General features: G+C 41.5%; 1 protein-coding gene across 1 annotated transcript; it reads right to left on the bottom strand.

Moving 5' to 3' along the window:
- Positions 1–21,446: 21,446 nt before the first annotated feature.
- On the bottom strand, positions 21,447–61,317 carry LOC149005257 (protein SRG1-like). The gene is made up of 5 exons (XM_089135826.1): positions 61,028–61,317; positions 24,084–24,331; positions 23,669–23,993; positions 23,295–23,542; positions 21,447–21,570 (listed from the first exon to the last, which is right to left on the bottom strand). Exons 1-5 carry the CDS (start codon positions 61,274–61,276, stop codon positions 21,447–21,449), a joined length of 1,194 nt encoding a protein of 397 aa, XP_088991952.1. The 5' UTR covers positions 61,277–61,317.
- Positions 61,318–72,089: the final 10,772 nt, after the last annotated feature.

Raw genomic sequence — 72,089 nt, 5'->3', positions numbered from 1 at the left:
TGCAAATATGCAATTCTACACGTCAAGAGGTCCGTTCAAATTCTTAAGTGCAAAAATGGGCTGATCTGAAGCATGATGGGCTAGAGATGTGATTATGGGCCAACTCCAAAATATTTTAGAAATAAAGAAGGTAATTTTAATCTACGGATGAAATTAGTTAGGATTTTTATTTTTTTTTACATTATTGTAATTGAAAAATATATGAGGCCACAACTCACAAGTAGTCAAGAATAGGGTTTTCTATTTTTCTCTATAGATTTTTTGTTTTATTAGATTTTATTTATGTTCCTTAATTAGTTTTCTCTTTCATACCCACTTTCTTCTCCACGTTTTCTAGAACCATGATTTCTCTCTCTCTCTCTCTCTCTCTCTCTTTATTCCTTAGAGTTTCCAACGAAATTAGGTTTCTCTATTTTTGTTTTTTTCTTCCCTTTTTCCTATTTCGCTTATTTTATTTCCTTATTTGAAATCATTCTCTATTTCGTCAACACTTCCTTTCTCTATAGTTTTTATTTATTATTTATTATTATTATTATTATTTTTTATTGTTTGGTGGGATCTAGTTTCTAGATTGAATGTTTAGGTTAAATTTTCCATGTAATTCAAGGAATATTGAAGTTGTTTAGTTTATTCATGCAAGTGTATTTCATTTCTTTTGATCAATGCATATTCAATTTTAATTTCGAGTTTCAATTTTCAAAAGGATTCGCTTTTCTTTGGGTCTAGCAATTGCAAATCTAGATCATTCTAGATCTGGTTGTTAGGGTAGATTGAGATTCAAATCGATTGTTCAATAATTATTTTTATCATTCAAGATTCAAAGATGCAAATAAGTAGCCTTTGTCAGTAATTTTCTCTCCCCTCCATTCCCGCTTCTGTCTACCCCTCCATATTATTAATTTATGATTAATTTTTTAGCATTTATTTATTGTTCTCCTTTCCCCCTATGTCCTTGATCAAAGATGCCTACAGTTGTGCATCTCTTTGGTTAAAGTTTCCCTTTTCCTTTTCTTGCTTTGTTATTTACTTTATGCATTTATTTTCTCTTTAATATTCGTTCCCCCGATCAGTGGACTGTAAGCTACGGCAAAGGTTCGCGGTCAAAGTCATCCTAATTATACTCCCCTTCCCTCGATCCAGAGCTGATACTCGAATCACTTCCCTTTTATTTATTTATTTATTATTTGAATATTTTTATTCATGCCTTTTATTTATGCGTTATTTATTTATTTATTTATTTATTTATTTATTTATTAGATGACAAATGGTTAGGTTAGGTTTGTTTTATTTTTAGTCTCAATTCGACCGCATTAGATGTATGTGTTAAGACCGCTTATTTAGTTTAATTAATTAGTTAAAATTTTGAATTATTGCACTCTTGCGTTACCATTAAGAGGTTAAATTTTAAAGTGGCATCTCCCTGAGATCAACCCATTAGCTACATGATATTGTGCACTTGTAGTTATTTTTATTGTTGGAATTTTATAATTATTAATTTAATTATATGCCCAAGGGCAATATTGGAAACTCACTATTAGGGCAGTTACAAAATATAGGGTTATATATTTTGGTAACCACCGCATAAGTGAGTGTGATTTACATTACGTAAGTTTTCCAAAAACAAGAGGCGATTCGCATCTCTCTCTCTCCCTCTCCTAGAAACGCAAGAAAGGAGTTCCCTGCTTTAGATCACTCTTCCATCCTTTCCACACGACATTTGGGTTGTAGAACTTGTTCCCTTTCCTAGTGATTGTGGAATCACCCCGGTGGAGCTTTGGTGGAGGAACAAGGACATGGATCCAATTTATTTCCGCTGCAGATACTCCATAATTTAGGAAAGTGAATTCAGGTAAAGATCTTTCTTATCAATTAATCGAATTGAAATAAATGGAGTTATTACCTACATTGGTATCAGAGCCATGGCTCATCCCCATTGTTTATTTTCATTGTATGGATCCAATGGGAGGATTAAGGGTTTATGGAAACCCACGAAGAATCCGAGGTTGAATAGGAAACCCATGGGAAATTGATAGGGTTTTTAGAAACCCTTATGTTTTGGTTCAGATCTGAGTTGGATGATCCTTGTGAATTTCCCTTATAAATTTTTGCATGAATTGATAATCCATGATAATTATTTTTGTTTAATATTTATTGTTGGATTTTTTTCATGTGTTTTTGGGAGAAAAAAACATAATTTTCCATTTTTTGGAAGAAAAAAAATCGTTCAAGAAAAATTGGAAAAAAACCTATTTTTTGTCACTGTGGACCAGACGGAAGTCCGTCTAATGGTCTGTCTGATCACAGTGACCCAGACAAAACTTTCGTTTGGGAGACAGTCGTCTGTCTGGTCACAGAAAGCGAGACGATCTGTCCGTCTAGTGAGACGGCAGTCCGTCTGGGAAAACGGACTCCCAGACGGAGAGTCGTCTCAGAATTCGTCTCAGACGTATTGTCAGACGGCGATCCGTCTCAGAATCTGTCTAAGAGTTTGTCTAGTTTTGAATGTGTTTCTATTTACTAGACATCAATGGCTCGACAATCTATGTGATGTTTGGGCATTGTGGGCCTAATGGGGCCTAGTGGGAGCTAATGAGGTAGAAGTGTTCTGTGTGAACCACCTCATAGCATTAACATGATTGCATGTTTTATTTTAGGGTAATTTTCGTATGGACCCCCTGAGGTTTGGTCTATATCATTTTTAGTCCAAAAAAATTGAGACTTTGCATCTACCTCCCCTGTATTATAGAAAAAGTCAATTTAAGGACAAATTATCACTTCTATGACGAATTTGCCCTTATTCTTTTTTTTTTAATTTAAATTTTTTTATTTTTACATTTTAAGGGGTTAAAGTTTATTAATTTACAAAATCAGACCCTCCTTCATCACCCGATTCCCAAATCCGTGGTTCTATCAATTCTAAATCCTTATTTTCTAAATCTTAGTTGGAGATTAAGCAATGAAAATTAATGGGTGAAACTTAATTTCCAACTCATGAGCAAGAGGTGTTTGCATTTTGGGATTCATGGGAATAAGCTGGAACCCAACAATGGAAACCAAGAGTGTGTTTTCCCCGTGAATGTGAATCAGCAGGAACCCAACGATGGAATCCAAGAGTGTGTTTTCCCCGTGAATGTTTTCTCCAAGAGTGTTTCCCCGTTAATGTTTTCTCTTTTGTTGTGTTCTTGGAGCCGTTTCTTTAATGTTAGTTCCCACTTTTCATTTGATTGCTACCTATATCCTTCAAAGTCGAGTTCCTGTAATCACAACGGAGGTACAAAATCTATTTCCATTCTGATTCACTGAAGCCCTTCTTCAAAGTCCCTTTAATTTTTATGTTTCCTTTTCCTTTCTTGAGTTCCTCAAATGGATTATTGGATGATTTTGGAGAGCACTTTTTGGTAATTAAACAAACAAAGCCAACACAAGCTTCTGGGTGTGCAGATGAGAACCCAATCATGATATTAACTCACTGAGACATAATGTCGATCGAGGAGAGGTTAGAAGGAAAAATTAAGATCTGCGAGTATCTGGGTGTATCAGAGACAAGCGGTGTATACGATATTGTCTGCTTGACGGAGCACGGGATCCTTGCAGATGAATCTGATCCTGTGACAGCCTACACTCTGGCTGAAGCTGTTTATACAGCTCTAATACTGTCCGACAGAACTCACCTTCCGAAGCAGAACCTCAGCCATTGGTTATTGCTCGCCTTTTCATGGCTTCTCTGCGCCATCTCTTCCTTTTTGGCTCTATTGTCTTCCCTTTTATCTGAGCTCTGTTGGAAGGCTCGTTATTTAGGTACTTTTCTAAAATGCTTCGAAGCTTGAGGTGTTGTATATGAAAAATGTTTTCTAACGTTTCGGATTTAGGAATCGGGTAATGAATGAAGGTCTGATTTTGTAGATTAATAAACTTTAACCCTTTCAAATATAAAATATAAAAAGTTAAATTAAAAAAAAAAAGAAGGGCAAATTTGTCATAGAAGTGATAATTTGTCCTTAAATTGACTTTTATATAGTACAGGGGAGGCAGATGCAAAGTTTCAATTTTTTTGGACTAAAAATGACATAGACCAAACCTCAGGAGGTTCACCTTTTATTTTAGTAAAACTGTTTTTAATTATGGGTCCATTAATCATGTTTCTTGCACAGAATGAAACTAGTATATAAGTCTATGTGGGTTTGCATGAGAATTTGATTGAATGTTTGTTAGCATCTCTTTTGGTTTAAGTGCATATCCCATAAGTTGACTATGCTAGTGTGATTTGTTGTTGCTTGTGTTGTGTTTTATGCTAGAATAGTTGAACTCATCCTAGTATATAATGTCTCTAGAATAAATGGCTGCTATCAAGAGCATTGTTGTTGACTTCGCGAAATAAGAGATAAATTGAATAAGAGGAATTATGACCTCTGGAACCGAAAGGTGCAGTATCTCCTAAAAGAGCAGAACATGCTAGAAACCATAAACTAGACCAAGTCCCCACCTGAGGAAGGTACCACTGCACAGTATCGCAAGCACTGGATTTTACACTAGGTATGACAACCAATAATCCAAGAAAGTGTCAAGGGGCACCATTGGAAATATCTCATACTATTCCCACTAATGTCCTAGGACAGAAATGTCAAAAGGACACTTCCCAATCCCAAATCATACCTAATCAATCACATTCTCATATCAGTCACATCATACATACCCAACATATCATCACATAAAAGAATATGTAAAAGCATGATCAATTCATTAAACATCATACATGAGCATACATATATATACTTGAATAATGAAAAAGAAAACATAAGTAAGGTGCTACTGTACTTACAATAGTACATCATAATTAGAAGGTACAATATCAATAGTTAATCCAAGAGTTTTCGAAATCAGAAACTAAAATACACGAGATCTATGTTATTATGAAAATAACTGTCTTTACCTTAAATAGCATTGATGATTATCCAAAGATCAAAGAGAGAGGTTCCAAACCTAGCAAATAAACCCCTAACAATCATAGATACAACATTAGGAAAGAGGCCTAAAAGATTGGAGAGTAAACGAATCAAATCGAGCGAAAAACAGAGCTACTGACTTGCTTGGTCAATTGGTTGGTCTACTGACCCAGTCGACCAACTGAGTAAGTATGAAGCAAAATAGTGGATTTTGATCTAAAACTCAATCTACGAGATTCGAAACTCTACGAAACTTGGAGGAAACCTTTAGAACAGTATTCTAACAATAAAGGAGTATAAATTAGGCCTTAACAATGATTAAAAACACTAGCTTCCAATTTGAAATCATGGTTTCCCCAATTTGGTGAAAACCCTAGAATTCGATGAAAAATATACTATGAATCCATAAGAAAGATTAAAGGAGATTAGATCTAATTCTAGAAGATAATCAGAAGTCATTCACAATGCCATCATGAAAATTAGATTCAATTATGTTAAGAAAGTGAATCAAAAAGGGAGAATTAGGGTTTCAAGTAGAGTTTATCAGGGTTAGGGTTAAGGTCACTATGATGATCATAAACCCTCAAGAATAGAAGGAGATCATGGAAGAGATGGTTGCAAGGATGTAGCATCTTCTTCCCAATCTCAATCAAGAATAAGATCGTAGAAGAATAATTCACAACACAGAAGAGATCACTAACCTTAGATTGATAGATCGGAGATGAGAAGCTTCAGATCTAGCAAAGATCCTTCGAAATCACCAAAGAGAGCTTTGAAAGAGTCTTCCCACATTCTCTAAGAGTTTTGGAGGCAAAGGATACTAAGAAACACGAAGTTTACTTAAATAGAAAGTGAAAAACCCTAAACAGAGAATTTTCTCGGATTACTGGACTTGTTGGTCGATTGCTTGGTCGATTGGCCCAGTCAACCAACCAGTTGACCAAGCTGGTCTGCAAGGCCCAAGTAGGGAATTGAAGGCCCAACTCAAGTCCAAACCTCATGGGCTTCTCCCAACACAACATATGACTTACCTAGTACAAAGAAATGCCTTTGAATGATGTCCAACTATACTTTATGTCCAACAACTTGACTCACCTTCATCAAGCTGCAGCTTCCTTTCCAAATCAGCACAGACTTCCAAGTGTGGAACTCCATCATCAATTTCCATGGGTTCTGGGTCAAACACCATGTCTTCCACTGAGATGGCCCATAGTTGGCTACTTCCTTTACTCCGGGTCATTGGACCTACAAACAACCGGGTTTCCGGGTTAAGGTCAGGGTTAGGATAGGGCTGGATTTCACTGTGCATGTATTCTTTGTTCTTATAATGATCTCAATCTTTGATTGGTTTGTAGTGCCTCCCAAGTTCAACAGTAACACCATCTTTTCTCTTGCCCAAAAAGGCTTGGCCACTGCCGAGGAAAGAGTCCCCCAAAAGGGGAGAAATGAGGCTCTCGAGGATGCCCCTTCTCCGAAGAAAGCTTCATCTGTTGCTATTCCAAAAGGGGTTACTCCCCCGAAGGGAGTTTTGAGGACCAGGCCAGATCGTGCTGCCCGAGGAAAAGATCCGGTAATAGTGTAGGAGTCCACCCATGATGATACCGCCCTTGTCAAGAGGAGAAGGGAGTTGACCATTGATGCTGCTTCTAAAAGAAGCAAAGTTGATCAAGGGGAAATCTATGTTCCCAAATGGAAGGTGAATCTTCGGGACCCGGTTCTCTTAGATACTAAAGCATTCATTGATTGGGTCGTTAATGCTCGAACTCCATGCAATCGGAAAACCTTGAATGAGTTGCCCGATGATGAATTGGTGAACTCCAATATTAGGTGTGTGCTGATTTTTTAAATTCTTTTCCCAGCCGGAACCTCTGTAGTTGGCTAACTTTTTTTCGTATTGCTATGACAGGGTTCTTACTGAGAACTTCCATCGTGACATGGAAGCAAACATGAGAGTTGGTCGCTTACGCACTGACGTCAATCTCAATAATGAACTTGCTAAGAAAAGGCTAGGAGAGATCTCCAAATTGGAGGAGGAGATTGTTCGTCTTCGTCCTGCAGTAGGGGAACTTATTGTTGCTAAGTCTTGATTGGAGGATATGAGGAAGGAGCTGGTAGGGTTGAAGAAAAGTGCTCGAATCTCAGAATGCAAAATCGAGGATCTTACTCGGGAGAAGGAAGAATTGGAAGAAAAGCTGGAAGGTATTGCTTCTCCCCAAGGTCCCGAAGATCTGAAACCGGAGGTTCGGAAGGCTTGTGTCTTGAAATACTTGAACAGCATTCCGTTCGGTGAGTTGCTCGATTTATACAATTTGGTTGCCTATCGGGAAGGTGTCAAAGAAGTGTGGAAGAGTATTCTGACTACGAATCCTTACTTCCCGATCGAAGAGCATAAGGATTTAATCTTTGAGGAGACTTTTGTGGATTTAGACTTGCCAATTCCAACTTGGGTTGCCGAGAAGAACAATCCACCGCTGGCCAATCCAACCAGCTCAATTATCAGCGAATATTTGGATGTTGAGCCTGCCTTACCTTCCGAACCCGAAGGTGAGGTAGACAATGTTCCTCCGATTGCACAGAACCCCGAGGGTCAAACTCCCGAAGGCGCCTCCAAACAAGAAACTCCCGAAGCTACCCCTGATCAAGTTCCTCAATCTTCTGCAAATTTGTAGATGCTACTCTTTTTCTTTTTTTTTTTCCTTTTTTTCTTGATGTGTAAGGGTTAGACCCTCCCTTTTGGGCCTTAGATCTTAATAATATTTCCTTCCTGGCTCATTTCTTGTTGTAGTCTTGATGATTGTATGTGTTTCCTTTTGCACGTTCGGAATACTTCCTACACTAGCACTTAATTGAAAACAAACTGAGAGCTCTTTGAATTAATTGTTGTACTATCTTGCTCTACTCTTGCCCCTCATTTAAAATATTTGAAGTTTTGGCATTTGAGTGTCTCATCTTGTTCAGGAAAGTTTTGTCCTCAGCCTTACTCGTTCGGTCATCTTGAGGTTAAATTTGATGCTTTATTTTTCTTGAAGATTTTATCTTCGTTGGGAAACGCAACCGTCACTCAGGTATTAAATGTTCTGATTGACGGTAGCGCACTTGAGTTCGCCGTCTTTGTAACTGGCACCTTCTTTGCCACTTGGACAGATGCGATGGGTTCGAACCCGGTTTTCGAAATTTGAAAGGTTACTTAATGCCCACCGTCCATCTGGCGCGTTTGAATCGTCATGGGCTCGTAACCGTTGATTTTCCAAAACTCGAACCGTCGCCATTCTGTCACCGTTGATCTTTTTTGGGATGAATCGTTGTTCTATTTCAGCGTCTATTTAAACGCTTTTGCTTTCCCTTTTTTCTTGCATTTCAGTTGTGCGAAGCTTTGATATTATTTCTCTGCAACTAGAAATTGTAGAAGAAAACAGTAAACTTCATTCTATTGATATTTCTCTAACATTGTGCTGCTTTCACTACAATGTCCATGAAGCATACTCCAATGGAGAAGCCTGGAGACGAAGGCGGACAAACTTCTTCTGCACCACGACGTCCCATACATTCTACTGAGGAGGTTTACAGACCTCCCTGGAAGCTGCGCAGGTCTGATTGTGTTACGGGTAGTTTTAACAAGGGCACGGAGTGGAGCACTCTTGCCCAAACACAGGCCGAAAGAAAAGCTTTCGACTCTATTCTTGACGATGCTTTCGTGAAATCTTTGGTGATGTGAGTTTCTTCTTTGAAATCATTCTCTTCTTCTTCCATATTCTTCTGAATCCTACAAAAAAAAAAAAAAAAATTGTTGCAGGAGTACTGTGGACAACTTCCACAAACAGGCTGAGGCAGTGTACCTGATTGGAGCGATGCATTCTGATCTTTCTAGGCTTGGGGCAGAATCTTTGTCCAAGGATCGGGAGATTGCACATCTTCGGGATAGGCTTTGGGAGGAGGTAAAGATAAGGAATACTGAGATTCTACATCTTTTTCATGCTCTGGATGTTGCCAATGGGCAAATCCGTGGTTGCGAGCGAAGGGTTGTTAATCTTTCGGGGGAACTGAATAATTCCGAAGCCAAAGTTGAGGAGCTGCAGAAGCAAATAGTTCCTCCCGATCTTGATTGTATCCCTGCCGAAACTCGGAAGGCTTGCATCCGTTAGTACTTAGGTAGTAAGCCTTTTCGTAACTTGTTGGATATTTTGAATGATCATGCTTCTCGGGATGGTCAGAATGAGGTGGTCGAATCAATTTTGAGGAGGAATTCGAATTTTGACACGGCCCCTCATCAACTTCTCTGTCATCCCGAAGTCTTCGCGAAACTGCAGCTTCCTCCTCCCGATTGGGCCGAAGATGTAGAAGATCTACCTACTCCTAATCCAGACATTACGTTGTATCTTGACGACTCACCTCCTACAACTCCAATAACAGAGGAGATTGCAGAAAACAAGGAAGAGATGATGCTCCAAATGTCAATCCGGAAGGCGTCAATCGTTCTTCCACAACGATCCAAAGAGCTGGAGGAGTTCGAGCCTGAAACTCTTCTTCATATTTTCTTTTCCTTCTTATCTCAGCGACCATGATGAAGTTTCTTCATCAGTCAAAGGATAAGGATCCTGGAAAAGTTAGACGATGGGTTCAGGATGCTCTTCCCAGTTGCTGGTGTAGTTCTTGTTTTTTTTGTAGAAATGTTCCTTGTCCAAGATATCCTATCATTTCTAGAATGTAATTTTTGTTATTGAAATGTTCCTTGTCCAAGATGTTAGAATACTCTATATATCTTGAACGTTGTATAATTTGGCCTCTGTTGTCCTTTGAATGAATGAAAAGCCCTTTTTGTGTTAATCATTCTGATTGCAACATTTCTTTATTGTTCGGGGATTGAGCTTTGGGTAGAATTGAATCATATTTGACTTGCCCGATCTGCATTTGAAGGTGGTGTTCGGTTTGTCCGAAGCCTTGGATACACGAGTTTCTAAGGGATTCTTTCTAAGGATTCAATAGTTATACTCAGTGTATGACCGATATACCCGACCCCGAAGAATTCCTTATAACTTGTGATTTTCGAAGGTCCCACTTGGTTTTACCCGATGCCTTTATTAGATAGACAAGAGTTTCGAAGGGATTCTTTCTAAGGGTTCGATAGTTATACTTGGTGTACATCCAATAATACCCGACCCCGAAAAATTCCTTATAACTCTTGTGACTTTCGAAGGTCCCACTCAGTTTTACCTGATGCCTTTACCTGAAAATTTTCCTTAGGAAATTTTCGGCTTTCGAAGGTCCCACTCGGTGCTACCCGATGCCTTTACCTTAGGAAGTAAAAACTTCCTAGGCTTTTTAAGGTCCTGTTCGGAATTTATCCGATGCCCTTTACCTTAGAAAATTCTGCAGAATTTTCATCAAGGCAAGGTTCCACTCGGTTTTACCCGATGCCTTTTGATCGAAGGTCTCATATGGTGTTACCCGAAGCCTTTTGCTTCTAAATGTACTCTGCTATATACGGCCCCCAATCAAAAGATTTGGGAGTAAAAACCAGTATTCTGCATTAAGTAATTATAGATCAAATTGATCAAGATTGATAAACAATTCTTCAATAAAAAATGCTGATAACTTCAAGAGAAATATTTTTTCAAATGCTTCGCATTTCACGATCGGTCTAATGCATGGTCGGTCTCCAGATCTTTCAGTTTATAAGCTCCCGAACCTACTTGCTTGATAATCATATACGGTCCTTCCCATGTTGGGTCCAACTTTCACTGATGGTGTGGGTCCAAGGCAAGAGTGTTCCTTAGAACCAAATCTCCCGTGCGGAATTGTCGATGTCTTACTCGAGTGTTGTAGTGAGAGACTATTCTTTGATGATATTGTTCGGTTCAAGCTACTGCTCTTGCCCTAACTTCATCCAATAATTCTAGGCTATCTAATAAAGCTTCTTCATTCGCTTGCTCTTCGAACTCTCGTTCCCGAATGGTTTCTTCCATTATCTCGACCGGTGCAAGTGCTTCCGCACCATATGTTAACCTCAATGGAGTTTCCCCAGTGGGTGTTCGGACTGTCGTTCGATATGCCCAAAGGACATTTTGTAGTTCTTCTATCCATAAGGATTTGTTGTCTTTGAGTCTTTTCTTAATCCCATCCAATAGCGTTCGGTTCGTCACTTCTACTTGACCATTACTTTGGGGATATGCGACGGACGACATTCGGTGATCGATCATATAAGTATTGCAGAAGAGTTCTGTCACATCCACCCAGCCGGTACCCCATCTGGCATACCTGGGAATGTGATCCACAATCCAAGGATCAAGAATCGAGGGACCATGCCTCCCACATACACGATAACATAATCATGAACAATAATAATCAATAATAATCAAGGTAAAAGCAACGAATACTAAATATCATGAATAAGATAAGATTCAATAAATCAGAGTGCAGAAAAGCAGATAATGTCAAAGTATAAATGTGATCATAAAGGTGAGAGAATGTATGATAATCACCCTCTCAGAGCAGCGGAAATGAAGTATGATTAAGTTAATTACAATTCCAAGTATCAAAAGATAATCCAAAACAAGTTAATTACATGTCCAATGGTTCCATAAATAGACCAGGGAAATGGGGCACTAGGCTAGGGTTTCTTCTGTCCTAATGATGGTCTCCTCAATGGTGTGGATGAAGAAAGCCCAGCTCTGCCGCTCCCGCACTATCGTGGGGCTAACCCTGGTGCAAATAGTAATCCTCCTTGGCACCAACACTCTGATCTTCACCGAAGATACCACCCCGAGGGTAGTATGCGGGATCAAAGTCCGTCTCGAAGGGGGTGCCATCATAGTCTTCGGTACCGGTAGGATAATCTAAAAACATTTGTACAAAAGGAATGAGTTCAAAGAACTCAGCAAGGTAGTTATTCCATAATTAAAATCATACATATACAAAACATAACATAATGCAATATGATATGAAACATATGATGCAAATATGATTCTAACTCTATGAATGCTAGTCTCTATGGTAGACATGCTTTAAGTCATAGCATCATACTTCTTTGGGTTGTCAGTCACTCCCCCTCAATCATACAAGATATCTTGGGTCTGCCAGGGAAATTAGGTAAAGTCATCTCAAAAACCATGGTAGGGGAATCGGTCACCGCTCTCTCACATCACCGTTTGGTATAAGTACTGGCGCATGTCACAGTAAAGCCTAGCCCAATGCAAGTCATCTACTCAGTCGTATCAAGTCAGATCCATATACGTCCATTCCTCGCCCCTGGCGATCCTTTCCGGTATCCTTCACACTAGAGTCAGCGTAATCCCAGATTACGGACTCATCAACCCTATTAGTCATCCAGAAATAGTAAACGGGAAGCTCTCACGTCCTCTCACGGATTGGTTACCGGTTTTGAGCTCCCGTGAGCCCAAGTCTAGCTATTTGCAACCCTACCAATAAATGGCCCCTTTCGGGTATCCGTAGCATGGTTCATGTCCCCTACCGGATTGGTTACCGGCCTAGAGTGCCCATCAAACCATACACTACCATGGGTCGTTCGGTCTCAATGCCCTTCCGATTCGGGTCTGACACGACAAGGACAATCCTAGCCACCCAACTAGACAATCCTATGTATGTCATCCAATAACCCGGGAAAGTGTCGATAGGCACCTTTGGAGAACATCCCATACTATTCCCTCCGATGCCCAAGGACATAAGTGTCAATAGGACACTCCCCAATCCCAAGTTATACGTAGGCAATCACATATTCAAGTTCATCATTTCTCATGCATCCAATACATCTTCGTAATAAAAGTTAAATCATGATATTGAAATGAACCATCATAGACACAAGTAATCAAGAATAATAATTTAACATTGACAAGAGAATATGAATTGTGATATTATTGTCCTAACAACATGTATATCAGCCTTATAGTAATTAAAAGCAATCAAGAGATTCTATTCTTCAAGTATGAACTCAAATCATAAGTTGATGGCCTATATGTTTATGGAGATAACCATCCTTACCTTAAGTTGAGTTGATGATGAATTGAGAATACCAAGAAATGGTCCAAAAGAATTGTTAAAACCCTAAACAAACATCAATAATAAGTTAGAGAAGAAATCGGGAAGATCGGATGTGAAATGGGTCAAAACTGGCTAAAGTTGCTGCCAGCAACAACTTTGGTCGATGGTCTTTGGTCGATGGCATCGACCAAAGAGGATTGACCAAAAATCTCTTCGGGACAGAATAGTGGATTTTGGGGGTTTTCATCTGAAATTGGTTTTCTGGGGTTCGGATCAATCTGAAACTTGGAGGAATGCTTAGGAACAGTATGAGGGTACTATAAATCAAGAAAACAACATAATCCAATGGTCTAAATAGAAAGCCCCAATTTGAGCTATCAAGTTCAAGAGACAAGCATCATGGCATGAATTGGGATTGATTGCATTGACCTAGAAATAGCATGCAATAGCTAGGGGAACTTATAGAAATTCGATTGGAATCATATGATAGTGATAAACATGAACATAGCATACCACACAACTCAGTTTTGTACAAAATGGCATGATGTTAAGAGGAAAATCAAGGAATACATATGCTAGGCTTGAGATGGGGGCATAGCATCAATAGATGGCTAAGGAAATCATAGGTTAAGCATGAGTGGATACTTGGAGTGATGGTTGCAAGGTTGCAGCACCACCTCCAATGTCTCAACAGCAAGAGAGGAATAGAAAAGAATAAAAAAGGTAGAATAGAGAGTGGAATGATGATTCATACCTTGTTGTTGAAGATGTAGGCAAGAATCAATGATAAACAATGAGTTTTTGGTGGATTATCCTTCACACGTGCCTAGGAGTTGCTTTGGGAAGCTCCCCCCACGTTTTCAGGAGTGAAAATGATTGCAATAAGGCTCAAGGCTCGAGGTTATAATAATTAGAAAAGAGAATATTCCATAGAATCATTAACTTGGCTGACTGGGAAACTTTGGTCGATGGTCTTTGGTCGATGGCATCGACCAAAGAGGATCGACCAAAATATTTCTCAGCAGAAAAACAAGTATAGTTCAGCAACTTCAAGTAGGGTTTTGAAAGGCTATACAAGGTCAAATTGAGTGAGGTTTTCTTCTATAATTCAATCAAGAAGTCTAGTTTCGGGGAATACCTTTGGATTGTGCACAGGAGGTCATTAAGTACTTCAACTAAATCAATCTTCTCCGATGCGCAAACTTTCCTTAAACACTAACAATGCATTCAAGCAAGGGGTATCATCGTCAATGTCCATGGGCTCGGTCTCCGAATCATAGTTATCAATCAGAAGGGTCCAAGTCTCTTCTACCACCACTTCGGGTCTTCAGGCCTAAATACAACAGTGGATCTGGGTTAGGGTCAGGGTTAGAATAGGGCTGGATATTACAAGTTTGAACTGGGGGTTATCGAACTTAGTTCCATGATCGGTTACTAGTACCTTTGGAATTCGGAATTTGTGGATGATTGACTCTAGCACGAACTTCTCCATTTGTTTTTTTGTGATCAATGCCTGGGGAGTTGCCTCTACCCACTTTGTGAAGTAATCGATTGCTACAATCAGATATTCCTTTCTTCCTGTTGCTATGGGGAATTTTCCCATCAAGTCTATTCCCCACATTGTGAACGGGATGGCGTTTAGAATTGACGTGAGTATTGTAGCAGGCTGCTTTGGCACAATTGAACGTATCTGGCATTGATTGCAAGTTTTAACGTATTTCATGGAATCTTCTTGCAACTTGGGCCAATACAAAGACGAAGGATTTTGTGCGCTAGGGTCCACCCATATGTGCTCCACAGATACCTTCATGTACTTCAGCCAATGCGGTTTTGGCTCCTTCGGGACCAACACATCTAAGTAAAGCCCCCCAAAAAGACTTTCGATATAGCCTGCCTTGTTGAATGGTAAATCTTGACGCACGAACTCTTACTGACCGTGCCTCTTTTAAATCCTCGGACAGTTTATCATCCCGAATATACTCAATAATGGGGTCCATCCAGCATTATTTTGCTTTCTATATATGAAATGAGGTTGACCTTAGCACTTGGGAAGTTCAGCTCCTCAATGTAGACCGATGGTTCTAAATTTTTTTCCTTAGCTTTTGCCAACCTTGAGAGTTCATCTACTACTGAATTCTCCTTTCGGGGTATTTGACATACCTTTATTTCTTTGAATTCCTTCCTTAGATTTCTGATCAGCTCTTGGTACTTCTGTAAGCAAGGCTCTTTGATTCTATATTCTCCTTCTATCTAATTGACGATAATTTGAGAATCACTGTATATTGTTGCTTCAACTACTGCTAAAGCTTTGGCAAGCCTAAGTGTAAAATCCAGCTTTTACCTAACCTTGACCCGACTCGGTCATTGTTATGTTTGTAGGTCCAAAGACCCGAAGTGGTGTTAGGAGGGACTTATGGGCCCTACTGGTTGATGACGTAATGTCGGGATTCCAGTTTATGGACATTGATGATGCTGCTCTTTCCTTGAGCACATTACCAGTGTTAAGTTAGAATCTGCGCACTGATGAAGAGCAAGACAGTTGAAATAGCAAACGGACTCCTGTGCATAATACGAAGGTACTCCCTGAAACTAGACCTCTTGAGTGAACTGTAGGAGAAAACCCCATGCAATTTGACCTTGTATAGCCCTCCAAGTCCGCACCTAAAGTTGCTATACTATTCTGTAAAATTCTGCAGAGTTTGTTTTGGTCGATACTATTGGTCGATACCATCGACCAAAGGTATCGACCAACAAGTCTGCTGAGCCCATATTTAAAGATTCTTAGAATATTCTTTTCTATTTATTTATTCCTCGAGACTGGAGCCCTATCCTCGCTTCTTTAACATCTGGGAACGTGAGAGAGCCTCCCAAGAACTCCTCCTTGGTAGTGGTGAAGCATCTTCTTCATCAATCATTGCCAACCACTTATTCCTACCTTCTTGTTCCACTTTAAAGGTATGACTCTCTCTCCTAATCACTTTCTCACTCATCTTTTCTCTATTTTACTGTTGGGACCATGGTCAAGGTGCTGCAACCTTGCATACACCTTGCCATGAACCTTCTAAACCCCATACAATGATGTTTTCACCGATATGACTATGATTGATTCACCTCATGATCATTGACTACACATTTCCATGATTTATTGCTTACCAACTTGCTTTATTTACCAAAACTGAGATGAAGCTCGTGATTTACTTAATCTATACCTTGCATATGTGCTCCATGTTACTTCTAAACGATTCCCTACCTAATCCCCCATGTTTTCCCCTAATTTGCATTGAGTTATAGCCAATGCTATGATCTACAACTCTTAACCTTAATATGTCAATTTGGGGATTTCCAAATGGACCATTGGATTATGAAAGTTTCTTGATAATTAGTGTCCCCATGTTGTGCTTAGACTATCCTCCAAGTTTCATGTCAATCCGAGACCAGGAAGACCAAATCTGGGCAAGAATCCGAAAAGCCAGCTTGCTGTCCTGGAATTGATTTGGTCGATACTATTGGTCGATACTATCGACCAAATGTATCGACCAATAGAGTTCTTGTCGCAACTTTTGCCCGATTCCGATTCGTTTGATCTCCGATTGTTCCGATTTCTTCTCTAACCTTTCATATATGCTTGTTTAGGACTTTAAGACTATTTGGGCCACTTGCTTGTGATCTTGGACCATTCTCTTCTCCGATTCAAGGTAAGGATAGTTATCGATGTAATTACCTAGGATATGGAAATCTTGACTTGGTATTCCTATTCTAGTAAATATAGTTTCTATTTCATATCCTTATCATGTTAGACTTGCTACATATGTCTTTTAACAGTAGCTTTGTGTTTACATTATATTACTTCAATGTTGTATCATGTTTATCAATTTCAATATATGATGACTTATGTCAATGTCATGAATCGAATGTTTATTATGACGTTGTATCTTGTGAACTGATATGATGAACTTGGGCATGTGATTGCTTAAGTATAACTTGGGATTGAGGGGTACCCTACTGGTGCTTCTGTCCTTGGACATCGGAGGGAATAGTATGGGATGTTCTCCGAAGGTGTCCATTGACGCTTTCCGGGTTATTGAATGACATGCATAGGATTTGTCTAGATGTATGGCTAGGATGTCCCTATCATATCAGACCCGATTCGGAAGGGCATTGAGACCGAACAACCCGTGGTAGTAGTGTGGATTTGTGGGCGCTCAAGACCGGTATCCACTCCGTGAGAGGACATAAATTGCATTACGGTTACCCGAAAGGGGCCATTTATTGGTAGGGTTACAAATGGCTAGACTTGGGCTCACGGGCACTCAAGACCGGTGAAATGATCCGTGAGAGGGACGTGAGAGCTTCCCGTTTACCATTTGTGGATGACCAATAGGGTTGATGAGTCCGGTGAGTAATATCCGTGACTCTAGTGTGAAGGATACCGGAAAGGATCCCGAGAGGGGAGGAATGGAAGTATCTGGAACTGGCATGATATGATAAGTAGATGACTTGCATTGGGCTAGGCTATACCCTGACATGCGCCAATACTTAGACCAAACGGTGATGTGAGAGAGCGGTGACCGAAACCCCCAACCATGGATTTGTCCGAGAGGGATGCAGGACCCAATTTCCCCCGGTGATGAGTGACTGAGACTACCTAAAGAAGTATGGTGCTATGACTTAAAGCATGTCTACCATAGATGACCAGCATACTTAGAATAAAGTCATATTGCATTACATGCCTCATATCATCTGCATCATTTTATGATTATCTTGTGGTTTATGTGTGGTGGGATAACTTCCTTGCTGAGTTCTTTTGAACTCATTCCTTTTCTGTTGCAATATTTTGTTAGGCTATTCTACAGGTGATTACTCTGATGGTACCCTCCCTGAGGCGGACCCGGATGCCTCATACTACTATCCGGAGGCTAGCTACACTGAAGACTTCGGTGACCATACTGAAGAAGATCACCCGGCGTACCAGGGTTAGCCCTGGAGTTGTATGGGAGCAGTCATGTTGGATCTCCATGGTCCTCACCTTTGAGGAGGACATATCCATTGTGGAGGAGACTTATGAGTAGTTACTACTTCTTTTTGTGACAGTTAAACTTAGAAGAATTGTAATAACTTTAACTTACCTTCATAACTTGAGACTTGTACTTAACTAAATTTTGACCTCACTTCCGTTTGGTGAAGGAGTGGATTCCGCCCACTGCCTTCTTAAGTTATCTGATTTGATATTTATTTCCGCACTCTGATTATGTCTGACACCTTATTTTTGAATTCCATGATCATTCATTGTTAGTTTATGATTATTATCTGTTCATGATTGTATTATCGTTGATGTGGATTATGTGGTCCCTGAACTATGGATATGCGGGGCTGTGGATCACATCCCGGGTATGCCAGATAGGGTACCGGCTGGGTGGATGTGACACTAAGCCCTGCAATGAAAGCTTCATACTCTGCCTCATTGTTACTTGCCATGAATCTGAACCTCAGAGCATACCGAATCAGGAAACCTCCTGGACTTTTCAACAAAATTCCCGCTCCCGAACCAAATTTGTTGCTAGAACCATCAACATATATGTGCCATATACTTGGTAAGATAGGTTTGTTTTCTTCCTTGATCGGAATTACAGATTTCACCATAAAATCGGCCAAAGCATGTGCTTTTATAGTTGTTTGAGGCTTAAAATCCACCTGGAACTCTCTTAACTCGACCGACCATGCTACCATTCTTCCTAACAGGCCAGATTTGAAAAGGACATTTTTCAAAGGGAAATTAGTCAGTACCTCGATCGGATGAGCCTGGAAGTACGGTCTCAACTTTCGGGCTGCTATCATAAGTGCCATCGCATGCTTCTCAATCGTCGAATATCTTGTTTCAAGATCCAGGAGTACATGGCTGACATAGTAAATGGGCCACTGTTTCTTCTCTTTTCCCGAATGAGGACAGCACTCACGGCCAACTGTGATGACGCCAAATATACTTGTAAAATTTCGCCCTTCTCAGGCCGAGAAAGCAGTGGTGGCTGCCCGAGTCTTCTTTTTAGTTCCTCGAATGCTTTTTGACATTCGTCCGTCCATTGAGCCTCTTTACTTCCCTTTAAATCCTTCAAGGCTTTGAAGAAAGGTAAGCATCTTTCCCCTGATTGTGAAATGAATCGGGTCAAGGCTGCTATCCATCCGATCAAACATTGAATATCACGAATGGTCTTTGGGGGATCCATATCGATCAAGGCTTGTATTTTGACTGGGTTTGCCTCAATTCCTCTTTGGGAAACCATAAATCCCAGGAATTTTCCTAAAGATACCCTGAAAGCACATTTTTTTGGATTCAGCTTCATCTAGTATCTTCTCAAAACAGAGAAAACTTCCCTAAGATCTGCTATGTGTCCCATCCTCTAGAGACTTTTTACTAGCATGTCGTCAATGTATACCTCCATATTTTTCCCAATCAAGTCATTGAAGATCTTATTTACATCTCTCTGATATGTGGCTCCCACATTCTTCAAACTGAATGGCATAACTTTGTAAAAATAGCTTTCCCTATCAGTCATGAAGGTTGTGAATGTCTCATCTCTCTCATTTATCAAGATTTGGTTATATCCCAAATAAGCATCCATAAAACTCAATGTTCCATACCCGGCCGTTGCGTCGATCAAAAGATCTATGTGTGGTAAAGGGTAGCAGTCCTTCAGGCATGCTTTGTTGAGGTTTGTGTAGTCAGTACACATCCTCAACTTCCTGTTCGACTTTTTTACCATTACGACATTAGCCAACCACGTTGGGCACATGATGGCTTCGATAAAACCAGACTTCTTCAGTTTTTTGACCTCCCCTCTGATAGCCCCATGTTTTTCAATTGAGAAGTTTCGTCTCCTCTGAATTACGGGCTTGGCCTCTGAATTGATCCAAAGCTTCTGTTCATCCACAACTCGGTCAATTCCTGCCATATCGGTTGCTGACCAGGCAAAGACATCTATGCTTTTCGGAAGAAAAATTTTTAGTTCTTCCTTGAAGGGCTCTGGTTGCTCAGACCCAATATAGGTGGATTTTGTCTCATCTCCCGGCTGTAAGCAGATTTGTTCTAATTTCTCCACTGGTTCGGGCCTTTGCATGGTATCTTCATCCCCATCATCCCGTACCTCAATCGGTAAGGCTACGGCTTTTTCTGGTCCTTCCTTATCCTTTAAATAGGCCACATAACACTATCAGGAGAGCTTTTGATCTGAGACTACTTGGCCGATTCCAGTGCTAGTAGGAAACTTTATCTTCATATGTTTTGGCGAAACTAGTGCCTAGCTTTGTCAACGAAGGCCAACCAAGGATCATGTTGTAGGCAGGAAGATCCCGAACCACCAGAAAATTAACCGGAATGATAGATTCTTTCAGAAAATTTCCTATCGAAAGATTTAACTAAACTGATCCCTCAGCTATGGAAGACGAACCTACAAATCCATAGAGATGCGTTGAAGATGGCTTCATCAGATCTTCCTCAAAATTTAGCATCTGAAAAGCTTCATAAGAAAGATGATCAGCTGAAGATCTCGTGTCTACCAGGACCATGTGTATCTCCCTTCATCAGATTTCTACTTTGATAACTATTGCATCATCATGAGGCATGCTCACCCCTCGCTCATCTTCTTCACTAAACGTGATGGGAACTTCCTCCACTTTCTTTCTTTTTTGGGATTCTTCTAATCCCACGAATCTTGATTTTGCCTTTAGCTTCCTCAGGGACTCAGGTCCGGGTTCCCCAAATATAGTTAGGATTGGGGATCTACTAGGTCCTGCCAATTCCTAGCCTTTTTTGGATTTTGAAGCCTCGACTCGATGCTCCCTGCTTGGTGAACGATCCCTTTCTTCATTCATCGTTCTTTTCTCGTCCTCCCAAACTTTCAAAAAACCTGTGAGATGCCCTTGATTGATCAATCTTTCAATATCTGCCTTGAGGTGCCTACAATCATTAGTGTAGTGCCCAAAGTCTTTATGGAATCAACAATATCTCTCCATAGTCTTTTCTCCCGGCTTCCCGACTATCTTAGATGGCCATTTCAAAATATCTTGATTTTTGATCTGCATCAATATCTCCGATCGGGGAGTATTTAATGGTGTATACTTGTCTTGATCGGGTGATCACCTTCTCCAAGCCGGACGTGGATTTCAGGTCCGATCAAGATCCTGAGTAGGTTGCTTTTGTTTTTGGCTCTTCTCGGGGACCTTTTGCTCCTTGGTTGATATCTTAGATTCTCCTTGCCGTGCATCCAGTATCTTTGTTACTTCCGCCTGTTTTTGGCACCTTTGCACTAATTCAACATAGGTGGATGGCATATCCTGAAGTAGATATTCCAATAGCTTTCGATTGGTTAACCCCATAAAGAGAGCAGTTTTCGCCACCTTTTCATCCAAATTCTCTATTTCCATGGTGACTTTGTTAAATCTTGTCAGGTATTCCTGAATCGATCCATTTCCTCCCTGTTTGATTGTAAAGAGTGTTTCCTCCGTTTTCTTAATCTAGATACCACTCTGGAAACGTCCGATAAACTTGCGGGCAAGGTCGTCAAAATCATTAATTCTTCCCGAAGGAGGGTTCGAAAACCACTTCTGAGCTGCCCCAGTTAGGGAAGAGGCGAATACCCTGCAAAGAATTTAATCAGAGTTTTCAGCTACCGCCATGGTTTGCTGATAATAGCTAATATGGGCAATAGGGTCTCCTGAACCGTCAAACGCTGTGAAAGTTGGAAGTCTAAAATTATGCGAAAACACGAACAGGGCAATAGCATTAGCAAAAAGAGTTTTCCGGATAACTGAATAAATATCATCAGTTTTTCGCCCTCGGGAGAGTTGCCCTAGCCTTTGGTTTATGTTGACAAGCTCTCGGCCAATATGCAACGATCGTCCATCCTCCGTTCGAACGGTCACTCTTTCTGAACATTTGGATGTTGGAAAATGAGTAAGCACTCCTTTCGGCAATCTCGTCCGAGATTTGGTTCGAATGGCCTGTGGCCTGTCATACGGATCGTCCCTTCTTGGAAGTTTGCCAGTCCTGAAATCTCAGGTTCGTCGTAGAAGGTCTCTTTGAGCGTTTGGGCCGAAATTCTGGCCTTCAGCTGGTTGTCCTTCCCTTTCCACAGAAATCGCTCGAATGTGTGGTAGTTGCTCATTTGCTCCTCCAGCACATCTTCGGGCTTCTATCTGATCAGGAGCTTGAGGAGCCACTACTTGTCTAACCAGAGTGCAGATCATATCCTGCATCTCTAGGAATTGGACCTGCATTTGGTCCAATTGTTGCTGAAGATGATTCGGATGGTTTTAATTTCGGGTCCATCAACTCCATCTCCATGTGCCTCTGGGGGTTGGCTTCCTTGGGGAATATTTGTCGGATTATTCTCCCCAAGGAGTGGTGGGATCTTTGCGATCCGCTGAGCCATTGTAGCTGCTGCCGCTGATCTAGTTACCATGACTTCTTGAAGCGTTTCCCACAGACGGCGCCAAATGATGCATCCATAAAATGTCAAGCCTCCAGGTTTCTTGACGATGGCCTGCAAAACAGAGTTAGACGTGGCCCAACTGTGGGGGTCGGGAGGCCACCTCCGAAGCTTAAGTCAATTGCTGAACTAATCACCAAGGCTCTGGCAAGTTGCAGAGCATAATAATGAATACATAAATTAGAAACGATTTAGATACCTCTGGAATGAGTGGATCACTCGTTTATATAGAATTTACCTGCAATTCTCGACCGTTGAGTAAAGTCTCGATCTCTATTAGTGACCGTCCGATTGTAGGGTTTCCTTATAGATATTCGAGAACGCAAGTAGTTACCAATCGCGGCATGATTCCCTCACAGCTTTGTTGATAGTTGCTTCCTACAAGTTAGCTTCATCTACTGCAAGTTTCAGGAGATCTTACCGGACTGATAACCAAAATGTGGCGCCTTTATGATCATTAAATTAGGGTTTGGTGGGTCCCCGGTTATGGCCTAACCTGGCTGAATATCATGAACCCGGTTCACAGGTTAAGTGTAATTTTCCTAGTATCAGCATGAAAAATAGTTACTTTCATCGATACATGCAAATTTGGATTAAGCATTCATAGATTATATTTCTTATTCTCAGCAAAACGAACACTAGCTTTTTATTGAACATGACAACACGTTTCCAAGTTTAGATCTAAGCAGCATCCTCCGTAAGGAGCGCAGACCTACGTGCACACATAGAAAGTGATGAGATCAGGTGGGGAAGGATCATGGGGTTGGATTTCCACCTTTCTGCGGGATGTGGAAGTTGGTAATAAAATATCCTTACATACACACTAGCATTTAACAACTTATTTTAATTTTTATGTTTTTATGCTCCGTCTTACCCTTTCTGAATCCTCAGGACTTCAAGAGTAGCTTTTCCGTCAAGCTTCCGAGAAAAGAATTCCCTGAAGAAATCTTCAACCCGTATTGTTCCAAACAATGCTGATCTACTAGGACCAATCAAACTTCTTGCGGGACCCACTTCTTTAGCAGGATTTGGGCTGTAGAATGCTGCCATGGAGAGCCGCTCTTTCTTTGAGTTCACTGTTGCCCTGTGCTCAATGCTTCGGTATGTCCCATTGCTCACAATCTGCAATAAGAAGCAAAACAAATCATCTATGTTGATGGCTAGGGACTAACAACGTAATTGAACCATCAGACCATTTTCATAGTAGTGACCAAGAGGATAAGAAGATAGCATTTGTGTAACTTTTACCTCCATGATGTCTCCAATGTTGACTATTAAAGAACCTGGAAGAGGCTTAACTGGAATCCAGTTCCCATCTTTTCTTATCTCAAGCCCTTCCATTTCGTTTAGCTGAAGGAGAACTGTGATCCCCCCGCTATCCGAATGGGGTGAAATGCCAATTACTTGCTCTGGTTGAGGGCATGGAGGATAGTAATTCATCCTCAGTTCTTGCATCCCATCATCAAATAACTCTGTTATCTCACCAGTCTCAATCTTCAAGGCCTTCTCCATCTGTTCTAATAATAACACTGCCAGCTTTTTGAGCTCCAACGAATAATCATCCAATGTATCTCTGCATGAGGATGCATTTAACATACAAATAGGCAGTCAATCATTTTTGTAACCCAGTAAAATTCATAGTAATTGGAGAGAGAGGGGGAACCTGAAAGGAAGGGGGAGTTTTGGAAATAAATGGGGATTCCGAAGGTGTGTTGGTTGGGCTACCACGTAGAACATGTCTGCCCAATCAAGTTTCTGCTCCTCAGATACAACAAAGACTTGTCCAAAGCCCTCCAAATCTCCTGGTTGTTGCCAGAATTTCTTTTTCTCTTCAATCGGTAGCTTGAAGAATTCCTGAATCTCCAACTTTGTCTTCTCCACTAGTGAAGAGCTGATTCCGTGATTTATCAGCTGCAGCACATTTTAGTCATTGTCAGCAAAACCAATTCTTAGCTTTGCTTCTCAAAATTGTGATCTTTGAGTCATCCACAACAGACTCAGCTTGGATATCAGTTGTAGTGTATTACCTTTATTTATAACCTAAAGATCTACTAATAACCCAAGAAATTAAGTAACATAGTGAGTACGCATCGCAAATATGTACCCATGTGCTACACGCCTACACCATTAGAGAGACAGAAATAAGCACAAAAAACTTGAACTAAGATTCAGGATTTTGTAGAACTGTATCACTTTGAAAAGTTACCATAACTATATATAATTGTTTCCTGGAAGAATTTACTAGGAAAAAACACTTAAATGTCTGGGTTGTGTGGGAGTGCCAAAATCAACTTGTGGCTCAGTGATTCAGTTTGCTCATGACAATTATGAATCCTCTCCTTGCCCTTGCATATCAAGGATTTAAACTTAATTTATACTTAACCTTTTTAAAGAAGGCTAACAAACTTGGAAGAACTTTTGAGAGAAGACTCGTTGGGTCTTTCTTTAGAAGATTGAAACTTATAAGACCTTTTGAAAGAAAATTGATACTCCTTTCATTAAATCTAAATAAAGACTACAAACTGGTCATGGTGAAATAAATAATTTGTATTTGCTGCGGTGTTAGTAGTGTTCTTTAAATGTATGATGTGATGCACCTAGATTACTTTAGGTTCCCGAACTCTGATTGGGCTCAAATTTGGTAGGCCACTCTGAAATGAGCCCGGAAATGTCACATTGTGCAGTGACCAACGTCATTTTCGCATTTCAATTAAGGTTGTTTTGATTGATTTTTGGCTTATTTTGGTTTTTAGGGGCATTTATGTAATTGAGCTACTTTTGTTTTTGTTCTATTTTAAGGTTATTTAGAAACCTATAAAATTATGTGTTAGTACTTCTTTTTGACAGTAGTTGAAATATTAAACTTTTGATTAAACACTTTTGAGAGAGATTCTATTTTATCAATCAAATCTTCTGTTTAGCTTCAATTCTTCGTCGTTTGACATCATGGTGAAGACAAAAAGGGATTATTTATACCACTTGTGATTCCCTCCAACTTTTGAATCTTTACATGATCTTGCCTCATCTTTAGAATAACTTGCAACCTTCCATCACATCCTAGACTGTGTTGAAACAAATGCAGTTGCGTACCTCAAGGTCCACTAGACCAGATCTTAACTTGCTTCTGACCTGACCATAACTAGTGATCAAAAGTTTGCACCTCATGGCATCCGAAGGATGCATGTCTAGTTCAAAAGGATGATGTATTTAATGGACTTCAGTCTCCAAGAGACTTTGCTTTTCACAAATTCCTTTCAAAGAAAAAAAAACTTGTAAGGAACTTTTAAGAGGGTGATTGCAAAGTGTCCACCAGGATAGACTTTGGGGCTACCTTATTTTATTCCTTTTACTTTAACCCCTTCCGATTAGAACTTACCGTTCCACTTTATTGCGACTCACTACCTTACCCTTGTGAGTCAGATTCTCTTGATATTGTCTTTTTTTTTTTTTGGCCAAAAACAAAAAACAATATCAAGAGACAATTAGATCAATTAGTTCTCTCCTGCAATTGAGCTGGATTCTACTATTTGGGTATTTTCTGTTTAAACTCTACTTTTCTGATGTATCATTTGTCTTTGTTCCAAAGAATTCCAATGTTGTGGCGGATTCATTGTCCTAATGGGTGATTTGGGTCGGGCTCCGAAAAGTATGGCCTCTTACCAACCTGTGGATTCTAAGACTGTGATTCAGATGCTACTGCTTGTAGGCGCGCTCTTTCTTCTTTTCACCCCGCCCCCCCCCCCCCAAAAAAAAAAAAAGAAGAAGAAACTCACTATCTTACTCTTCTTATTGTTCAACCTTCTTCTGCCTCTATTTCATGCAATCTTCATTTTTGTTAGCAATGGCCAGTAACTCACCAACCTCTTCGATCTAGAATTAGAGCTTTTGAAGACAAGGAACACCCTTCATTCCTCGTCCATTACTATTGAGCTATTTACTCAAACCGATTCCAGCATGTAATTAGGTTGCTTCTTTGATACCCCTCTTTCTCTACAGAACTTCCCTTATCACAAGGAAGAGTCCTCGTTAGCTTGTGTCAGTCCCCTGGCTTCTTTCGAACCTCCAAAGCCTTTGTCTTGCTTTTGGCCCCAACGTTTTCCTGTCTGGCATGACTATGTCCATCACATCCAAGAGAGGAAATGGGCTCCTTGGAAAAATCTAGAAATAGATCAGGCTATTTCCCTATCCACCTCTGCCATTTCCATAAAGAGGTCTCTTTTATTGTCTGCCCTCAATTCTTGGTCATGGTCATCCAACAAGTTTCATTTCCAAATCGGTATGCTTACCTTGTCCCAGCTAGATAAAGGAGTACTTTTGGGGTTGTGATCCTTTAAGAGGAATTTAATGGTGCGTCCAAATGCTCAGACCGTGATTATGAGCTACACTTTACCAAGAGGTCCAGCTACATCTTGTATCCAACCAACTCCGCGAAACATTTGGGCCACTTAAAAGGACCCAGTATGTTGCCTTAATACTTGTTTGGATCTGCTGGTCCTTGATTTGCACTAGAGCCTACAAAGTAACCAAGCAATACCTTAGATTGGTCAATGCCTTAGCTGATAGATGCCCAATCGACCTAATTGCTTTCATTCTCTCCTCAGACCGATGTTGCAATGAGAATATTGGCTCCAATTTTGCACAGGATGGTGGGCCCTTTTGGCTGCTTCAGCTATGGCTTTAGTCCCATTTCTTAGAGAACTACCTTTCTACCTTGTTCCAAGAGCAAACTCCAAGCACCATCTCAGGACCCCGTTTTGTTCATGACCCCCCCCCCCCCCCCTCCTTTAGTTTCTAGTTATGGCAATTTTCAAACTTTCTACTCTTTCCATCTGATTAAGAAGCTAGTTTCTTTCTTCTCTACTTGCCAAACCCAGTCCCCACATGATTACACACTGCTATGATTCACCCTTTCCATAACCAGCCACTTTGGGCTCAAATTCTGAGCTGCAGGGACATGCATTTAGGTTTCATCCTTGAAGGTCAAAGAATAACATGTGTAGCACAGATGTCTACCGCCTCGTATGGTTCCTCCTTGCTAGGCAATTTCACTTCTATCAGTAAATTTCTTTTCCATGTTATTATTTTCAATGTTTCCGTCAGCTTGAACCTCAAAAGCTCAGATCTTTGGAATACATACATAGAGTGATTGAATTAAATGTCCTTGTTCTTTCTTATTTTTCAGAGCTCTTCTCTTTGTCTAGACACTAGTCCTTCATTTACTCAGTTGTGTTGAATTATTTTAAAGTCAGTCCTACCTCATACCATGTTTCATTCGGTGAGGTTCTAACTGAAGACAATGAATTTCATTCAAATATTGTTAAACCAGGAATATAATATTTATTGATAATCATAATACAATATGTAATACCTGGCTGACACGTGGTGTATCCTCAATGCGGCCCCACAAGTGCAGTAGGAAATGGACTGTAAGCTTGTCACATAGTGCAAGAAAATGAGACCTAGATAAAGGCTTTGTGAGAGCATCAACTAACTGTTATTTTGATGTGTCCATCACTAAAGTGGGAAAGGCCAACGTGGAAGGTCAGCATGGTCAGCACAACAGCAAGGTGGCAGAACCTCCTAGAAGGTCCCAGAGAATTAATGATCAAGCCTCCAGCTCGTATGAAAGAATATGATTAATAAAGGATGGAGATGCATGAGTCACAACGAAGTGCCCTCCTCAATGATGAATCCAGATCCCTAGGTCTCACGGAATGTTGGTTGTTAGTATATAAAGTAGTAACTAAAACCCTAGACAAGTAGAAAAGATATTAATTCTTCTTCCTCTGTCTTCTTCAAAAAGTTCTATAAGGCTTCGTTTCTCTTCTCAATCTCTTTGCTGTAATTTCTTCTATATCACAAGTTCAATTAAAGGAAGTTCATATCGATCGGTCCAACCTGCCAAAACGATGGCGAAGGGATTGAGGAGCAGATAGTTGGACGAAGTAGTGAAGCAGCCTCACAACAACTTCATCCACTAAAGAAGAACATCTTAACGCCCTGCACAATGCAGTTTCAGAGCAGAAGTTGTCAACAGCAGAGCAAAAGGAAACACTCTCAGAATTAGTAATGCAAGTCACAGCGATTGGAGGACAATTGGAGCAAACATTTCGACCGAACCCGGCCATGGACTCAGGAAATCAGCCTCCTGTATTGCAAAAGGCATCGTCCTCCCTGTCAATTTGCAACATCCTACCGAGAACCATGAAGCTTAATTTCCCTCAATTCGATGGCTCTGGCTCGGATGGCTGGTTGTTTAAGGCGGACAAATTTTTGGATTACATTCCACCAGAGACGATAAAAAACTGAAGTTGTCTTCCTTCCATATGGATGGAGAAGCACTCAAATGGTATCGATGGATGCAAACGGTTGGGCAGCTGGGAACATGGGACGCATTCACTAAGGCATTGATGTTGTGATTTGGTCCACCATTTGAAGATCCGCAAGGAGCACTCGCTAAGTTGGTTCAAACAATGTCGGTCACAGAATATCAGACACAGTTTGAGGATTACGCCAACCGAGTCTCAGGGTTACCTCCTTCCTTTCTAATTAGTTGTTTCATATCTAGGTTAAAACCTGAACTCAAGCATGAAGTCACTACTTATCGCCCCATGGATATGGCTAGTGCCGTAGGCATAGCAAGGTTGCATGAGACTCGTTTACAGGAGCAGCGGCGAGCACCCATTCATGCCATCCCTGTGTCAACTCGACCACCATTGCTCCCCACACCATTGTTCGACCCTTGGCCTTGCTGGCACCACCTAATCCAATTAGATGATTAACCCCCTCTTGAAATGTAGTAGAGAAGGGAAAGGGGTCACTGTTTCAATTGTGAAGAAAGGTACGCTCTAGGGCATAACTGTAAGACTAAACAACTATTGTTACTGGAATTTGGGGAGGGTGAGTCGTTCGGCGATGGTGAGCAACCGGTTGATGATGGAGCATCCACATAAGGCGTCGATTGTGAGCAACCAGTTGATGATGGAGCATCCACAGAAGGTGTCAATTGTGAGCAACCAGTTGATGATGGGCACGAACACCACCATGATGTTGAGGTTTACGGGGATCGTGGGAGGGTGTCCAGTGCAAATATTAGTTGACAGTGGGAGTACCCACAATTTTATTCAGGGAAGAATCACCAAGTTGCTGAATCTACTGGTGGAGCCGGCACCCGCAGTTACCATCTTGGTTGGAGATGGAAAAAATTGGTACGTGAAGGGCAAATCCGTAATGTTCAGCTTAAGGTACAAAACCAAACCCTACTCATAGATGCATATGTTTTAGTGGTATTTGGTGAAGATATAGTCTTGGGAGTTTAGTGGTTGTCTACCTTGGGCCCAATACTGTTTGATTACAGTAAGCTCCTATTACAATATAACACTATGGGTCAATCTATCACCTTAGAGGGAGAAACAAACTGAGGCCCAGTCCAGTTGGGCTTTCGTGGGCTTAAAAGGGCAGATGATGCCCACACTGTAGCAAGCCTTTATAAGTTTGAAGTGGATCTGGGAATTGAAAATTTAACCGAACCTGACGATCCTACTTGCAAAGTTTATTACAGCAGCATGGGGCACTATTTGAAGAGACCATGGGCTTACCTCCTAAGAGGGAACATGACCATGCAATACATCTGCAACCCAACTCACAACCTGTAAATGTGCAGCCTTATCGATACCTTCATTTTAGAGGGGCGAAATTAAGCGCCAAGTGGCGGTTATGATATCCAATGGGATTATTAGGCCCAGTATAAGCCCATTTTTATCACCAGTCCTTCTCGTAAAAAAAAAGAGAAAAAGATGGGACATGGAGGTTTTGTGTGGATTATCGTGCATTGAACTCCATCATGGTCAAGGATCGTTTTTCGATACCTACCATTGATGAGCTCTTTGATGAATTGCATGGGGCCAAGTATTTTTTGAAGTTGGACTTATGGTCCGGTTATCACCAGATTAGGTTGCGCAAAGAAGACATTCATAAGACCACGTTTCGTAAGAATAAAGGGCATTATGAATTCATGGTAATGCCTTTTTGGCTCACTAATGCCCCAAGCACCTTTCAGACCATGATGAATAGTGTGTTCAAGGCCCAGTTGAGAAAATTCATTTTAGTATTTTTTGATGATTTACTGATTTACAGCCCATCATGGGCCTCTTACATGGAACATTTGCAACTAGTGTTAAGTATTCTTAAAGCCCACAATTTATTTGCAAAGAGGAGTAAGTGTACATTTGGTCAAGCCCAAGTTGAATATCTGGGCATGTGGTGTCAAGCCGTGGTTTAGAAATGGACCAACACAAAATTGAAGCTATCCTATCATGGTCAACTCCAAGAAATCTTAAGGATGTCCGGGGATTTTCCGGATAACTGGTTACTATAGGCGGTTTGTGAGAGGATATGCTCAAGTACACCACTCACGAATTTATTGAGGAAGGGGCATTTTCAGTGGAGCATTACAGCAGAAGCCTCATTTCGTGAACTGCAGAAGCGGCTCACAGAAGCACCGGTGCTAGCCTACCAGACTTCTTAAAGCCCTTTACAGTGGAATCGGATGCATCAGGGACAAGAATTGGAGCGATTCTGATACAAGAAGGACATCTGGTAGCCTATTTCAGTAAGTTACCTCCATGGGCACAGGCGACTTCTACTTACAACCGAGAAATGTTGGCCATTACTCAGGTTGTTGCTAAATGGAGACAGTATCTACTTGGTCGCAAATTTGACATTGTTACAGATTAAAGAAGCCTCAAGGAGTTGAATTCACAGATCATACAAACACCTGAGCAATAGGAATGGTTGATTCGTCTCTTAGGGTTCGACTCTGAAATTAAATATAAAATAGGAAGGGAAAATCAAGGCACCGATTCTCTCTCTCGAACACCACTGGTGGCAATCCAAGCTATTTCACTAACAATGCCATCCCCGCAGTTCTCAGAAGAATTAAGAGCAGAAGTGAATAAGGCAAAGGATCTTCAGCAGATTTATGCCCAAGTTGTAGAAAGTGTGCTGGAGGTCACTGAATATCAAGTGAGAGACGGCTTGCTATTTCACCGAAACCGCCTTGTGCTACCAGCCGACTCCCATTTCAAGCAATTCTTCTTATCTGAATTTCACAGTTCCAAAGTCGGTGGCCATGCCGGTTATCTGAGAATAATGAAACGGATTGGTGCCAACATCATGTGGAAGGGGATCCACAAGGGCGTCAAACAATATGTGGCTGAATGTGAAAATTTTCAACGAAATAAATCCTTACACACTCATCTAGCGAGCTTGCTACAATCGCTCCCAATTCCAACTCAAATGTGGGAAGATATTACTGTTGATTTCATTACTGGACTTCCAAACTCACATGGCAAGGTAGCGATCATAGTGGTAGTGGATTGATTGTCTAAGTATGCCCATTTCTTTACCTTATCGCCTGGTTTTACAAGCTTCAAGATCGCAACATTATTTGCAGAGGGAATCATCAAGCTACATGGGCTTCCTCCTTCAATCGTCTTTGATAGGGACCCCCTGTTTATGAGTGAATTTTGGAAAGAGCTACATAGACCACAAGGAAATTTTTTAGCACACAGTATAGCATATCACCCATAATCCGATGGGAAATCCAAAGTTTTGAATCGGTGTTTAGAAATGTACCTTCGATGTTTCGTGTCTGAGAACTTGCAACAGTGGTTGAAACACCTATCTTGGGCTGAATATTGGTACAATACAGCATACCACACCGCTGCTGGTATGACACCCTTTCAAGCTCTTTATGGAAGACCCCCTCCTACCCTAATACGCTATCTTCCTTAGAGTTCTACAAATGCAAACATAGATGAGGCTCTGATGTTTCGTGATAAAATACTGGCAGAGTTAAAGAGTAACCTTCATAAGGCACAATCTGGCATGAAATCTTTTGCTGATAGGCGACGAACAAAGCAGGAGTATTCAGTCGGAGATTGGGTTTATGTGAAGTTACAACCTTATTGACAATCCACAGTGGCGCTCAAGCTTCATCCTAGGCTTTCTCAACGATTTTTTGGGATGTATCAGATTAAAGATCGTATTGGACAAGTAGCTTACCGACTAGAGTTACCACAAGGATCATAGATACACCCTGTATTTCACATTTCCCTCCTGAAATCCCATTTGGGAACACCCTTTACCACTGAATTAATGCCGCTACCTCCAGTCAATCCTATGCTAGCAGCAATTTTGCAGTCTTGACAGATCAAGAGAGGCCAACGCCTCATTCAACATGTTCTAATCCATTGGGAAGGTCTACTGATGGAAGATGCTTCCTGGATAGACCTTGCAGCTGCGCAGAAATGGTTTCCAGGTTTTAACCTTGAGAACAATGTTAATTCTCTAGAGGGTGGCAATGACGTGTCCATCACTAAAGTGGGAAAGGCCAACGTGGAAGGTCAACATGGTTAACACAACAGCAAGGTGGCAGAACCTCCTAGAAGATCCCAGAGAATGATCAAGTCTCTTGCTCATATGAAAGAATATGCTTAATGAAGGATGGAGATACATGAGTCACATGGAAGTGTCCTCCTCAATGATGAATCCAGATCCCTAGGTCTCATGGAATGTTGGTTGTTAGTATATAAAGTAGTAACTAGAACCCTAGCAAAGTAGAAAAGATATTAATTCTTCTGCCTCTATCTTCTTCAAAAAGTTCTGTAAGGCTCTATTTCTCTTCTCAATCTCCTTGCTGTAATTTCTTCTATTATCACAAGTTCAATTAAGGGAAGTTCATATCATCTTCTATAGAGATAAATTGAACAGTAAGATGCATAATAGATACCAATTATGTGATATCCCTACCCAAAATCCTAACCCATTGAGGTGATGTTAGGTTTACATCTGAAGACCCTTTGACACTAATCACCTAAACAACTTGCTCACAGCATAGCATCAGACTTTTAGCCCATATTAGGGAATCTTATAGGAAGAATTTGACCGAGTGCCCTTCATAAAGTATGAAACCCTTATATATATATATAAGGAGATGATGTTTTCACTCCACAACCCCATTTCTCTAAGGGGTGTGCGGGTAGAACCGATGAGAAATACCATGGGAAGCAAGCTAAGAAGCCAGGCAAACAAACCATTCCCCCCCCCCCCCCCCCCCCCCAAACATCAGATTGAGCACATTTAATAGGAAGCCAAAAACCGTTCAACAAGAGATTGAAAATGAATAAAGACAGCCAGCTAGTACATTTGATTTATTGCAAATTGGGTAAAGCTAAGACTACCTAGTGAGATTGTCAACAAACACCACATAGTAGTGAAACTTGTCAAAAGAATGAACAAAGGATAGGACCAATTTATCGATGTGAATGAGTTCTAAGGGACACGTGCTTACATGCAAAGAAGAAGAAAAAGGAAAACAACGAGCCTTCACTTGGCAAAAAGCATCACAGTGAAGCATGCGACTAGAAGAAGAAATTTGAGAAGAGCAAAAGAATTCTCGAAGGTGCTAAATAGAAAGAGTGACTCAATCTTCAATGCCAAATAATAGGTGAAGTAGCAACAACATTAGAAACAGGGGAACTAGCAAGGGACCAGGTGGAAGATGGTAGAAGCCATGATTATTTGGCCGTGATAGAGAGTCCGATGACTCCGGCAATCCTTCAAGAAAAATGAAGTTTCAGTAAACTAAAAATAGACTAAATTGTCTGCACAAAAATGAGAGAAAGATAGCAGGTTATAACATGTTGGGGTTTATTAATTATTAATAAATCATGTGCCTAAGGGAAAAATTGGAAAATCACTTTTAGGGCGGTTACAAAATATAGGGTTATATTTGTAACCATTGCATCACTTGAGAGTAAAAAATTATTCGTGCGTGGAAGCTCCCTTACTCTTTCTTTCTCCCTCTTCAAGAAAACGCAGGAAGGGTCTTCCTTGTGTAGATTTTCCTTCTCCTTGCTTTAGATCTTTATACCATCCTTCCACGACATTTGGGTTGTGGAATTTCTTCCCTTTCCTAGAGATTGTGGAATCAAACCGGTGGAGCTTTGGTGGAGGAACGAGGACATGGATCCAAATTACTTCCGCTACAGATATTCTATATTTAGGAAAGCGAATCCAGGTAAGGATCTTTCCCCTTCAATTATGTAATTGATTTATATGGAATATAACCTACATTGGCATCAGAGCCATGGTTCCCACGATTCTCAGTTCCTCCTTATTGTTTATTTTTATTGAATGGATCCAGTGGGAGGATCCTTTGATTTCCCTTATGAAAAAAATTGAATGAATTGATAATCCATGAGAATGCATATTTATTGTTTAATGAACACTGGATTTTTCATGTGTTTTTGGGAATTTTTTTTTAAAGAAAAAAACGTGATTTTCTGTTTTTGGAAAAAAATTTGTTCAAGAGAAAAGACGCCCGTTTGGGTCACTGAGGACCAGACGGACATCCGTCTATTTGTCTGATCACAGTGGACCAAACGGAAATTTCGTCTGGTCAGACGGTCATCTGACTGATCATAGAGGACCAGACGGTCTCTGTGACTAGACGGACTTTCCGTTTGGGAGATGGAAATCCGTCTGGGAGATGGAATTTTTGAGTTTTTTGGTCTGTCCAGTTCTGAATGTGTTTCCTACCTTCCGGACACCAATGGCCCGACAATCTGTCTGATGTTTGGGCATTGAGGTCCTAATGGGGCCTAGTGGGAGCTATTTAGTTAGAAGTGTTCTGTATGAACCACCTCATAGCATAAACATGAATGGATTTTTATTTTATTAAAATTGTTTTAATTATGGGTCTATTAATCATGTTTCTTACGCAGAATGTAACTAGTGTATAAATGTGGGTTTGTATAAGAATTTGATTGAATTTGTTAGCATCTCTTTTGGTTTAAATGCTTATCCGATAGGTTGATTATGCTAGTGTGATTTGTTGTTGCTTGTATTGTGTTTTATGCTAGAATAGTTGAACTCATCCTTGTATATATTATCTCTAGTTTAATGGCTGCTACCAAGAGCATAGTTACTAACCTCACGAAAGGAGATAAACTGAATGAGAGGAATTATGACCTCTGGAACCGAAAGGTGTAGTATCTCCTAGAAGACAGAACATGTTGGAAACCATAAACCAGACCATGTCCCCACTTGAGGAAGGTACCATTGCACAACATCGCAGGGACCTTAAGTTATACAATGCCTAGAAGAGGAAAGACTGGGTAGCTAGGATTACTATCCTAAGCTACATGAGGGATGACTTGATGCTTCGGTTTGAAAAGCATAAGTTTGCAAAGTCTTTGTGGGAGGTAGTGAAGTTCTAGTTTGGAGGAACTTCCACCACAAGAGGCCGCCAGCTCGGACTCACTTTTGACGGTTATAAGATGTGCCAGGGTCACACCATGAGGCAGCATATAACCATCATGTCCAACATGATTAGTGAGTTAAGCGCATGTGGGCGCCAAAAAACTGATGAGGAGCAAGTCTCTATAGTCGTCAGGTCATTGCCTAAGACTTAGGAGCATATGAAGATCTTCTTGACTCATGCTGATGAGGTTAAGACTTTTGGCTACCAAGCACCTTAGCTGAGAAGGAGAAAGCTCAAGCTCCTCGGTCCAGGCAAAGTAACCAAGGTGGGACGAATAGAAACAAGAGTGGCCCCAAGTGTTCAAGAGGGACTAGAGTTGGAAAGAAGAAATCACCTTTGATTTGCTTCAACTACCGAAAGCTTGGTCATTTTGGTTGTGATTGCACTAAGCAGGAGGTATGTACTGTGAGTTATACATCATCTTGTTATGTAACAAGTTCTACTATGCTTGCTGAACTAAATCCTTTGTGGATTGTTGATTCAGGTGCGATAGAATACATAACAAGGGAACGCTCGAGCTTCATGGAATACCATCGTGTTCCAAGAGGAAGCAAGAGAATAACGATGGGGAACAACTCGAGTGTGGAGGTTCATGGTATAGGCACATGCAAATTAGTTTTGCGAGGTGCCTGGACGCTATTACTCCATGATGTGCTGTGTGCTCCAGACATTCGGCAGAAACTTGTTTCTGTTATTTTTCTTATGAGACATGGTTTTAAAGTTGTATTTGAAAACAATTCTCTGGTTTTGTATCTAGGTGATACAGTTTATGGTTATGGTTTTCTTCAAAATGGTTTTATTGTATTGGATATAATTGATAATTTATCTAATTCTAGTAATGCTCTTGTTTACTAAAATACTGTGTGTATTGATTCTAATATGTGGCATGCTAGACTAGGACATATTGGCATAAATAGGATGAACAGGTTGGCAAGAGAAGGTCTCATAGGCCAAGGTTCACTCTCTGATTTGCCAACCTGTGATTCATGTCTAGCAGGAAAAGCAACTAGAAAACCATTCAAAAAGGCTTTGAGAGCCTCTCTTCCTCTAGAACTTATTCATTTATATGTATGTGGACCCATGAATGTGCATACTAGAAAAGAACATGCTTATTTCATCACATTCATAGATGACAATACACGGTATGGTCATATTATCTAATTTCTCATAAGTCAGAAGCGCTAGAATGTTTTAAGAAATTCATGAGCTTAGTTGAGAATCAATTAAATAAAAGGATTAAAACTCTTAGAACGGATAAAGGTAGAGAGAATCTCTCTAATATGTTCAAAGGATTATGTGATGAAAAGGGGATATCTGGGCAACTTACTATTCCAGGGACTCCATAACAAAATGGGGTTGCTGAGCGGAGGAATAGAACCTTGCTAGACATGGTGAGATCCATGATGGCGCAGGCAAACCTACCCATTTCTTATTGGGGAGATGCTTTGTTGACTGCGGCCTATATCCTTAACCGAGTTCCAACCAAATCAGTTCCTTCCATACCATATGAGTTGTGACCAGAATGAAGCCAAATTTGAGTTACTTGCGTGCATGGGGATGTGCATCATATGTTCACTCTACTTCTCACCAATATGGGAAGCTTAGACTCAGAGCAAGAAAGTGTATCTTTGTAAGATATTATGAACTCTCGAAAGGACATGTCTTCATTGGTCTAGATGAGAGTGAGAGGAGAACGGAACTTAAGTCTAGGGATGCAACATTCTTGGAGATACAAGATAGTGATCTTGTCACTCCAGGGATTCAGACTCTAGATAATGAACCTGGGGTTCATCCAGAAGATCCAAGTGGGAGTGGGAGTGCAGATGTGATAGCTACCTCAAAGGGTGAACAATCTGACATGCACTTGCACCGTAGTGGGCACGAGCTAGTTCCTTGTCGACGTTTTGACATAGAGGATGAAGCCTACATGGTAATTCCTGAAGAGATAGACTGTGAGATGGCTCTAGTCGATGAGCATGAACCGAAGAGCATGTAGGAAGATTTTGCGGGGACAAACTCAAAGGAATGGTTGAAAGCGATAGAGGAAGAGTTGGAGTCAATGAAAGTTAATCATGTCTGGGACTTGGTTGACTTACCGCTGAGCCAAAAGGCAATTGGGAACAAGTGGGTTATCAAGATCAAGAGAAAGGCAGATGGATCTATTAAGAGATTCAAGGCTCGTTTAGTGGCTAAGGGCTACACCCAACGAGAGGGCGTTGATTATGAGGACACTTTTTCCCCTATGGTTAGGTTTGCCTCCATCCGCCTAATACAACTATTGTTTCTTCGTTGGACTTGGAGCTTTATTAGATGGATGTAAAAACTACTTTTCTCAATGGAGCTTGAGGAAGAGATCTATATGGATCAACCTCAAAGCTTTGAAGCTAATGGACTTGAGCGCAAAGTGTGCAAGCTTAAGAAGTCCATATATGGCTTAAAGCAAGGATTTAGACAGTGGAATGTGCGTTTCCACTAAGCTATGATGGAAAATGGGTATTCCATATTTGAGAAAGACCACTGTGTTTACACCAAGAGATCTGATAGTAATTATGTCATTTTGACACTGTACGTAGATGACATACTCATGGCTAGCAATAGCAATGAGCTATGGAAAACCATTAAGAAATGGTTGTCCTCTGTATTTGATATGAAGGACATGGGTGAAGCAAGCTATGTGCTTGGTGTCAAGATTGTCAGAAATAGGCAAAAGAGATTGTTGGGTTTATCTCAAGAGACCTATATTGACAATGTCTTGACTAGATACCAGATGCACAATTGTAAACCAATTGATACTACAGTGGAGAAGGGTTCGCATTTGAGCCTTGATATGGGTCCTAAGACTTTAGAGGAGAAAACCAAAATGGAAAGAGTTTCATATTCCAGTGTAGTGGGTAGCCTTATGTACACTATGATGTGTACTAGGCCGGATATTTGTTATGCAGTGGGTTTGGTTAGTCGGTACCAATCAAACCTAGGCATAGAGCACTGGAAAGCAGTCAAGAGGATATTGAGATATCTCAGAGGAATGAGTAACTACATGTTTTGTTACCAAGGATCGGATTTGCGGTTAGTTAGCTATAGCGATGCTGACTAGGCTGGAGATATTAATGAGCGCAAATCAACCTCTGGATATGCTTTCTTGCTGAATGGCGGGGCCATTTCGTGGTGTAGCAAGAAGCAGACTTGTATATCCCTCTCGACCATAGAAGCAAAGTATGTGGCATGCTTAACTGTTGTTCAAAAGGTTGTTTGGTTGAGGAAATTCTTTCGACATACTGGATTAGTGATGACATCCAAAGAGGCTGCCCTTGTCTATTGTGATAGTATGACAGCTTTTAGCTATGTCAAGGACCCCAAGTACCATGGGAATACCAAACATATACAATTAAGATATCATTTTGTTAGAGACATTACATGAAGGAAGAAAGTTGTACTTAAGCACATATCTACTAGTTAAATGGTTGGTAACCCTCTTACCAAACCTATAGCCAAAGATTTTTTTATTTCTCATGTAAAATCCTTGGGCCTGCGTAGATTGTGACTTACTTTTTTTCTGAAACTTTCTTATTATTGAGTAATATGAGTTCATTCCAACATTTATTTTTTCACTTTCTGTGTGATTGTGTTTCTTCTAGCATAAAACGAGATATGTCAATAGGCAAGAGAATGGTTCACTCACACGAGCATTTGGCTCTGGCGCCTTGGAGGTGAGCATAGATGAGACGGATTGTGAATGACTTTGTGGTAGGTCAATTCATAATCTTGATGCCGCCTTGATTTGGAATCAAGATGAATTTCTCTATTGTGAAGAGAATTGACATGAATGTTCCCACTATTCATGTGCCTATAGAAGCCAGTGTGAGTACTTTATATGGCGCTAGGGTGGCGACAATAATGAAACTCGGGTTAGGTGCAAGAGGTTGTGACTAGACTAAGACCTGTATGGTGTTGAAAGGGATATACATTCTATTGTGTATAGAATGCTCCATCATAGCACGTATATCATACTATGTGTGCTTAGCGATCATTGGAAATGAGAGGATGGATCCCTGCTCCTTTCATTGTGTGAGTCCTGGACCTTATGGTTCATTAGTGTTCTTAGTAACTTTCGACGACATCATGAAACGAAGGGTTGATGTGGCTACTTTGGGGTGTTACCTATGGTCATGATTGATTCGACCTAAAGGGGCATTACCGGGAAAGGAGTCAATCCTAAGTGTAGTGATGGTTTGGGGAGAAAGGAAATGTTTGATTCAACTGCAACCTAAAAGTGTTTGCTGGCGCCAACTGTATGTGTTACAATAGTGAACATTTTAAGGACAAGAAGCTGATCTCTTAGAGGGATCGAGATACCTATAGTCTTATGAGTTTGAATAAACCTAGGACATGTGGTATACTAATGCTTATTTGATGTAGTGTTTCTTTGAGTGATGTGCCATTCTAGCCTTTCAGAAGGTTTCTAGTTTAGGGCTCACGCATGCAGGTATATCACCGGTCGCCCAACCCATTTGCCAGTATGACTTGTGGATGTTAATGTCTGGGACACAAGAGGTCTATGTATCTGGGATACATAGCAAAGAGATAAATATATGTATATCTGGGATATACATGTGTGTCTGGGACACAAGAGATCTATGTATCTGAGATGTATAGCACAGAGATTGAATGTGTATATCTGGGATATACATGTGTGTCTGGGACACATTGTGACAGAGAGATTAAAACTTGCCCTTGTGCAAGTGGGAGATGTTGGGATTTACTAATTATTAATAAATCATGTGCCTACGGGCAAAACTGAAAAATCACTTTTAGGGCGGTTACAAAATATAGGGTTATATATATTTGTAACCACCGCATCACTTGAGAGTAAAAAATTATTCGTGCATGAGATTTTTTCTAGAAAAAGGCGGCTCCCTTACTCTCTCTCTCTCCCACTCCAAGAAAACGCAGGAAGGGTCTTCCTTGTGTAAATTTTCCTTCTCCTTGCTTTAGACCTCTATCCCATCCTTCCACGACATCTGGGTTGTGGAATTTATTCCCTTCCCTAGAGATTGTGGAATCAAACCAGTAGAGCTTTGGTGTTGGAATGAGGACGTGGATCCAAATTACTTCCGCTGCAAATATTTCATATTTAAGAAAGTGAATGCAGGTAAGGATCTTTCCCCTTCAATTATGTAATTGATTTATGTGGAATATAACCTATATAATGAGTAGAAGAAGCACACGGAAGTCCAGAAAGCAGAAAGGACCGTTTGAGAGGGAGATGGAAGAGGACCCAGAGTGTGCAATAGACAAACCTTGTCCATTTACAATAGTGATAGTATCATTACCAGGATAGGGATCACAAATTGCTAAGTTCAAGACACCTGTGACAATGTGATTATTAAAACCCGTGTGTAAAAGCCACAAATGGGAGGGAAAAGCACCATGAATGGAGGAGGAAGAAGATTACCAAGAAATGTTTAGTTAAACATCTGTGGGAAATTGAGGGCAGGATGGTCGTCCAAATGCCAGATTTGACAAAGAGGATGTGGGGCTTGCAAGAACGATGGTTCACTAGTAGAACCAGGCGCATAAGAAATAGATGAAGAATTTGGACATGGAGGGCAGGATCAACCACTAGGCTGATAGCTACTAGACTAATTGCCATGACCACTACAATAACCACAGGCACTGGAAAAACTGCCATGATAACCCTGCCAGCCACAATAGCCTTGACCACCATGAGAATAATGCGGAGACTGATTTTGATTTGCAAATTGAGATCGCGATTACTGTTAAATCAATGGGGCTGATTCGAGGAATTTGGACTCTAATTACCAATAAACCGAGTACTAGAATGCTCAAATGAAGCCGCATTAGTAGTCAAAAAGGGCGCAATACCAGCAGCTGAGGAGCTGCGTAGATGTATCTCACGGCTTAATGGTAAATCCAAAGAGAGTGAAGGAGTCAAGATCAGCACGCACTCGGATAGAAGTAACAAAATCATGATACTCATCGCCCAAACCTCAGGCACTGCCCGTACTAGATGTTCATCAGTAATAACTGAATCTGCAACGGCAAGAACATATAGATCTAACATGAAGATATTCAGAGATAGACTTTGTGCCTCTTTTCACAACTGTGAAAGCCAATCCTTCAATCCAGATCCATAATGCAACCCCTAGAAGACGAAGCAGAAACCTTACATAAGTTCGTCCAAGCTTGATGTGAAGTGGTAGCACTCACAACAGTGGGTAAAGTCTCCTCGGAGAGTGTTGAAACAATCCATGACAGGCTGCGAAGAAACGACATGAATTGAGCACACCAAAGAAAATAATTGGTGGAGGTCAGCTTCACAGAAGTATGAACAACATTATTAATGGAGACTGATATGGATGGTTCATAAGGAGCAGGTCAGACCGGACTTCCACGAGCCGGTCAGACCCGATTCATGGTCGAGCTAATTGTAAACTGGCTCGACCAGAATTATGGTCAAACCATGCGCTAAGCAATAGAGACTCACCAACATAGCGTAGGTAATTTGGTCTCCTCAAAATCAGGGATAAAAAGATGGGACTCAAATTACTAATAGAGCACAAATCGAATTCTATAATGGCAACGCAAAGTAAAAGAGTAAAAACTGGAATCTAGTTTGGACTTTAGTATTCCAACACTTCAAGGTAACTCCTCCGACTCTATAAATACTCAGAGGATCGTTGTGAAAAGGCAGTTCTCTAGGGTTGGAACTAAGATTAAGCCTTCTCACTTATAGTTTCTTACTGACTTGATTGTCGGAGATGTTACTCAGCCGACACGGTCCAACACGTGCTTGCAACTACCTTCGTTCAGGTGGTCGAGCAGGATTTTGCATAAAAAATGGCGTCATTTGTGGGAAGCTGATCGAAAAGCCATCATGCATACTAGATCAGGAAGAGTAGTTGGAGATGACTCGAGTGAAGGTGAACAGGAGATTAACAAAGAGGTTGCACCCCTAGGAATCAAAAAAGTTCCTCAACTGGAGACCCCAATAGATTTATCCAACCATTTTGTAACAATTGGCCAGTTTAATGAATTGCACAAGCAAATCTTAGACCTAAACGAACTTATTAGGCCAAGCGTCCATCAGTAAGTAGCTACATCGAGATCCAGCTAATAGATTAATCCAAGTAACCCAGATGACAATGGAGATGGTCGACCATCAAGGTAAAAGGAGGTACGAGCACCCCAACCCAACCACTCATCACGACCATCTTAGAGAAATCGTGAGAAAGGAAAGGAAAATGTCGGAGAGAAATTTTGACCATCACTAGAGGCAGCGTCTAAGGACCCTCTTCTAGGTGACAATTATAAAGATCGAGGAAGTAGCTCTCATCCCACTAACGATCCACAATAAGGGAATAACAATGGAGTTCTGACCAAGCATGTTGATTATGTAAATAAGCAATTTGAAGAACTTGACGAGAAGTTGAAAAAGCTAAAAGATTCGAGCAAAGGATGCTTTATATTCTATTCTAAAAGACGATCCTTTTTTCTGAGCGATTTCTGAAACAGAGATGCCAAAGAATTTCAAATGCTCAACCTTTACCATGTTCGATGGCACAAGAAGCCCAAGACATCACATCATGGACTATAAGTGTGTCCTCGTACAGACATAGTGAAGCAGCCATGTGCAAAATCTTTCCCGCCTCATTGATTGGAGCCACATTTGAATGGTTTTTGGGACTCCATAATGGTACAATTGAGAATTTCGACCATCTTGGTGGGGTTTTCTTGTCACGCTTCCAAAGTGGAGTAAGTACAAAAAAGAGAGAAGAGACATTGTTCTCGTCAAACAAGGACATAAATAGTCAATCATAAGCTATATTTGGAGATTTAACTATCTGACCATTCAGTTAGAGAACTTAGAGAAGAAGATAGCTTTTCATGCGCTTTATCAAGGGGTCAATCATGAAGTACTCCTAAAACGTCTCTTATTAGATATGCCCGAGATATATGCAGATTTGCTTGAACAATGCCACAAGCAAGCTGAGATATCAGAAACCATAGAGCTTGGAAAAAGGAGCCGACCATAGAAATAAAAGCAAGTAAGGAAAGATTCCAGCCAAGCAAGAATTCGACCACAAATCCGGGCAAAGGTGGTCGAACAAAGTTAGAAAAACAACCTGAGGGAGCATACACTCCCCTGAATACTAGAAGGTTAGAAATTCTGATGCAATTCAAAGGCCAAGGGATACTTAGATGGCCAAGCAAGATTCAATCCCAACTAGAAGACCGTGATAGAGGCATGTGAGTTCCATAAAGATCATGATCATTGAACTAATGACTATAGGCATTTGAAGGCAGAGATTTTAATCCCACAAGGGCAATTGAAAATTTATGTTTGAGTAAAACAGAGCACTCTCCAACCATCCAATGGAGACAAGAAGAGAGCAAGGTCGACCAATAGAGAACAACATCAAAGCCCTAGTAGAGGTTGACCCAAGAATGGAGACGATAATAGAAAGCGATCTCCAATTTATTTAGTGTTCGGTGGACCAACGGAAGAATCTACTCGGCAGGCGAAGAGGAAGGCTCGATACATAGGGAATGCTAAACTCGAAAGATCAGACATGAAGGTGATATCAAAACCAATTACTTTTTCCTCCAAGGATATGCAAGGAGTGAAGATTCCTCATGATGATGCCCTAGTAATTAAAGTCATCTTAGTTGGAACTAAAGTCCATAGAATATTGGTGGATACTGGATCTTCAGTTGACATATTACCTCCAGAAGTTTTCAAGAAACGGAAATTAAGTGAAGACATGTTTGTCCCATGTGGAGCTCAGTTATACGGATTCACATGTTCTTCAACCCGAGCAGAAGGAACCATCAGGTTAGATCTTCGAATTGGTGAACATCCAAAGGACAAGGTCGTTTAATCAAACTTTATGGTTGTTTGGGATTTGTCAACATATAATGTCATTCTAGGTCGACCAACTCTCTGTGCTCTAGAGGCAGTGGTGTCAAAATTACTCATGAAGATGAAATTCCTAACCAAAAATGGTATTGAAGAATGTAGTGTCAACTATAAATTTAGTCGAGAGAGTTATATTAATTACATGAGAAAAAGGGCAAGAACCAGTTCGACCATGTCTATAGAAATTAGGGATGATCCAGACGAAAAAACCATGCAGAGTGCTGAACCAGTCGAGAAGCTTGCAAGAATTTGTCTATATCCTGAAAAACCAACTCAGGGAACAATGGTTGGAGCTGAGTAAGAAGCAGACTTCAAAGCCAGATTAACTTAGTTCCTATAAGAAAACTCAGACGTCTTCACTTTGTCAGGAGATGACATGCCCTGCATTGATAGATGACTAGCCGAGCATAGACTGTGCATTGACCCACAAACAATTCTAGTTGTCCAAAAAGAAGGAACTTCTCTATTGAGAAACATGAGGCAATCCGAATGGACATTCAAAAAATAAAGCAGTCAGGTTTCATAAGTCACTAAGCAGATGATGTTTCAAATACAACCATCCAACTTGGTTGGCAAATGTAGTAATGGTTAAGAAAGCCAATGGCAAATGATGATGTGCACAGACTACACCAACCTCAACAAAGCATGCCCAAAAGATTGTTTCCCACTTCCAAGGATTGATCTTCTTATAGATGCAACTGTTGGACATGAAATGTTTAGCTTCATGGATGCTTATTCTGGATATAATCAAATCTTGATGCGCCTAGATGATGAAAAACATACAACCTTTATGACAGATAGAGACAGTTACTATTATAAGGTGATGCCATTCAGTCTGAAGAATGTAGGAGCAACATACTAGAGAGCAGTAAACAAGATATTTGCTAATTAGATAGGTAGAAACAAGGAGGTATATGTAGCCGACATGTTGGTTAAGAGTGGCTCAAAGGTCGATCACATAATCGACCTAGCAGAAGTGTTCGACGTACTCCGAACATATAGAATGAAGCTTAACCCCAAAAAGTTTGCCTTTGGGGTATCATTTGGAAAATTCCTAGGCATTATGGTATCTCAAAGGGGAATTGAAGCTAATCCAGAGAAGATCAGAGTTATTTTGGATATGAAGCCACCAAGGAATATTAGATATGTACAGTGTCGCACTAGTTGAATAGCTGCACTGAATAGGTTCATTGCTTGAGCAGGAAAAATGTGCCTACCATTCTTCAAAGCTTTAAAGAATGTGTCCAATCAAAAGACAAAAATATGGAACAAAATGTGCCAAGAAGATTTCGATGAACTAAAAAGAAACTGTCACACCCACCCCTGCTTGCTCATCCAACCCCTATGAAGTATCTACTTCTTTTTTTTGGCCACATCATCAAATGCAATCAGTGCGTGCTTTTTCAAGAGGAAAATAACATTCAAAATCCAGTTTACTACATAAGTCATTTATTGATTGATGCTGAAATAAGATATCCTAATGTGGACAAACAAGCCTTCACTTTAGTCACTGCTGCCTAAAAGCTCTGACCATACTTTCAGTTGCACCCCATCCATCAGTGCGAACTAACTTTCCTTTGAAGAAGATACTCCACTGACCAGATCTGGCAGGTTGACTAGTAACATGAGCGGTCGAGTTAAGCAAGCACCAGATAGAGTTCCGACCTCGTTCGACCATCGAAGGTCAAGCCTTGGCAAATTTCATTGTTGAAGGTGGGTTTTGTTTGTTAATGGATTCAGCAATGCACGGGGTAGTCGAGTAGGTTTGCTTCTACGGAGTCTAGGAGGATTTGAAATAAAGTATGCACTACATTTCAAATTTAAAGCTTCCAATAATGAAGTGGACTACGAAGTATTGCTAGTAGACTCATAATAGTGACATTTCTAGGAATCCAAAGCTTGGAAGTCAAGAATGATTTACAACTAATCATAAATCAAGTAAACGAGGTATACAAAGCAAAAGAAAAGAGGACGAGAAAGATCGGACTCAAAATTACTTATAGAGTACCAATCAAACTCTATAACAACAACGCAAAGGAAAAGAGTGCAAACTGGAGTTCAGTTCAGACTTTAGTATTCCAACACTTCAAGGTAACTCCTCTGACTCTATAAGTACCCAAAGGATCCCTGTAGAAAGGCATGTATTCTGAGGTCATCTTCTTTGTGGTTGGAATTGAAATTAAGCTTTCTTACTTATAGTTTCTTGCTCACTTGATCACCGGAGGTGTTACTCAGCCAACATGGCCGAGCACATGCTTGTAGGTACCTTTGTTAGGGTGGTCGAGCAAGATTTCTCCTTGATGCATTCAAAATATGCTCAGCCCTTAGATCTCCTCGTGATGACCTGCAAAACGAAAGCGTCAGATGTGGCCCGACCGCGGGGGTTGGGAGTCCACCTCCGAAGGCTAAGTCAGTTGATGAACTTAATCACAAACGGCTCTGCTAGAAGCACAGAGCTAAGGAATGAAGAACTGGGAAAGGTGATCTAGATCGTAAGTCGCTGATAGTTTAAGTCTATCAGTATGTATCTAAACCTGAGTCTCAGATTGTGTGTTTTCGATCCCCCTCACCTCGTATGGTAGTGAGGTTTATATAGAGTGTACCTTCGAATCTCCTTCGTTGGATGCACTTGAGCCTTCTTCGGGTAGTCGTTGGATCTTAACAGATAGATCCGTTGAGCAACTGACTTCTACTAGTTTGGACTAGTAGATGACTCCTGAGATAACTCTTTAGGTTATGCGATGATTATCCCTTCGATAATGATTAGCCGCAGCCGTCAATTCGAGTCTGCCATCATTAGGGTAATTACCCTAATCCATAAGTAGGATTAGGGCGTGCTTGTAGCTGAATCAGTTTTCTTCTTCAGCAAGCCATCTTTTGGATCCGGTTCGCTCGGGAGCGAGTCGGTTCCCTCTGCCTCGACCGGGGTCGAGGGTCGAACTAGGTATGAACCCGGTTTGATCATAATTTCTCCGTATCACGAGCCCCCCAGACCAAGCGTTCGGTCGATCCCGAGGGCTTGGTTTTTAACTGGGTTCTTCGTCAGGTGATAGACTCTGCGTGCTCCATTAAATGTCGTATCACATTTAATGCTGTGGTCACTTTTCCTCGAGCGTTGTGAGGGTAAGGCCACGTGTCAGCTTGCAGTCGATCTGTCGTGGCTCATGTAATCCAAGCGACGGTTTCCGAACGCCTGTTTCGGATTCGTGAGTTCAAACTTTCAAAACGTCTTTCAATCTCGATCGTTGATTTTGAATCAATCTCGATCATTCAGATTCCCGAACACTCGTGCGGGTGTTTTAAAAGCGGTTCGTTATCTTCGTAGGTTTCATTCTTCCTGTCTGGAATTTGAACCTTTGTTGTCTGCTTCGCGCCTTCTTGCTCTCAAGCTTCTGCCTCACTGAATTAGTAAGTTTACTGGTCTTTTTCTTTTTGCAGTTTACTGAAACAAGTGATGGAGGACAATGGGGCTTCTTTGGTACCCAGTGTTGGTAATAGTAGTGAGGCTTTTGCTTCTCCTGCTTCCTAACAGTCGGATAGTGATAACAAAACCCTAACTGTCCTCTAGCGCGAGTTTGCTGAAGTTTCTCAAAAAGGTTTAGAGAGAAAAACCGAAACTCCTCCTGCCTTCCTCGAGTCTGGATCTTCCAAGATTGTCGAGTCTTCTAGGCAGCCTCAAACTTCCAGGTCCGATGGTGGACCTGGCTCTTTTCCCTCCATTTATAATGAGGAAACCCTTCTTTCAGCCATCCAAGATTTTGATTTTCCTTCCTCTTATCAGGTTAGGGCTCCCCTTTCTGATGAGAGGGTTGATTCAACCCTTTCGAGTGAATTTTCTCTGTACATAGATGCACTGGAAAGCGGGGTTCGCTTTCCCTTTTTTAATCCTTTGTTCTCTGCAGTTCTGAATCATTGGGACATTTGTCCCGGAATGCTCCTTCCCAATAGCTGGCGTCTCATCGTCGGCTTCTTGGGTTTGTGTTTTGAACTTGGCATTACGCCATCTCTTTCTCTCTTTGTACATTTTCATGTTCTTTCTATCTCTCATCCTCCCGGATGGGTTTTTCTGTCCAAACGCAATAAGGCTGAACTTGATTGGAGGGGCAGCATCCTTGCCAAAGGAACTTGCCCTTCTAACCACAAAAGATGGCGCGAACGATACTTTTTCTGTCGAGCGCCTCCATCGGATCTTAACTTCCCAACCGCCTAGAGGCGGTGTACTTCTTCTTCCGAGAATAACCGAGGCCTCCCCTTATCCAAAGAAGACGAGGCGGCCGTCAGGAAGATCAAATCCATTCCATGGTATCAAGAAATACATGGACTTGAGGTGGAGTATCACTCCATTCTTCAGTACTGGGGCTTGGCTCATTGTGAGCTTCTAACCATCATCCTTTAATTTTACTGAAGTGATATGTCTTTAATTCTGACCCTTGTTCTTCTTCGCAGTGCCTCCAAGAATGAACCTCGAGAACCTGAGAGTGAAGGCCGCTAGGGCCGTTGCTACAGCCGAGCAACGATCACCCAGAGCCTTGACCGTAGATCAAGAGGCTTCTAATCCCTCTCCCGACCCCTCTTATAGGGGTATTAGGAATATCAGGCCCGTGGCTGATGCTTCGGGTAAAGGGAAGAAGCCAATGGTGGAGAGGTCCAATGTCTCCTCCTCCGCCCGAACCAAAAGGAGGCATGATACAATTGATGCTTCCTCCCATAAAAAATCGAGAGCTTCAACGGATTGTGAGGAGGTCTTCACCCCCCAGTGGACCCTGAAGTTGACCGACAGGGTGACTCGGGACCCTGAGAAAGCTGCAGAGTGGAGCTCCCTCAGTCTTGTTCCTTCTGATCGCCAGGAATTTGAAAACCTAGATGATGTTGCCCTTGTTAGTCAATCCACAAGGTACCGGTCTTCTTGCTTACATATTTTTTCATAATTTCTTATGACTTCTTCTGATATTTTCCGCCCTCCTAGGAATGCTATGTTGAGCTTCTATCAACACATGGAAGCATTGAGCCGTGTTGGCCGCAACAGCTCTTTGCTGCAAACCTGTGAAGAGAATTTGGCCAAGGCCATTTATGAGATAGATCGGCTGACTGCAGCTGCTGAGGAGCTGCAGAGAAAGCATGAGGAAGAAGTGATCTCCCTCAAGGATGCCCTCGATGCTTCGAAGGCTCATGCCACTGCTGCCGAGCGCGAGGCCAGGAAGCAAAAAGAAGCTGCCACGTTGTTCGGTGACAGGCTTGAATTTCAATGTAGGAAGAACGAAGAATATCTGAAGTGGGCGGTCCCTAGCAAGCCCGATCATATCAAGCTAGAGCTTCGGAAGGAGTGTGTTCAGAAATACCTGAACAGCGTACCTTTCTCCGAGCTGCTAGGTGCCTACAACATTCAAGCTTATTGCTTGGGGCATAACGACGTTTGGGAGCGAATTCTCGCATCAATCCCTAATTTCGATACTGCTCCCTTCAGTGAGGTGTGCCATAAAGAGGTCTTCGGGAAATTAGGCATGGATCTCCCGGACTGGGCTCGGGAAGAAGATGATCCTTTTCCAGCTGACCCTCAATATGAGGCATACTTGGCGGACGAGCCGGCGCTTCCAGAGGAGAAATCACAAGCTGAGTCTCAAGCTGCTGCTATAGAGGACTCAGCCAATGTCATTCTTGAGGAAGGTTCTTCTCAAAATCCTGAGAAAAGTCCTCCCGACCAGGGTCCCTCGAGCAACAATGAAGAAGAGGCTTAGGGAGTTATCTTTTGTTTCTTTTTGTAAAGATTGACCTCCTTGTTAATGAATAGACATTTCTTTTCCATGTTGGCCTTTCCATTTCCCTATTTCCTGCCGAAATCTTGTCTTGAATATCAAAGTATAAATGATAAAACTTATCACTCAACTTCTCATTCCTCGACGAATAATAATCTTGTAGAAATATTGTGAGATGCGTTTCGGAAGATGCATTAATCTTCCCCACTACTTCATTTATTGCAAAGTCCACACGTTTCCCTTCTGCGAAGTCCAAACGTTTTCTTGCTTTTGTATACCATTCACTGTTTCCAATGAATCGGAAATACTCCCATTATTATAATGGCGGTGCAACGATTGGAGGTATCTCTGCATCGGTGCTTGCTTCCACATGTTTCCATGTGGCATCCCTCCGACCGTTGATCTTGCTTTCTCATGGATTTCGAAGCGTCATTTCGATCTGGGTCGTTGGTTGTCCTTAGCCTTCAACCGTCGTCTTAATACCTGAGGCTATTTAAAGCCTTCATGGGTACTCTCCATCTATCCTGTTATCTGCAAGTTAGATTTGCTAAAGTGCTAAAGCGACATTCCGTCCTTCTGCCTTCTTCCGTATTCCTCGTACTCCAACAATAGCTCTATCAACTTCTGAACAAGTGAGTTTTTTTTTCTGGATACTCATCTCTTTCCCCACTTCCCCCCTTAGTAAACTGCACAGTAGTAGTACTTGGGGCTTAGTTCGAGTTTTTCTGAAGTGATAATGAACTAGGGTTTTCCCCTTTTTTTTTTTTTTTTTGTTGTTGGATATCTGTACTGATACGGCTTTTCTGTTTGCATAGTGGCTCCCAAGATCAACCCGAACTTTATCAGAGCGAAATCTAGCAAGAAAATCGTTCCGTCGGTGGTGGTTGGGGCCAGTGAGGTGGTTTCAGCTAGTGAATCCTCCAAGCGTAAGGCGACTGCTGTTGGTGAATCTTCAAGTCAGATTCCCACAGTTTCTATTGATGCCGCCCGTACGCCTCTTTTGCCCGAAGTGATCGCTCGTCTTTCCCAGGAAGATCTTGATCACTCCTTTGTTGATGGCGCTACTGACGCCCCTGCTGTAGAGACCATTGGTGCACCCTCGAAGGAGACTTTTCGGGCATCTGAGGCAACTATGTTGGCATCTGATGAAGGTGTGGTCCCAGCAGGCGCTGCTCCTATTTCCAACTCCAGTGCTTGTTTGGCATCCTCCTCTCCTTTGGAGTTGGAGGATTTTGCCACCAGAAGCGCCGTCGGGTGATAGGTGATGCAACTCATCCTTCTCTTGATGTAGCTCATCCTTCTCATCCTTCGCCCAAATTAGTGTCAAACGAGTTTGACAGAGCGTTGGAATGGTGCACTGCTGCTCGAATGACTTCTGAGAGTGCAGTTCTTTCCAAACTTCCAGATGAAGTCTTTACGAAGTCACTGGTGATGTAAGTCTTTCTTCATTATCTTTTGATTCTGAAAAATTACTCTTCTGAGAAGTTATTTGCAGGAGTCTTACTGGTAACTTCCACAACCAAGTGGAAGCAGCCTCTAGGCTCAATAGGTTGAGCAATGAAGTTTCCAGGCTTCAAGAAATCTTTGAAGCTAAAGATGCTGAGATTGCTCGCCTTCGGAAACTAGCTTGGGAGGTTGCAGGAGAAAAGAATTCGATGATCGGTCGTCTTCAGTCGGAATTGGATGATGCCAGGGAGAAGATCCAGCAACTGGAGCGAGCAGTTGGAAATTCAGGAGCCAAAGGATCTGAAGCGTTACCACAAAGGCAAGTTGTCGTTCCTTTGCCCGAATCCCTTCCAACTGATGTTCGCAGAGCCTGCGTCTTCAAGTATTTACACAGTAAGCCCTTTGTTGATATGCTGAATGTTTATAACTTGCAAAGCGTCCGGGATGGTGAGAACGAAGTATGGGAATCAATATTAAGGAAGGATCCTCATTTTGATACGACTCCCTACAAGGTCTTGTTTGTCATCCCGAGGTATTTACCGACCGGGTATTCCTCCTCCTGACTGGACCAAAGATAAGATTGATCCTCCACCTTTCGATCCAGATATTATGCATTATCTGGAAGATTCTCCTGTTTATTCTCCCCTGGAAGAAGTCAATTATGACGAGCTCGTCTTGAATGCAAGTTTGGTCGAGGACCATACTTCTCCTGGACAAGCTGGACAAAGAGTAGGAAATTGCGGAGGATTTTATGCATACCGAAATATTTTCTGTAATCCTCATTTCTCCTCTTCTTTTCCTTGAATTCACACCAATGGTTGACTCATATGTTTGTTCTAGCAAAGTCGTGTCGATCTTGTATAACTTCTTAACAGTCACCGATGATGACTTTCTTTTTTGACCGAAGATTGTATCCAGCTCTTGTAATTGTTTTGATACTGGCCTCTTTTGATCTTTTGAAGAAATAAGAAATTAACTTCATCTTGAGCTTTGCTAGCCACTTGAATTGCTGTTGAATTAGGTCTTAGTTGTTTGAAACAATGCCTTTACTTAAAGATTTCCGGAGAAATACAATAAGTCTGAGAAGGAACTCACTCGGGTTTTAAACCGATGCCTTTACTTAAAGATTTCCGGAGAAATACAATAAGTCTGAGAAGGAACTCACTCAGGTTTTAAACCAATGCCTGTACTTAAAGATTTCCGGAGAAATACAATAAGTCTGAGAAGGAACTCACTCAGGTTTTAAACCGATGCCTTTACTTACAGATTTCCGGAGAAATACAATAAGTCTGAGAAGGAACTCACTCGGGTTTTAAACCGATGCCTTTACTTAAAGATTATTCGAAAATTCAATAAGTCTTGAAGGAACTTACTCGGGTTTCAAACCGACACCTTGAAAAAGGAACTCACTCGGATTTTCATCCGATGCCTCGACTTAAGAAGATCCGAAAAAATTCCATAAGTGTTGAAGGACCCACACGAATTTTCATCCGATGCCTTATAGTTGGATCTTGTTCTTGAATGTGGTGTATGATGCCCCCCAATCAAAAAATAATTTGTTGAAAGCCAAAGATTGCATTGATTGAGTTGAAAATGTTTACATCGCGAACAAAATTGAAATCATCATCAAGGATAAAACTTTTTGAGATGCTTGGCATTCCACGACCGATCCAAATCTTTCTGGGTGTTGATGTTCTTCAGCCTATAAGCTCCTGAACCAACTGGTTTTACAACCATATAAGGTCCTTCCCAGGGAGGGTCCAATTTTCTTTGGTGACGCGGGTCAGAAGCTAGGGTGTTTCTCAACACCAAATCTCCGGCTAAGTACCGGCGATTCTTCACTCAAGTATTATAATGAGACGCTATCCTTCTTTGATAATGTTGAGTTCGTGCTATTGCCTTTGCCCGAACTTTGTCCAACAGATCAAGACTATCAAGCAGTCCTTGTTCATTTGCTTTTTCCTCGAACTCACGATCCCGTAATGTCCCCACCATTATCTCCACTGGTGCCAATGCTTCGGATCCATATGCCAACCCGAATGGAGTTTCTCCTGTGGGTGTTCGAACCGTAGTTCTATAGGCCCACAGTACATTATGAAGTTCTTCGACCCAAGAAGCTTTGTCGACTTCGAGTCTTCTCTTTATTCCTTCCAAGTAGCGTTCGGTTAGTAACCTCTACCTGTCCATTGCTCTGGGGGTATGCCACTGAGGACATACGATGCTCGATCATATATGTTCCGCAAAATTGCTCAAATTGCGGACAGTCGAACTGAGTACCATGGTCAATGACGATAATCTTTGGAATCCCAAAGCGATATATGATTGATTCAAGCACGAATTTCTCCACTTTTTTCTCAGTAATTGCTGCCAGTGCACTGGCTTCAACCCATTTCGTGAAGTAATCAATTGCTACTATCAGATATTCCCGTCCGCCTGACGCCTTGGTGAATTTGCCCATGATATCAATTCCCCACATCGGAAAGGGAATGGGATCTAGAATTGAAGTCATGATTTCCGCTGGGCGCTTCGATACTGTAGCATCAATTTGGCAATTACCACACCGACGAACATATTCCATAGCAGCCTCTTGGACCTTAGGCTAATATAACCCAAGTCTCAGAATTTTGTGAGCCAGGGCTCGTCCACCCATGTGAGCTCCACAAATTCCTTCATGAACCTCAGCCAAAGCTGATTTTGCTCCTTCGGGGCCTATACATCTCATAAGGGGTCCAGAATAAGATCTTTTGTATAGTCTCCCATTCTGAATGACAAATCTAGCTGATCGAATCTTTATCAACTTTGCCTCTTTCGGATCCTCAGGTAATTTGTCATCTCTCAGATACTCGATTATCGGATCCATCCAGCAACGCTCTGCTTCAATATAAGAAATTTCTTTCTCATAATAACTTGGAAAAGTTATTTCTTCAATATAGACCGAAGGGTCTAGATTCTTTTCTTTGGCATTGGCTAGTCGGGATAGCTTATCTGCCACTGAATTTTCATTCCTCGAAATCTGAGATATCTTCAAATTCCGAAATTGGTTTTGAAATGCCTGCACTATCTCTTGATATTTATGCAAGCGAGGTTCTTTAATACCATACTCCCCTTGGACTTGGTTGACTATAAGTTGAGAGTCACTATAAATAGTAACATCTGTAATAGACAATGCTTTTGACAACCGAAGTCCAGCTATCAGAGCCTCATATTCTGCTTCGTTATTACTTGCTTCAAATGCAAATCTCAAAGCATACCGAATAATAAATCCTACTGGACTTTTTAATAGAATTCCAGCTCCTGCTCCATCTTTATTACTCGAACCATCCACATATACCTCCCAAGTGGTTGGTATAATGGGATCCTCGATGGTGGGTTCCACCGGTGCAGTAGTTTCTACTACAAAATTCGGCTAATGCCTGAGCCTTGATTGCAGTTCTGGGCTTAAAGCTCACTTGGAACTCACTGAGTTCAATTGACCAGGACACCATCCTTCCAGACAAATCAGGTTTATTAAGAACTTTACTAAGAGGAAAAGTTGTGAATACCTCAATTGGATGAGCCTGAAAATATGGCCTTAGCTTCCCGGCGGCCATCATGAGAGCCGAGCTCGCTTCTCAATCTGCGAATATCTTGTCTCCGCATCTCGGCAACACGTGGCTTACATAGTAAATCGGCCACTGTTTTTTATCTTTTTCACGAACAAGTACCGCACTGACTGCTGAAAGGGATGTCGCTAGATATAGCTGTAATATTTCCCCCTTCTCTGGTCTGGACAAGATCGGTGGTTGTCCAAGTGCTTCTTTTAACTCCTCGAAAGCTTTCTGGCACTCTTCAGTCCATTTTGCTTCCTTGCTGCCCTTCAAGTCTTTAAGTGCCTTGAAGAAAGGCAAACATTTTTCTCCAGACTTGGAGATGAATCGATTCAAAGCAGCAACTCTCCCTGTTAAACATTGCACATCACGAACAGTTTTGGGAGCCTCCATATCAACCAGAGCTTGTATTTTGGCAGATTAGCCTCAATTCCCTCTCGTGATACCATGAAGCCCAAAAATTTGCCCGAGGAGACTCCAAAGGCGCACTTTTCTCGGGTTTAGCTTCATTTGATACTTTTGCAAGATCGAGAATACCTCGACCAAATCTGCAATATGATTTGCTTTTGTAAAGCTTTTCACTAGCATGTCGTCAACATAAGCTTTAACATTTTTTCCTATCAGATCTTTGAAAATCTTGTTGACGGCCCTCTGATATGTTGCTCCTGCGTTCTTCAGGCCAAAAGGCATGACCTTATAATAATAGCTTTCACGATCAGTCATGAAAGCCGTAGAACTTCTCATCATCCTTATTCATAAGGATCTGATTATACCTCGAGTAGGCATCCATGAAACTTAAAGTTTCATATCCTGCAGTCGCATCTATCAAGAGGTCAATCCGAGGCAACGGATAGCAATCTTTAGGGCAAGCCTTGTTAAGATCTGTGTAGTCTGTACACATCCTCCACTTCCCATTTGCCTTTTTTACCATTACCACGTTGGCCAACCAAGTTGGGCATTCAATTGGTTCTATGAAACCAGAATTCTTGAGTTTTTCAACTTCGCTACGAACGGCTTCATATTTTTCAATGGAGAAATTTCTCCTTTTCTGTATCACTGGTTTCGCCTTAGGATCTATCCAGAGTTTATGCTCTGTGACAACCCGATCGATTCCTGGCATGTCTTCAGCAGACCATGCAAATACATCTTTATTCTGTTGAAGAAATAACTTCAGCTTATCTTTAAATTCCTCCAGCTGTTCAGACCCGATATAAGTAATCTTTTTCTCATCCTCGGTAACACGCTGGATTTGTTCTAGCTTCTCCACTGGTTCGGGTCTTTGCATCTCTGCCTCTTCCCGATCGTCTCGAACTTCTATAGGTATGGCAGTTACCTTCCTCGGGCCCTCCTTGTCATTTAAATAGGAAACGTAACATTGCCGAGAGATCCTTTGGTCAGAGGAGACTTGACCAATTCCCATATCAGTCGGGAATTTTATCTTCAGGTGTTTTTTCGAAACAATAGCACCTATCTTGGATAAAGATGGTCGCCCGAGGATAATATTATAAGCTGGAAGTTCCCGAACTACCAAAAATTGATTCGGACGGTTGTTTCTTTAGGAAACTTCCAATAGATAAGTCCAACTGGACCGATCCCTCTGCCACTACAGATGACCCTTCAAAACCAGATAGATGTGTGGATGAAGGTTTCATCAAGTCCTGATCCACCTTCAATTTTTGATACACTTCGTAAGAAATTAGGTCACTGCAGACCACTCGTATCAACCAAAACTCTATGCACTTCCCGACGTGCAATCTCTACCTTGATGACTATGGCATCATCATGAGGTAAACAAACATCTCTATCGTCCTCCTCGCTAAAGGTGATAGAATCTTCACCATTCAGCTTTTTTCGCTTCCGCGTCTCTCCGGTTCCAACAAATTTGGATTTTGTTTTCAGACTCTGGAGTGATTCGGGCTCTGGTCCCCCGAAGATGGTAAGGATCGGTGACCGAGTAGCTTCAATCACCTCCTTGCCCTTCTTAGACTTCGGGGCCTCCCTTGATCATTCTGAACTAACCGAACGATCCCTTTTAGGAGCAGTCGTACGTGGCTCACGTGGCTCCTCCCTCCTTCTGTTAACAAAACTAGACAAATGTCCCTGAGATATTAATCTCTCAATATCTGCTTTCAGATGACAACAGTCATTTGTATAATGACCATAGTCCTTGTGGAATCAGCAATACTTTTGTCGATCCTGCTGCTCTCGGGTTTCAAAAGAATTTTAGGCGGCCACTTCAAGATATTTTTTCTTTTGATGATATTTAAAATATCAGCCCGAGGAACATTCAATGGAGTATACTCACTTTTACCGGGAGACCTTTGGCGCCAAGCCTGAGATTTTCCAACCCGATCACGGACATTTTTCTTTGGCTTCTGGCTTCGCTCAGGAGCCTTCTGTTCCTTATTGGAGACTTTATTATCTTCTTGGGGCGCGTCTAGAATCTCCATGACTTCAGCCTGCTTCTGGCATCTCTGTACCAACTCAGCATAAGTCGTAGGCATATCCTGTAGTAATAACTCCAGGAGTTTCCGATTAGTGAGTCCCGTGAATAAAGCAGTTTTGGCTACTTGCTCATCCAAAATTTCTATCTCCATCGTTACTTTGTTGAATCTTTTCAGAAACTCTCTGATTGATTCGTTCTTTCCTTGTCTGACAGTAAACAAGGTTTCTTCCGTTTTCTTGACCTGTATTCCACTCTGGAATCACCCTATGAATTTGCGCGCCAATTCATCAAAGTTTACGATCCTTCCAGAGGGGAGGTTTGAAAACCACTTTTGTGCTGCTCTAGTTAGAGATGAACCAAAAACCCTGCATAAAATTTCATCAGAATTCCTGAAACTGCCATGGTCTGTTGGTAATAGCCGATGTGAGCTGTTGGATCTCCGTAGCCATCGAATGTAGAAAAGGTAGGCAAACGGAAGTTATGGGGAAACTGATATCCCGCAATTGGCTCGGCAAAGGGGGTCTTCCGAATGACTGAGTAAAGATCCTCAGCAATCCTGCCCTTAGCCAGCTGCCCTAATTTCTCATTGATGTTGGCCAATTCCTGACCAATCTGGGTCGGGTGATCTTCAGCAATATGATCACGACCTCGATTAACACGATCATCCGGTGCTATCCAATCATCACGAACAGCCCGTCCTTCCCGAACATTCCGCTCGTCGCGAACTGCTCGATCATCGCGAACGGTTCTTCTGACAGTTGGTGAGTGAGTTCTTACCCCTGTATCCAACCTTGTATTTGAATCAGTTGTACTCTCTTGCGGTCTGTCAAACCAATCGTCTCGCCTAGGTTGATCATCAATCCTCCTAGGTCCTCAGTCTCCTTCACGAAAATTCTGACCGATATTTCGGTCTTCAGCCAATCTTTGATCACGTGGTAACGCACATCTCCCTGAATCGCATTGATCAGGTTCTTGTGGTAAAACCACTCGTCTGGTGAGCAGGCAGAGTGCTTGGCTCACCTCCAAAAGTTGAATCTTTACCTGATCCAATTGATCTTGGAATGTATTAGGAGGATTACGTCCTCTCTGACCATCATCTACCTCGATAGGATTTTGGCTTCCCTGGGGAATATCTGGATTATTCGCTCCAGGGATCTGAACACCGGAATTGCGCTGTGCAGCGGCTGCTGATCTAGTCACCATGGCTTTTCAAGTCGTTCCCACAGACGGCACCAAATGATGCGTTCAAAATCTGCTCAGCCCTTAGATCTCCTCGTGATGACCTGCAAAACGAAAGCGTCAGATGTGGCCCGACCGCGGGGGTCGGGAGTCCACCTCCGAAGGCTAAGTCAGTTGATGAACTTAATCACAAACGGCTCTGCTAGAAGCACAGAGCTAAGGAATGAAGAACTGGGAAAGGTGATCTAGATCGTAAGCCGCTGATAGTTTTAAGTCTATCAGTATGTATCTGAACCTGAGTCTCAGATTGTGTGTTTTCGATCCCCCTCACCTCGTATGGTAGTGAGGTTTATATAGAGTGTACCTTCGAATCTCCTTCGTTGGATGCACTTGAGCCTTCTTCGGGTAGTCGTTGGATCCTAACAGATAGATCCGTTGAGCAACAGACTTCTACTAGTTTGGACTAGTAGAGGACTCCTGAGATAACTCTTTAGGTTATGCGATGATTATCCCTTCGATAATGATTAGCCGCAGCCGTCAATTCGAGTCTGCCATCATTATGGTAATTACCCTAATCTATAAGTAGGATTAGGGCGTGCTTGTAGCTGAATCAGTTTTCTTCTTCAGCAAGCCATCTTCTGGATCCAGTTTGCTCGGGAGCGAGTCGGTTCCCTCTGCCTCGACCGGGGTCGAGGGTCGAACTAGGTATGAACCCGGTTTGATCATAATTTCTCCGTATCACTCCTCAAATTAGGGATGAAAAGATCAGACTCAAATTACTTATAGAGTACCAATCGAACTCTATAACAGCAACGCAAAGGAAAAGAGTGCAAACTGGAGTCCAGTTCGGACTTTAGTATTCCAGCACTTCAATGTAACTCCTCTGACTCTATAAATACCCAAAGGATCCTTGTAGAAAGGCATGTATTCTGATGTCATCTTCTTTGTGGTTAGAATTGAGATTAAGCTTTCTCACTTATAGTTTCTTGCTCACTTGATCGCCGGAGGCATTACTCAGCCAACATGGCCGAGCACATGCTTGCAGGTACCTTCGTTCGGGTGGTCGAGCAGGATTTTGCATCAATAGAGACAAACGTGGGAAGATGAGTGGGAGACGACAGAGAAATATTAGTAGCAGAATCTGCAAATGCCATTCCAAAACAAAAACAAACAGAGATGAAATTGGAAGGAAGAAACCAGAAAGAAAGGCCAAGTATCAGGAAACAAACAAGAATTTATAGAAACACAGGAGAGTAGGAGTGATACCGTGAAGAGAATGAATTTCATTCAAATATTGTTAAGCAGGATTACAGTATCTATAGACAATCAGATTATAGGATGTAATTGGTAGGTAACACATGGCGTATCCTCAACACATAAATCACGGTCTTTGGTTGATTTGCAGGAAAAGGCCAAGAGTTTTTTTTTTTTTTTTTTTTTTTTGATGAAGGCCAAGAGTTGGTCACTACAAAATCTATGGCTCCGGTTGCATACTACTCCATTGTTGCGTATGAACGCTTCTTCCAAATCAAGTACCACCCAGACCCTCAGATAATGAGAAAACGCCAAAAAAAGGCACTTCGCGACTTTGAACACAAGCATTGGATGGCCTTTCTGTGCAAGCCTGCCCTTACAAAGATGTTTAATGAAGCTCAATCGACTACACTCCAATGCTCCATACCTTTGCAATTATACCAAGCGCTTGGAATCACAGCCTCCACTGCCCATAAAATTCGCTGTGGGAGAGGTCAAGATTTCAGTGGTTCTTTCTTTGGGTACCGAGCTAGTGATTTTATCGAACCCTTTATATGTGTTCTTCAATGTCTACGTTATTGGAGAACAAAATAACATCGCTTCATACATAAAGTAGAAGGATACCCTACTTGAAAGTTCCCAAACTCTCATATAACGAAGACAAACTAATCACTTACCTGGAAGAAACCCCAATCTTGACAAGCAGAGTGTAGTCTTGTCAGTTCTGAGTCCATTGATTTTCCTGAGATTAGCAGCTTCAAGTCAATTACAGGGACTGCAGGGAGAGAGGCAGCATCATAGATGATTGGAGGATCTAGATCAGGACGGATATAGCGTGGTGGGATAGTGTTGATCGGCTCCTTAATCAGCTCCTGAACGTTGGGCACAGCTAGAGATCCTCCCAGACTGACTGGTCTGGACTCCATAGTTGATATGCTCTGAAAACCCAAGACTGGTTTGGGAAGTTTGTAATTAGTTTCCTCTCTTCCTATAGTTTTAGTGTGTCAAAATCTCATTAGTATCAACTATGCCAAAATATTTCTTTGGCGTACGTTGAATGGGGGCCTCCCTATCGCGTCAATTATTGCTATGTGGAATCATGACATTTCACCTTTGTGTGTGTTTTGCAGTAAATCTGAAGAAACACAAATTCATCTGATGTTTACCTGTGAACTGACTCAGAGGCTGTGGGTCATTGGCCCGCTTGGCTTGAATACCCAACGAATGGATACTTCTTGCCTCAATTTCTGTCTTAGCATTGCAAATCACTTTAAATGGCATAAAAGCTTCTCTCGATTGGGTATTCAATATTGTAGGTATCATCTGTTATGTTTTGTGGGCTAGGAGGATTAAGACAAGAGACCTGAATTGACCCTGGAGCCTGTCTCCATCCTCCATGAAATTAACTACTGGCTCATGGCCTGTTGTCCTGATCCATTCCATCTGTCCTTACATCTAATCTGAAGATGATGTTAATGTTGAGGTATTTGAATTATACCCAACATATAATTATGTTATTAGTCATTGGATTAGTTACGATCCAATGGTGTAATGAGTCTTATAGGAGAGTCCAATTAGCCGTATAACCTAGTACTACTCTATAAATATCAGTTGGAAGCAACGGTCTGAGTATTCCAAGCTAGATACTCAGGGTGCAATGCTTTAAGCAACATTGTGCTCAAACTCTAAACCCTAACAGTAATGCATCACAAGTAAGTTTTAACTTCTCATCCATGTCTGATTCAACTCTTGTACTGGTAGGAACCATAGCTAGTGGTGAAGCATCTGGAAACTGGTTTTTCTGGAATAGTAACTATTGGCCAAATAGCACAAGTGGGATCTAGCCCGTCGTCCCACAGAGAGAATGAGGAAGTGCTTATTTTGGCTCTGTTTTGGGGGTTACAAACAACTTTATCTATGAACTTGAAGCTTCAGTGTGTCATTTCTGACCTTGAATCTTGGGATATTTTGCATTATAAAAGGAGAGGATGCTGGCCCCTTCAGCTAGCTCCCTCCTTGCTTTATATTGTACAAATGCTAGATAGGAAGCAAGTCAATCTAGTTTTTAGAACGGATTTTAGGGTTTCTTATACACTGATACACTTAGTGTCGTCAAGCGTTTAGTTTCTTTTCTTGTTCTTTCTACTTATCAAAAAAAAAAAAAAAAAAAAAAAAAAAAAAAAACTATGCCAATAGAAAGATAGTTGCATTCGTAGGAAATTTCCTTTGTTCATTCACAGACATTTTCCTTTGAAGAATATGACATCTAACAAACTACTGTGAGCCAACTATTTTGGTAGATTTTACCCACCAAAATTAATAAGATTTATTTTTTATTATTATTATTCTGAGAACTATAGCTTTGTAGATAATTTAAAATATATCTAAAGCATTGATGCGTCCGAAATCTACTCAGCCCTTAGATCTCCTGTGAGTGACCTGCAAAAATGAACGTCAGATGTGGCCCAACCGCTGGGGTCGGGAGTCCACCTCCGAAAGCTAAGTCAGTTGATGAACTGATCATAAACCTACTCGCTTGAGCACCAGAGCAAAAGAAATGAATGTTGAGAATACGAGTCGATTGTATATATCCCTTGTTGGCAGGTGATGTCTTATATAGTGTGTACCTTCGAATCTCCTTCGTTGGATGTATTTGAGCCTTCTTCGGATAACCGTCAGATCTTAACAAATAGATCCGTTCTTGGTTGGCTAATAGATAACTCCTTTGATAATATGAACGTTATATGGTAGTTATTCATATAATAACGATCGGTATTTTCCGCAAGTGTTGTTAACCGTCTCCTTGACGATTCGTCCACTTCGATTATCGCGGATTCGGGCGTGCTTGTTGACTGAGTTAGCTTCTTCCTCAGCAAGCTATCTTCTGAAACCGGCCCGCTGGGAAGCGAGTTGATTCCTTTCTTCCCGACTGGAGTCGAGGGTCGAACCAAGGGCGAACCCGTTCGATTATATTTCCGTATCACGAGCCCCCCAGACCAAGCGTTCGGGCAATTCCGAGGGCTTGGTTTTGAACTTGATAATCTGTTGAAAGAGGGCTTTGCATAATCCTCAGTTTATTAAATGTCATATCGCATTTAATGCGGCTATATTGCTTTTTCCTCGAGCATCGTGAATGTCTTCACTTTCTATGGGGTTGACACCACGCGTCCTCTGCAGCCGAAATCATCATTGCTCACGAAATCGAAACGACGGTTTCTGAATCGCCTGTTTGATTCGTGAGTTCAAACTTTCGAACGTCTTCAAATCACGATTGTTGATGTTGAATCCATCTCGATCGTATACGTCCCTGATCATCTTTGTGAGTGCTTAAAAGCGGTTCGTTGTCGTCATACGTTTCATTCTCTTTGTCTGGAATTTTGAAACTTCATCGTCTTCTTCGCGCTCTAACAATCTTCTCGCCCTTAGGCTTTTTTCTTCGGTAAATCAGTAAGTCCACTGACTCCTTTGTACCCTTTACTTGTTATCTCAATTTTTTACTTTCATCTCCGATTTCTTTTTTGTTAAAAACCACAACCAAACCTTTACAGTGATGGGAGGTGGTAGGGTTTATTCTGAAATTCCTTTTGAACATAGCGCCGGTAAGGGCTACTCTGGCGATGAGGCTTTGCTTCTGTTCCTCCTGAATAGTCAGATAGTGATAAGAAAACCTTAACTGCTCTTTGGCATGACTTCAAAGAAGTTAGCCAACAGAAAAGAGCAGAAGAATGTGCTGAGGCTCCTTTCGTGCTTCTTGAGTCTGGACCATCCAGAACTCCAAAGGCGACTGCTGAATCTTCTGGGCAGTCCAAACAACCTATCAAGTCCACTGATGAACCTAGTTCTGTTCCTTCCTCCATTACTGAGGAGAACCTTCTTTCGGCCATCGAACGCTTCGACTTTCCTTCTTCGTACCATCTTAGAGCTCCCACTCCTGATGAGAGGGTTAATTCGATCCTTCCTGGTGAATTTTCCTTGTATATAGATACTCTGGAAAGCGGAGTTCGCTTTCCTTTCTTCAATACTTTGTTTTCTGCCATTTTAAATCACTGGGAGATTTGTCCTGGCATGCTCCTTCCCAATAGCTAGCATCTCATTGTCGGCTTTCTGGGTTTATGTTTCGAACTTGGCATCACACCTTCTCTTCCTCTTTTTGTACATTTTCATGTTCTGTCTCTTTCTCACCCTCCGAGCTGGGTTGTTCTTTTCAAGCGCAACAAGGTTGAGCTTGACTTGTCGGGCAACATTCTTGCCAGGGGAACCTGTCCTTCCAATCACAAGGGGTGGCGCAAGCGGTATTTCTTTTGCTGAGCGCCTCAATCAGACCTTAACTTCCCAACCACCTGGAAACTGTTCACTTCATATTATGAGGGCAACCGGGTCCCTCCACTTTCCAAGGTAGACAGAGCAGCTGTTAGGAGGATCAAGTCAATTCCATAGTATCAAGAGATACATGGTTATGAGATGGAATACACCCCCATTTTGCAATATTGGGGGCTAGCTCAATGTGAGCTTTCTAACTGTCACGTTTCACCTTTCTTGACTATGCTGCAGCCTTAATCAACTTTTTGACTTTTGTCCTTCTTTGTAATGCCTCCAAGAAATAACCCAGACAACCTTCGGGTTAAGGCTGCCAAGGCCATTGTGACTGCAGAGCAACGGTCTCCTCGGGTATTGACTGCAGACCAGGTGGCCTCTATGCCTCCTCCAGACCCTTCCAATAAGGGTATAAGAAACTTGAGGCCAATAGTTGAGGCCTTGGGGAGAGGGAAAAGATTGATGGTGGAAGAGGTCGAAGTCCCCTCTCCTGCTCGAACCAAAAGGAAGTCTTTGTTCCACAATGGTCATTGGTGGTGTCGGACCGGGTCACGCAGGACCATAAGAAGGCTGCCGAGTGGAGCTCTCTTGGCCTAATGCCGGCCGATCGCCAAGCCTTTGAAACCCTGCAAGATGACTCTCTCGTTCGTCTCTCCACAAGGTATTATTTTTCTTGGTCTTTTGCTACTTGTTTTGTAATCTCTCCTAGGATTTTTGATAATTCACCTGCTTTCTCAGGAATGCCGTGCTGAGCTTCTACCAACACATGGAGGCTTTGAGCTGAGTTGGTCGTAACGGCTCCTTGCTATAGATTTCTAAAGAGAATTTGGCGAAGGCCAATTCTGAGGTGGACAGGCTGAAGAAAGCGGCCGAAGTGTTGAAGGAGGAGAATGACAAGGCTATCAACTCTTTGAAAAAAGATCTTGACTTGTCAATCAGTAGTGCTGTTGCTGCTGAGCGCGAGGCTGAGAAGCAGAAAATGCTTGCTACCAAGAGTACTGACAGACTCAAGTTTCAAGAGAAAGAGAATGAGCCTCTGAAGGGGATGGCGGTTCCCAGCAAACCTGAACATCTTTCTCAAGATCTTCGAAGGGACTGCATTCGAAGTATCCTGAACAGCGTTCCCTTCAGCGATCTGATGACTTCGTTCAACCTTCAAGCTTACAGAGCGGGGCAGAATGACATCTGGAAGGCTGTTGATAATGAAATAGACATTTGCCTCCTTCTTCTCGAACTCTTTCAATGATTGCTATGAAGTTCTAATAATACTTTCTCATAGCGCACTTGGAACATTTTCTCCGTTTCCTTACGTAGAATGATGTTAAGGACTGAGATAAGCTCTTATGAAGATAAACTTGTACCTTAGTTGAAGATGACGCTCGGGACATCAGAGGGATACGCTCAGGAGCATTGATTTGAGTTGATTTAGTTCTAATCGAACCCTTTATGATGCTTGGCGCATTTCTCCCCCAACTGCTCCCTCTTTATGACGGAGCCCAAACGTTTCCTCGTATTCATGTATAAATTGTCCTTCACAAGGAATTGGGAATACTCTTTTTTTTAATACTAGTGCGGCGGTTGGTATTTGGCAGTATCCTCGTATCAGGTGCACGTTGCTCCACGTGGAAACTTGGGAGAGCCTTTAAGTTTCGAATTTGAAGCGCCATCCCCGGACCGTTGATCCTGCATTTTTAGGAATTCGAAACGTCCCTTCTGTTTTAACCCTTGATTTACTTGGGTTTTCAACCATCACGTCACTCCCTGAGGCTATTTAAGTTCCTCAAGCGTGCTTCATCTTTGTCTTTGTTATTTGCAAGTCATTCTAGTCTTCATTGTTTGCAAAGTAGTGTTTTGCCTTTGCTACCTCTGTACTCTTATCCTCTGACGATACCTCGATCAGAACTTGAACAAGTGAGTTTCTTCTCTGTCGTTCAATTTTAACATGAATTACTTCTCCTTGAGTAATCTCCACTATAGTATACTTGGGGTTTACTTATTCCGGAAGTTCTTTGTTGGATATTCTTTGCTTCGTCTGTTCTTTAGAAATCTAGGGTTTTCCCTTTTCTTCATTATTTTTGGTTGATCTCTCGTACTGACGATGCTTTCTTTTCCTTTGTAGTGCCTCCAAGAGTTAACTTGGATAATATTAGGGCGAAGTCTTCCAAGAAGACTGCTCCAATGCTGACGAAGGTTGTTCCATGCGAGGAGATTGTTGTTCGTGAATCTTCTAAAGTTCAGAATCTTGCAGCTTCTGTTGGTGCCTCTCCCGCGTCTCCTTCCATGATGGAGACCATTCGGTCTCCCAAGGAGGATGTGGCCCCTTCCGTAGCTGTTCGCATTGTCGAAACCCTTGCTGGCGCTTCGTTGGCGTCTTCTTCCATGATGAAGATCGTTCGGTCTTCTAAGGAAGATGTGGTTCTTTCGGTCGTCGTTCGGGTTCCCAAACCTGCCTCTAGGGCTTGTTTGGCATCCTCCTCCACCCCTCCAACTATTGTGGATGTTCCCGAGGAGGTTGAGTGTCACATCCACCCAGCCGATACCCTACCTGGCATACCCGAGTGTGTGATCCACAGCCCCGAATATCAAGTATCGAGGTAATCAACCTCCCACATAGACAATAACATAATCATGAACATAAATAATCAATGTACAATGTATAATCAAAAGATCCAAATAAGGAAAGAATAAATCATATATCATCAGAGTACGAAAGACAATCAAAATTTCTAAATCAATAAGTAAAGTGAGGCGGAATCCCACTCTACAAACAGCGGAAAAGTATTTCTAAAAAGAAAAGGAAAAGGGATGAAAACTAATCCCAGTAGCAGGTACAATAAGTAACTAAATTGTTGTCAATCTTATAGACAACATCTCTATAAGTATAAATCTCAAAAATGGCACAAGGGAGATCTTCCACTCTATGGTCGGACTAAGCATCGTACGCAGCATAACCACCCGCGGAATCTTCAGTGTAATTGTCGTAACCACAATCACCTTCCTGGAGATATGCCTCTTCTCCTTGCGCTTCTTCATACGAGTAGTCATGATACTCAGAACCTGTAGAAAAATCTAAAAATACATTGCACAAAAGAAATGAGTTTCAAAGAAACTCAGTAAGGCAGTTAATCCATAACAACATAAATAGCAGGATTTCAAAGTAGAGTAAAATGCTATATGATATGAAACACATGATGCAATATGATTCTAACTCTATGTATGCTGGTCTCTATTGGCAGACATGCTTTAAGTCATAGCACCGTACTTCTTTAGGAAGGTCTCATCACACAACGCCTTTTGGTAGTGGGTCCGGCATCCCTCAGGACATTCCATGGCTGGGGGTTAAGTCACCACTCTCTCACATCACCATTGGTCTAACTACTGGTGCATGTCAGGGTCAAAGGCTAGCCAAATGCAAGTCTCCTACTTAGTTACATCAAGTCAGATCCAAATACGTCAATTCCTCGCCCCTGGCGATCCTTTCCGGTGTCCTTCACACTAGAGTCCTCATAGTCCCTGACTACGGACTCATCAAACCTATTGGTTATCCACATATGGTAAACGGGAAGCTCTCACGTCCCCTCACGGGTTGGTTTTTGGTCTTGAGCGCCCATGAGCCCAAGTCTATCCATATGCAACCCTACCAATAAATGGCTCCAACAATGTGATTCCTCTCACGGGTTGGTTACCAGTCTTGAGCGCCCATGAATCCCCATTGCTACCACTGTCGTTCGGTCTCAATACCCCTCCTATTAGGGTCTGAAATAACGGGACATCCTAGCCAAACACTACTAGACAGCCCTAAATATGTCATCCAACAGTTTAGGAAGGTGTCCAAAGGGCATATCCGGAAACATCCCATAATATTCCCGTAGTTGTCCAAGGATAGAAGTGTCAAAAGGACACCTCCCCTTTCCAAACCATACTTAATCATTCACAAACATATATCCATCATATCACATATATGGTAACTTCTTATATGGAAAGAAAGCAATAACAACATCCAACTTGTATATAATTGGTAAGTACATCATACATGAATTAATTAGCATAAACAAGTAATGCTACTGTAATCAAGGTAGTTGCATCAGTAGAATATCAGTATAAGAATCTAATTAAGGAAATAAATCAAAGAGATTCAAATATAGAAACTAGATCATGCAATCTATCTAATTAAGGATATAACCATCCTTACCTTATATAACTCGCAAAGGATCTTGGGGAATCAAGTAAGATCTTGTCTAAATTTGGAAAGAAAGTCCTAAACAAGTATATATAACATATTAGGAAAGATAACTAAAAGGAAAGAAATCAAATCATCCAAAACAGACCAAATATGAGGTTGTTGTCCTCATTGGTCGATTGATTGGTCTACTACCTCAGTCGACCAACAGAGACAGTGGCCTACAAAATCAGAGATTTTTGAATACAAAACTGAATTTGGTGGCTCAATAGGGTACCAAACAAGAGGGAAACTACAAGGATAGTATGCTAGTATATAAAGGACTTCAAAACTCTAATCATATCAAGTCTTCAAGTAACAATTTAGGAAACAAAAACTTACCATAATTAGATCAATCATGGTTCTTTGAAGAATTCATAGAAAAAATCATGGACGAGAAACTATAGGATAATGTATCACTAATCCGCTAAAGAATTCATGAAAAGCATGCATAGATTCTCTAGAAAAATAGATCTAAGACTGTAGAACATCAATCTAAATAAAGAAAGAGAATAGATACATGTTTTCCTTCAAAAGCGAGTGATGATCTTGATGAAGATCATCCACCAAGCTTTAGATCCTTAGGAAGAGAGAGGGAATGAGTAAAGTGATAGTTGCAATAGAGATGCAACATCATCTCTATTGTCCTCAATCAAAAAAGGAAAGAAAAGTAATGGAGAATCAAAGACAAAACATAGAAGAGGATGATCACACACCTTTCTATGTAAATGCAAGAGATTTGACGAAAGGTCCATCAAGAGAATCACCAAGGATGGAGAGGAGATGACTTGCAGAGGGCTCTGGTTCATTCCAAAGAGTTTGGAGGCAGAAAATACGAAGTAGACTCGAGATTGGACTTAAATAGAGCAAGCAAAGACCTAATCAGCAAATCAGATCTCATTGGTCGATTGATTGGTCGACTGGGCCAGTCGACCAATCAGAACAGCAAGTCCAAAACAGGGAAATGAAGGCTCAAATCAAATCCAAACATATAGGGGTTTTGCACACACACCAAGTGACTTACCTAGTAGGTAGAAATGTCTTCGAACCATGTCAGAGAGTACTCCAAGTCCATCAACTAATTCCTTCTTCATCAAGGTGCAGTTTCCATAAATGGAACACTGTCATCAACACTCATGGATTCTAAGCCAAACACCAAGTCTTCCACTGGGATGGCCATAGTTGACTTCTTGCTTTACTTTGGGTTGTCGGACCTACAAACAACAGGGTTTTCGGGTCAAGGTTAGGGCTGGGTTTCACACTGAGGGTGCTGCTTCTAGAAAGCGTCCTTGGTCAGATGATGATGTGTTCCAACCTTCTTGGTCGCTGAAGAGGTCTAACTTTGTGACAGGCGATTTTGACAAGGCACTAGAATGGTGCACTTCTGTCCAGATGCCTGCCGAGAGCAGAGCCTTCTCTACGGTCCCGGATAGGGATTTTATAAAGTCCCTGGTGATGTATGTTTCTCTTCATTGCCTTTCGTTCTGAAGATTTTTTGCTCTTGACTAACTCTTGAGTTGTTGCAGGAGCCTTGCTGGTAATTTCCACAATCAGGTGGAAGTAGCTTTTAGAATCAGTAGACTGAGTAATGAGCTTTCAAGGCTTCGGGAAGAATCCAAAGCCAAGGATGCTGAGATTGCTTGTCTTGGAGACAATGCTTGGGAGGTTTTCCGAGTGAAGAATTCTGAAAACTAGCAACTTCGTTCGGATTTGGATGGTGCTAGGGAGAAAATCCGAAAGTTGGAGTGGGAAGTTGAGAAGCTTTCGGTAGGGGCGAAAGGGTCTAAAGCCGTATCTACGCCACAAAGGCAAGCTGCCACCCTTTTGCCCGAGTCCCTTCCGATTGATGTTTGCAGGGCTTGCATCTTCAAATATTTGCAAAGTAAGCCTTTTGTTGATATGCTGAACGCTTATAACTTGCAGGCATATCGGGATGGTGAGAACGAGGTATGAGAATCGATACTAAGGAGAAATCCTTATATCAACATGGCTCCCCACCGCGCAAATTGTCATCCCGAAGTGTTTGCAAAGCTGGGACTTCCTCTTCCTGCTTGGGCCAATGACGTGGTGGACCTCCCTACTCCAGATCCAGATATAATGCATTATCTTGATGACTCTCCTCCTTTGTCTCTTCTTAAAGGATTTAGCTACGAAGTGCTTGCCTTGAATGCAAGTCTGACCAAAGGCCAGGCTTCTTCAGAAAAAGCTGGATAAAGAGTATGGAACTGCGGAGGATTTTATAGGTGGGAGTTTACGAAATTCTTCACAATCACTGAGGAAGAGAACCAAATGATGAGATGACCTATGTCTCCACGACCAGTAGCCATCATATGTCTTCTTGACTCTGTTCTCTTGACTTTGTGTTGCTTCTGACAAAGCTGCTTCGATCCTGTCTTTGGAGTTCTTCACAATCATCGATGATGATTTTCCTTCTTGACCGAACGAGGATTGTATCTCAACACTTGTTATCTCATATGTACATTTTATGTAAAGGTTAACCCCTTCTGATCGTTTAAAGGAATAAAGAATTAACTTTATCTTTGAACTTTGTCAGTCACTGGAGTCTCTATTGCAATAGGTCTTAGTTTTTTTAGAACAATGCCTTTACTTAAGGAATTCCGTAGAAATTCAATAAGTTTGAGAAGGTCTCACTCGGGTTTTAAACCGATGCCTTTACTTAAGGATTTCCGGAGAAATTCAATAAGTTTGAGAAGGTCTCACTCGGGTTTTAAACCGATGCCTTGTAGAAGGTCCCACACGGGTTTTAAACCAATGCCTTTACTTAAGGATTTCCGGAGAAATTCAATAAGTTTGAGAAGGTCTCACTCGGGTTTTAAACCGATGCCTTTACTTAAGGATTTCTGGAGAAATTCAATAAGTTTGAGAAGGTCTCACTCGGTTTTTAAACCGATGCCTTGTAGAAGGTTCGACACGGGTTTTAAACCGATGCCTTTACCTAAGGATTTCTGAAGAAATTCAATAAGTTTGAGAAGGTCTCACTCGGGTTTTAAACCGATGCCTTGTAGAAGGTCCCACACGGGTTTTAAACCAATGCCTTTACTTAAGGATTTCCAAAGAAATTCAATAAGTTTGAGAAGGTCTCACTCGGGTTTTAAATCGATGCCTTTTGATTTTGTCGTTGGATCTGATCTTGAGTATTGTGTTGCCCCCAATCAAAAGATAGTGTGTTGAAAATTGAAAATTGT

This window comes from Hakea prostrata, chromosome 9, assembly GCF_041222555.1.
Source record: "Hakea prostrata isolate BN-2017 chromosome 9, UWA_Hpros_2, whole genome shotgun sequence".
NCBI classification, from domain to species: Eukaryota; Viridiplantae; Streptophyta; class Magnoliopsida; order Proteales; family Proteaceae; genus Hakea; species Hakea prostrata.
The sequence above is the reverse complement of the archived record's forward strand: the minus strand, read 5'-3'. Positions and strand labels throughout refer to the sequence as shown.

Excerpts from the sequence above, each read along its gene's own strand:
- LOC149005257 (XM_089135826.1), bottom strand. The coding sequence starts at position 61,276 with ATGGAGTCCAGACCAGTCAGTCTGGGAGGATCTCTAGCTGTGCCCAAC. Across the intron at positions 24,332-61,027 it reads AAGATTGGGGTTTCTTCCAG|CTGATAAATCACGGAATCAG; the intron begins GTAAGTGATTAG and ends AATGTGCTGCAG. Across the intron at positions 23,994-24,083 it reads AAACTCCCCCTTCCTTTCAG|AGATACATTGGATGATTATT; the intron begins GTTCCCCCTCTC and ends ATCCTCATGCAG.